At 49.2% G+C, this 53,130-nt stretch overlaps 2 protein-coding genes across 3 annotated transcripts in view; one reads left to right on the top strand and one right to left on the bottom strand.

Moving 5' to 3' along the window:
* Positions 1-281, bottom strand: part of CBX1 (chromobox 1) — a 15,329-nt gene extending 15,048 nt beyond the window's left edge. Inside the window, exon 1 of the mRNA XM_015424636.1 lies at positions 63-281. The gene's annotated coding sequence lies outside the window, so the exon portion shown is untranslated. The remainder of the gene's footprint in view (positions 1-62) is intronic.
* Positions 282-6,461: 6,180 nt separating this feature from the next.
* On the top strand, positions 6,462-28,654 carry SNX11 (sorting nexin 11). Of its 2 annotated transcripts, none has more exons than XM_015424654.1 (7): positions 6,462-6,514; positions 14,329-14,380; positions 17,930-18,016; positions 19,752-19,852; positions 21,414-21,512; positions 24,592-24,804; positions 27,238-28,654. In XM_015424654.1, the coding sequence occupies exons 2-7, from the start codon at positions 14,357-14,359 to the stop codon at positions 27,413-27,415; spliced, it is 702 nt and encodes a 233-aa protein (XP_015280140.1). In that variant the 5' UTR covers positions 6,462-6,514; positions 14,329-14,356; the 3' UTR covers positions 27,416-28,654. The 2 variants fall into 2 exon arrangements, with proteins under 2 accessions (XP_015280140.1, XP_015280133.1); XM_015424647.1 differs by lacking the exon at positions 6,462-6,514 and adding an exon at positions 6,550-6,626.
* The last annotated feature ends 24,476 nt before the right edge of the window (positions 28,655-53,130 follow it).

The raw sequence follows: 53,130 nt of genomic DNA, 5'->3' as shown, positions 1-53,130 counted from the left end.
CGCGCTCTCCGGTCCAGCATCTCCCCCCCCTCCCTTTCTCAGCGCCTTTTTTTTTTTTTTACCTGGTTCAGCCTCACCACGAACGCACGAGCGGAAAACAGTCAACAAAACGCGGCGCGGAGGAAGAGCCTGCGGCCGGGGAAAGGAGGTCGGCGTTTAAAAGTTTTAAAAGGAACAGAACGAGAGAGAAAGACAGACGGTTGGACGACGGGCCTCCCGCGCTCAATCCACCTCCGCCAAACAAAAGAGCGCTGCAACCCCTCTACCCGCCGAGAAGCACCGCGCATGCTCCGCCCAGCCTCTAACCCCTCCCCTCCGAGGCCCATCGCCCGCGGCCTTCTGGGAGCGGATAGCGTTCTGTGTGAGTCTCACCCCCCCCCGTCTCCAATTCCAAGAATACTACAACTCCCAGGAACAACGGGGCAGGGGTAGACTATGCGCTCGCAAAGTTGCCCCTCTTTCGCTTTGCTCCCTGGGAGAAGTAGTTTTTTTAGGCGTTATGGTTACAAACACAACGCGAGTCTAGTATCACCTTAAAAACTAACAACATTCTCCAGGGTATAAGTTTTAGTTAGTCAGGTATTTGTTTGTTTGTTTATTCAATTTATAACCCACACCCTCTCCTCAAGAGAGGACGGGACAGTTCACAACATGTTGTTGTTGCTGTTCAGTCGCACAGTCGAGTCCGACTCTTTTCAACATACACAGCACTAAAACTAAAACTTAAAATAGATACTAAAACCGATAAATACAAATAAATATAGTAACAACAGATTCTAATTAAAATCCAACCGGTCATCAGCTCTGGCCCAGCTCACCCAACCTTAACTAAGCAACCCCAAACAGGTCTACTCAGAATCCAAGTCTACTCAGTGGGACTTACTACCAGGAAAGTGTTCTGTGGATTGCACTGTCAATGCTGTGCAAAACAAGGCAACCCACGCCCGACGGAACCTTAGTAGATCCTGCAGGGTACGAAGCTCCATTTTCTTCTTCTAAAATTTGGATTTGTTTCTAAAGTGGATTAGGATCGTCGTGCACAAGAAAGGAAAAGAAACGATGTTTAATAGTGTGGTTCTAGTGTAGAATATATTTTTGCATAGGCTTGTACTGTCAAATGCTGCTGCTTTTCCTGTTTCAATCTAAACCAATTGATTTCAATAGGGCTAGCCCAGAGGAGCTTCACACGGGACTGTGGTTGTTCACTATGGTTTCTTTCCCCCTCTGCTCCGTTCTGAACTCATTGAGTTCTGCACCTGAAAAGAACGTCTGTGTAACCCGAAAGCTCTCACTTTCAATAATTGATAACCCCCCTTGGGTTATCTGTCTTTCATCCTGAAGCATTTGTTTTCAGGGCTGTGCATTTATCTACTAACCACTATTACCACATCTTAAAATAATAATATTAATTTTGTATTCAGCCCAGGAAGCAGAACTTGGAAAGGGACAATGGAATACAGGTTTCATTTTAATGGGCCAACGGGTCAGGAACCAGAGACAATGAATGAGGTTAGGCTCGGTCCTAAAACTTCATTTATTTTCAAGAACAGCCTGTCATTTTCACTTTGCTGCTTTTACATGCTCTGCAATCAACTTTTTTCTACTAACGTACAATCCAATATGTTTTTCCTATGTTGGCTGGAGATATAGAAGATAATATTGTTCTACAGGAGGCTGTCAACAATTGCATTGTGTGAAATGAAAGGCTTTGCATCACATCGTACTTTGGGTCGCTTCCAGTACTCCCTCTAAGCTGTGCAGTCTTGTGAGCAAAAATTCTACTTGGTGAGCTACTGGAATTAAAGTTGTGAGCGAGCAGTTTGGCTACTGCATGAATTAGTTTGCTCTGGAGCCATCCTTCCTGAGCGAAGACAAAAATGTGTGAGCTGGAGGCTAAAAAACTGTGAGCTATCTCACACTAACTCAGCTTAGAGGGAACACTGGTCGCTTACACAAGCAGCTCTTGTTGTTTTGTCTGCTAAACTGCTTCAGTTGTTTTGGGGCTTCCACACATCCTATCATTCCTAGGGTTGCCAGCTCTGATTTGGGTGGAACCTGGGTAGGGCAGGGTTTGGGGAGGGAAGGGACTTCAGCAGGAAATAAGGCCATAGAGTCCACCCTCCAAAGCAGCCATTTTCTCCAGGGAACTGATCTTGGTCGCTTGGAGTCGTTCTTTATACACCCGTTTCTCTTTCCTTGCCTTGGGAAGATCTTTTCTAAAAGATACTCTCCAAAGCGGTTTTGGGGGGAAAGTGGAGGGGAAGGTGAGGTTGTCCATACCTACCCACCCATATCTGGTGCCTGCCACATTTGGTGCCATTTCCCTTCCTGTCCACCATTCCCTCTATCCACTACCAGGAAAAAAGCTTCCCAGTTGTGGTGAAGGAAGTGGCAGGTGAGAAAGGAAAGCACTGAGAAAACACCATGCAAAAGAAATGAGAAGGAAACTTGACGAAGTGCCCATGTGGAAGACATGTTGGCGTTCAAGTCCATCCTCTGATACCAAGGGCTCTACTGACCCCTCTGAAATGTAACTTCTGAGCAAATGACAGACCAGTGAGGCAGATCCTGAAGGGACACTGACAACTTTAGCAACTCATGCAAAAATGTTGACAGGGTTTCTTAAGGGGGTGGGGAGAATATAGGGGTCATGGCTTAACCCAGATGAATACCATAAATATGGGCTGTTGCTAGTAAACAAGGGCATGTGTCGAATAATCCTAAAAACATTTTCTTGGAAGTTCTATTGAATAAGCTAGGATTTACATCTGAGTAGACCTGCCTGGGCTTGTTTGCAGACCGTGCAATCCTAACAGAGTTTCACCTTCTAACCCCATTGACCTCAACTGACGTAGAAGAACTGCACTGGTAGACTATCATTTTCAAGGCAGGGACATCATGGTGTCTGAGGTGGAAAAATAAATGATTTTCTCTTGTTAATGTAATTTGTATTGATACTCAATATTGGCTCACAAAAGTCAACTCACTGTGCTATAGGGCCACTTTGTTCTTCAGTGGTCTTTAACTATTTGGGGGGGGTTGATTCCCCACTCCTCACAGCTGCTGGTGTGACCTTGGGTCAGTCACAAGTTCACACAGAACTGTTCTCTCAATAGCCTGATATTGGAAAAATGAGAGACTACCCTCTAGACAGGAAATAGCTTTGAAACTGCAGGACACTGCAGAAATGGACAAATTAACTATGTTAATTCATGGGAAAGATGAAACCCTATTCTAAAACAGATGGTTAAGAGTGTATAAATGGTGGGAAAATAACTTTATGTAAAAGACTCTGAAAATATAAAGAAAGTGTCAAATATGTGGCTGTATAAAATAACAAATTTCATAAATAATTTTTTTTTTTTAAAAGAACTGTTTTCTCAAGAGCAGTCCTCGAAAGAGCTCTCTCAGCCCCACCTACCTCACAGGGTGTCTGTTGTGGGGAGGGGAAGGGAAAGGAGATTGTAAGGTGCTCTGAGACTCCGAGTGAAGGGCAGGGAATTAATCCAATCTCTCCTCCTCCTCCTCCTCCTCCTCCTCCTCTTCTTCTTGGACTCAACCTCTGCTGCAGCCCTGAGCACACTCTTTAGAAAAAAAAGTTCCATTTTGTTCAACGGGACTTACAGGGTTGCCAGCTACAGGTAGGGGAACTCCTGGAGATTTTGGAGGGGGGGTGTCTGGGGAATGCAAGGTCTGGGGAGAGGCCTCAGCTGAATATAATAGGGCTGCCAGCTCTGGGTTGGGAAATACTTGGAGATTTGGGAGGTGGAGCCTGAGGAGGGTGGGGTTTAGGGGGGGAGGGACTTCAATGGGGCATGATGCCACAGAGTACACCTTCCACTGTGGCCATTTTCTCCAGCAGAACTAATCTCTGTCACCTGGAGATCAGTTGAAATAGCGAGGGCTCTCCAGCCACCACTTGGAGGTTGGCAACCCTACCACCAAAGCAACCATTTCTTTTTCCTGCAGGGGAACTGATCTGTGTACATGATGCACTGTTCTTATCTCTGATGAGAGGTGCCAAGATTCAAATCTGCCTAGTAGTCCTGAAACCTAATCAGGGCCGGCCCACCCACTAGGCTGACTAGTACTCGGCCTAGAGCGCAGCTCCCCTAGAGGCGCCGGGAGGCCCCTTCCACCACCAACCGCCCGACCCCAGCATTGTTTTCTGGGCACCCCTTACCACCACCTCACTTTGCTCTGTAGGGTTGCCAAGTCTATTTAGCTTGGCGGCGGGGAAACCTCGCCGGGCTCCGGGAGCCGTAGGTGGACATGTGCGCGCGCTGCCAGCATGTCACCAGAAGTGACGCTCAACATCGATCACATTGAGGGCATGGCCCCGATCGTCGGAGGGGAAACCATAGAGTTTTCCCTCCGACGATCAGGGCCACGCCCCCAACGTGATCGACGTGGTTACGTCACCTCCGGTGACACAGGCACACTGCGCTTCGGGGGGCGGAGTTCCCCCCGGGGCCCGATTCTGCGGCGGCGGAAATTGGGCCTCCAAAGCGGGGGTTTACCTGCCCCCGCCCCCACTTGGCAGCCCTATGCCTCTGCCGTCTCCTTCTCCGCTGCTCCATCAGGAGTGGGGAGGGGGGGGAGGAAGCGCCCCCTCCCTGCCGCCCACGTGGCCTGCAGGGCGGGGAGGAGGCAGAGGTGCTGCCTGAAGGGTCTAGCGGCAGGGCGGCTCAAAAGTGGGCCTCAGAGGTCGTGACGGTGTGCCCAAGGTGCCGGGAAGGACTCGGGGAGCTGCTGCCAGTCTGCGCAGACAAGGCTGCCCTTTGCAGTCGCCCAGCCACCCTCCCCTGCCAACGTGCCACCCTTCCACCTGCCTCGCTTTCTGCCTCCTGGGCCCCCTTGGCGCCGGGCAGCACAGGGAAGGGTAGAGAGTGGCGCGCATGGCTGCCAGGGCCTGCTGACCGGCCGTCGGGGGATCCAGTCACGTGGAGTCCCCCAAGCTGCCTGGCCGCCCTCCCCCACCGATGCGCCACCCCTCCACCCGCCTCGCTTTCTGCCTCCTGGGCCCCCTCGGCGCCGGGCAGCACAGGGAAGGGAAGAGAGCGGTGCGCATAGCTGCCGGGGCCTGCTGACCGGCCGTCGGGGGAGGAGGGGGATCCAGTCACGTGGAGTTCCCCAAGCCACCTGGCTGCCCTCCCCCGCTGATGCGCTACCCTTCCGCCTGCCTCGCTCTCCGCCTCGACCCCGGGCGCCAGGCACCACAGAGAAGGGAAGAGAAGAGAGCAGTGCGCGTGGCCCCCCAGGCCTGCCGACCGACCGTCGGGGGAGGAGGAGGATCCAGTTGCGCGGAGTTCTGTTGCTCCCCACAAGCCGCCTGGATGGGTACTTGGGCCGGCCGCCAGCAGCAGAGGCACTGAACCAGCTGCAGCAGATCGGGGACTTCCTTCTCTCCAGGCCCCACCTGGAGGTTGGCAACCCCGTAATTGAGCACGCGTGGGGGGGGGTGCGCCAAAAACCTCGGGCTGGCCCTGAACCTAATCATACATGAACACACATGAAGCTGCCTGAAACTGAATCACACTATGGGTCTATCAAGGTCAGTATTGACTGCTCTGACTGGCACTAGCTAGCTCCCCAGAGTCTCAGGCAGAGGTATTTCACATCACCTCCTGCCCGGTTGTTTGAACTGAAGATGCCGCTGGTTGAACCTGTGAGCTTCTGCCTGCCAAGATGCTCATCTCCTGAGCCATGGCCCTTCCCAGAAGTGTTCAGGTTGACTGTAATTGTATTGAGTGAAAAGGAATCACTTTATGAACATGCATGGAGTACTCTTTTACATTCTGCAGAGGAGGTCTGGCACAAAAATCTGCTGAAGGGTAATGCTCCCTCTAAGGTGTAGAGTCTTTTGAGCAAAAATTCTACTTTGTGAGCCACTGGCATTAAAGTTGTGAGCGAGTCTCGGCTACTATATAAATTAGTTTGCTCTGGAGCCATCCTTCCTGAGCGAAGACAAAAATGTGTGAGCTGGAGGCTAAAAATCTGTGAGCTAACTCACACTAACTCAGCTTAGAGAGAACACTGGAATCTTTTACCCAGCACCCACCCACACTTTGGAACGCATGTTCGTCGAGAACGACGTACTCTAGAGCCTCAATCCTAGGTTCATTTTCCTGGAAGAAAATCCTATTGATTTCAAGGGGTCTCAAGTCCCCATTTTTTAAAAAAAACTTCGATATCGTGCTACACAACAGCATTGAAGGTATAGGATGGCGACGTTTATTTGGGATGTCTTGAGGCCAAGAAAGGAACTGCGGTCTTCGCGCACGCAGCAGGCAATTTACAGCAGGAAACTCGAGCGCCCTGATAAAATCCCGACCCTGCGAGCTCTTCCCGCGCATCCTGACCCTGAAGACTACATTTCCCACCAAGCCTGCGGGGGAGGATGGTCACGTGGGGGAGAGCGCGCACGAAATGCATCAGGGCTTCAGTATTCTTAAAGGGGCCGTCAAGGCAGGGGAGCGTGCTTGGGGAAACGCAATTAAAGGAAGACAGGACCGTAAGTGAGGAGGGTGGAGCGTGGAATGGGGTGGGGTGCGAGAGAAGAGGGAAACGGAGCACCTGGCCGACACGGAGGGGGCTTGGATCGGGAAAGAGGTCCCAGAGGCATGGTATGGGGAAGGAAACAGGTGGCTTGGTTGCTTGGAGGGCAGGGAGGATTCGTGGGGCTTTGATTCTTAAGCCATGGACTAGGGAATCAACCTTGGGAAGGGCTGGGAGCGGGGCGGGGGTGCCGATGTGGGCATTGCTCAGTGTGGAGGATTGGCGTGCAGGGAGTCCCAGGTTGCCTCCCTAATATTGAACAGCTTCTGACGCTGCTGTTGGTGGGTTGCATTTCGTTGCAATAGACGCGTCTGGGATGGGTGGGTCGTTTTGTTGGAGGCTTTGGGGAAAGCAGCTGTCAGGGTTTGCGAGACCAGTAATGGCACGCGAGAGCTATTTGTAAGTCCCCTCCCCTCCCTAATTCTATTTTGAGTCCCAGGCGCATTTCAGAATGTTTTTTGTATTTCTTGCAGCTGTATGTACCTTGGCTTGTTCGTGAACAAACGCACGCAGCTCCCAAGCGCAGCATAGACTGACAGGGACACTCTTCTGCCTCCCTTGGCCTTTTCATGCCCTATCTGTTTATGATGCCCACCCCCACTCCATTTCTGTGGAGCTGCATTGTATTGAGGGAAGAGGTAGTGGCTCCCTGGTAGAGCATCTGCCGTTGCATACCGAAGGTCCCAGTTTCAGTCCCTGGCCTCTTCAGTGCAAAGGATCAGGGTTAGGGTGATGTGAATGATCCCCACCTGAGACCTTGGAGAGCTGCTATCAATCAAGGTAGACAATGTTGACTTTGATGGGCCAGCGGTCTGATCCATATAAGACAATTCCATGTGTGTTCAGTGTGTGTCCATGTGTGTTCAGGGTCCTGGAGGAAGTAGTGTCTTGGGCCGGGCAGAAATGTAAAAAGCCTGCAAAACCTGAGTCTGATCAGCTGCCGGTGATTTCGGTGTTGGACTGGGAATAGGGTTCAAATTCTGACTTTGCCACAACATTTGGTGACCTCAGGGTCTCTCATCCTAGCCTCATGAGGTGGTTGTATGGACCATTTGTTCCACTTTTTGTAATTAAAAATAAATAAATAAAGCAAGAAGATGATGCCAGGATTTTCAGCCAGTCATCATAAGGCTTATGGCATTAGCTCACAGCCTTTAGCAATTAACACCCAAAATACCAACAACACCAGAGTTATAATGCAACAATCTCAAGAACGATTTAAAAATCTAATATACATTACGATTTTATAAACAGCCATTCAGATCGCAACAAAAATTTATTTAAAACCAACATTTCATTACAGTATCCAGGGAGAGCGGATAACAATAGAGTAGCTATATTACCTGCCGACAAAAGTAAATGGATAACGATGCAAAGGGCAAAGTTTGTTGCATGAGGGATAAAGGCCTTACCAAAACCATCCACTATTAATGCGGCTGATGGATGCCGGGATTTGTATCTCTGCCAGTGCCGGGAGGCTATGGAATTCCTGGAGTACTGCAGTAAACGGGGCCTTGGCAACATCCTTCAATAGATGCCCCCCCCAGAAATAGCATCCCCCCCTTTATTCTGTCAGGAGCAGCTGACAGCACAGATCACCCCTGACCCTTCGCCACAAAATTCTGTAATTACATAATATACCAAGTGTTCAAAACACCGAAACTACAATCGGCTATTAAGCCCCCTATTATTAAGTGTGTGTGGAGAATGAGATGTTGCCCCGAGGGTGCTCGGTGAGTCTGTGGTCAATCTGGGATTTGGATGTGGGTCATGTCCTTAGCCTTTTCCTAATCTAGCTCTCTTTCGGATGGCAAAACCGGGATTATGGCATGTGTGGGTCTGCCTAGCTGAGGTAGAAAGCATGTATGAGCCGAGGGCAACGTTCAGGGGTTTGAAGAGAGTGATTCAGGTGGGTTGCCATGTGGGTCTAAAGCAACAGAACAACATTTGGGTCCAGTGGTGCCTTTAAGACCAAAAGCTTATACCCAGAATTAAATTTTGTTGGTCTGCAAGGTGCCCCCCCCCCAACTCAGACTTTGTTCTAAAGACAGCAAGTGAGAGAAGCACAAAGAGAGCAAGTGAGAGAAGCACTTGGGCCTTGAGCCTTTTTGTAAGTTCGGACTTCTCTCCTGGAATGCCACCTCCGGTGATCCAGAATGTGTGTGGGAGGGAAAGGGAGGGGCAAACTGGCTGCCTGTGCTTTTATTTATTTTTAACATGGATATTAATACTCTGCTCTTCTCTCCACTGAGGATCCAAAGCAGATTACTGTAACTTTTCCCCTCATCTCCATTTTCATCCTCACAACCAACCACCAGTGATAGCCAGTTTGATGTAGTGGTTAAGTGCACGGACTCTAATCTGGGAGAACCAGGTTTGATTCCCCACTCCTCCACTTGCAGCTGCTGGATGACCTTGGGCAAGCCATATTTCTGTCAGAGCTGTTCTTGAAAAAGAGCAGTTTCTGTCAGAGCTCTCTCAGTCCCACCTACCTCACAGGGTGTCTGTTGTGGGGAGGGGAAGGGAAAGGAGGGGAAGGGAAAGGAGTTTGTAAGCCACTCTGAGACTCCTTCGGGTAGTGAAGGGCGGGGTATAAATCTAATCTCTTCTTCTTCCTCCTATAAGGTAGGTTAGGCTGACAGAGAATATGATTGGCCCACGGTCACCCAGTGAGCTTCTATAGCAAAGTGTGGATTTGAACTTGGGTCTTCTAGTCTGACATTCCAACTGTTACACCATGCCAGCTGTCAGAGGAACTCTGTGCGTGCTCTGAGACTTTTTTCAGCTGTTTGTGTTTCAGCTGTTGACTATGGAAATGGAGTTTGGGGTTAAGCTCTGGTCAGGGGAAGGGCTGTCAGGGCGAGGGCTAACTAGTTTTAAATTTATTATTTTACTTATTTAGTTAAGTAACTTATTTGCTTCATTTATACTTCACCTTTTCTCCCCAGTGGGGACCCCAAGTGGCTTACATCATCCCCTCCATTTTATCCTCCCAACAACCCTGTGAGATAGGTAGGTTAGGCACCCTGTGTGTGTGTGACTCGACCCAAGGTCATCCAGAAGTTTCCACCGCAGAGTGAGCAGTTTCAAACCTGGCTCTCCCAGATCCTAGTCTGACACTTTAATCACTACACACACTGGCTTCTAGATTTAAAGGGGATCCAGGGATCTCTGTGATACTGGAGGAAGCAGCTGTCTTCTGTACAGATTGGAACACAGGCCTGTACTGGCAAATAAATGACATGGGCTTACCCTTCCAGAAAAAGGGGATGTGTATAACAGTAAGTGGCAACTGTTCCTTGAGGTATTCTCTCTGGTCCGTTTTGCCTGTGAAGTGGGCTAGATATATTGGGGACCTTCTTCTAAACATTAGGAAGAACTTCCTGACAGTTAGTGTGGTTCCTCGGTGAAACAGGCTTCCTTGGGAGGTGGTGGGATCTCCTTCTTTGGAGGTTTTCAAACAGAGGCTAGATGGCCATTGGACAGCCATGCTGATTCTGTGGACTTAGGCAGATCATGAGAGGGAGGGCAAGAAGGGTTGCCTCAGTGCTTAGTTCTCGTGGCCCTTTCTAACATGCCCAGGGAAATGCTGATCGCCACTTTGGGGTCAGGATCAGGAAGCAATTTTTCTCCAAGCCAGTTTGGCCAGGGATCCTGGAGGTTTTTTGCCATATTTTGGGCATGGAACAGTGGTCACTGCGGGTGGGAGGGGAAGGTATGTGTGAATTTCCTGTATTGTGCAGGGGGTTGGACTAGACGACCCTTCCAACTCTATGATTATATGATTCTGTTCTATGACTCTATGATATGTGGTGGTCGTGGAAAGTGCCATCAAGTCACAAGATGACTTACGGTGATCTCATAGGGTTTTCAAGGCAAGCAACATTCAGAGGTGGTTTTTGCCATTGCCTGCTTCTGCATAGTGACCCTGGACTTCCTTAGTGGTCTCCCATCCAAATCAGGGCTGACCCTACTTAGCTTTCAAGACCTAATGGCCCAGGCCATCCAGGGTCAGGGTTCTCAACGTGTACTAGTAGAAAAGAGCAAGAGTCCAGAAGCATCTTAAAGACTAACAAAATTTGTGGCAGGGGAAGAGCTTTCGTGAGTCACTGTTTACTTCTTCAGATCTGGCACGGTATGAGATTTCATGACTCATGATAGCTCATACCCTGCCACAAATGTTTTTAGTCTTTAAAGAGAAGAAATTGGATTTATATCCCGCCCTTCAGTACCCGAAGGAGTCTCAGAGCGGCTTACAATCCCTTTCCCTTCCCCCTCCCCACAACGGACACCCTGTGAGGTAGGTGGGGCTGAGAGAGCTCTTTCGAGAAAACGGAGGTTGCACTTACCTGTAACTGTTGTTCACTGAGTGGTCTTCTGTGCAGTCCCATGTGGGACTGCACAGAAGCCACACTGATGAACTGCTCGTGAGAGAACAGCTCTGAGAGAACTTGTGACTGACCCAAGGTCACACCAGCAGCTGCATGTGGAGGAGTGGGGAAATCACACCTGGTTCTCCCACCTTAGAGACCACACTCGTAACCACTACACCAAACTGGTTGTTTAAGGTGCTTCTGGACTCTTGTTCTTTTTTGCTGCTACAGACAGACCAACATGGCTACCCATCTTGATCTATCAACATATGCCAGTTCTGGAACAGTAGCTGAACTAGGGTTGTCAGCTCCAGGTAGGGAAATACCAGGAGATTTTAGGGATGGAGCTTGAGGAAGGTGGGGTTTGGGGAAGGGAGGGACTTCAGGTATAGAGTCCACCTCCCAAAGCAGCCATTTTCTCCAGGTGAACTGATCTCTGTTGCCTGGAGATCAGCTATAATCCCAGGAGACCACACCACCTGGAGGTTGGAAACCCAAAGCGGAACCCATATGTCCCTCTTACAGGTGGGGGGAGGGGTGGTAGAAGGGCTCTTCAGGGCATAGGTAGCAAAACACCTCCCTCACATAACTTGTTCTTTGCTTTGCCTGGAAGAATGCCAGGGGATGTTTGTTCTAGAAGAAAACAGCCTCTGTTCTTGGGTAAGAGAGGACCGTTCCTCACACCTCTTGTGAACCTCCGTGCAAGCCAGGGCAAATTCCCCCGTGAGGAAGGCAACTGCCTACTGCTATAGCTCTCTGTCCTGGGAGAGAAATGTAAACAAATCCAACAAATTTGGTTGAAAACGGCTTTCCCTTTGGCCCCCTTTCCTTCACCAGAAGAGTCCTTTAAATTGCAAAATGCTTGGAGTGCCTCTCACCGAACACTCATCTATTCACAGTCTCCATTGTACAAAATGTTTCAAGTTTTCTCCCTGGTTAACTTCTGGAGCAGGTGACTGGTGTTTACAGCTGCCTGGAATCCATGGCCTCTGACATTGGGTGGTGGTGAGGGAAAGGCTCCAGTCCGGCCCGAAGTGGAAGCCCTGAATCACACCTCTCCCTGCAGCCATTTCTCAGACCTGAGCTATTTTACAGGCTTGTCTAGAGAGGCGTGACAGAGTCTTTCTGTGCCTTGAGGAACTGGAAATCTGCCTTGTCCTCTCAGAGGTTTGAAAAGAAATTAGCAGAGTACATCCAGGTTCATATCCATCACAATGCCCCTCCTGGCGCCCTGGGAGGAAAACAGCAGTAATGGGTGGCCCTTCTTAAGAAGAGGGTGTGAGGAATCAGATAAGAGTTGCCAAGTACTTTGCAAGCTATTTAAAAAGGTACTAGAGAAACAATTAGTCAGCCAGATGAGCTAAGTGAGTGCAAGGGACCCTTTTAGGTACGTATCTTGCCCTTACCTCAAGGGACAAGGAATCATTTAGAATAGTTAGTAGCATAAACTATTCTGTGACTTTTAAATGTTACTGCACTAAATTCAAGGAATTTTCTAGTCTTACTCAAGCAGTGGAACAAAGTTTGAGTTTAGTGGCATCTTTAAGACCATCAAAGTTTAATTCTGGGTATAAGCTTTTTTTTTGCACACGAAAGCTTATACCCAGAATTAAACTGTGTTGGTCTTAAAGGTGCCACTGGACTCAAACTTTGTTCTGTTGTTTCAGACCAGCACGGTTACCCCACCTGAATCTCTCCAGTCCTACCCAAGCAGTAAATGAAACCAGGATTCAAGCACCCATCAGATTTCTTTCAGATACATGTAAACTCTCCCGCATACTTAACATTATATCCTTCTAAATAATCTAAGGTATATGGATGTAGATCAAGATGGGTAGCCGTATTAGTCTATCTGTAGCAGTAGAAAAGAACACCTTAAAGTCCAGGAACACCTTAAAGACTAACCAAATTTGTGGCAGGGTAGGAGCTTTCGTGAGTCACTGCTCACTTCTTCAGAATGTGGATGTGTGATTCCAATTTAGATTCAACTTATTGCAGATGAAATTGGCTTCTGTGTGGTTTGTGCTCCTTCAGCCAGTGCAGTGTAGTGGTTAAAATGGAGGACTAGGTCCTGGGATATTTGGGTCTGGATCCCCACTCTGTTATGTCAGCTTGCTGGGTGACCGCGGGCCAGTCACTCTCTCTCAGCCTAACCTACCTCATAGGGTTGTTGTGAGGATAAAATGGAGGAGGAGCGAATGATTCTTTATTCTGCTTTAGGTCCCCATTGGGGAGGAAAGTGAACTGTAATATTTTGTAAAAAAGAAGAAGAAGAAGAAGCGGAGGTAAATATCTTTTAAAAACTCCAAAAGCTGAGGTAACATTTTGGAGTTGGCTCTGTGTGGTAGTCACGTGGATCATGTGGTAAGTCCATGTGGCAACCTTGGACTTCCTTGAGACATTTGACATTTACCACACTTTCTAGCAGCCTTACAAGGGATCCCATTCAAGATGTTTAAGGCTCACTAACCCTACAGATGCCATTTCCCACAGCTCCCATGGGTAGGGCTGCCAACTTTCAGGTGAGGCCTGGAGATCTCCTGCTATTGCAATTGATCTCTAGACAACAGAGATCCATTCTGGAGAAAAGGCTGCTTTGGAGGGTGGACTCTATGGTCCCTCCCCAACCCCACCCTCCCCAGGCTCCACCCCTAAAATCCCCAGGTATTTCCCCACCCAGAGCTGAAAACCCTACCCATGGAGGTGTTCTAAAGAGGCTCCCCTGGTAGGGCGCTGGACCAAAGAGATGTGTGTTCAGATTCTGACTTGCCATGAAACTTACTTGGTGATCTTAGTCTAGAACTAGGACCATTACAACATTTCTTGCTTGCTTGCCTGCCTGCCTGCCTGCCTAAAACCATGCTTGCCTTAAATCTACTGGTTGATTAATCAGGGGCACCTTACTGGGTAGGCTGAGAAACAGCAACTGGTCCAAGGCCACCCAGTGAGCTTCCCTTTCAGACTGGGGATCTGAGCTTGAGTTTCCCAGATCATCATAATAATAATAATAATGACGGAGCCAAGCCAGAAGACGTCTACACCAGGCAGTGACGGCGTGTGCAATTAAAATGAATATATGTTGTCTTCCCTATCCCCTACAAATATTGTTAGTCCCTTGTCTATATTGAGTAACTGTACATCGCTTTGAGCCCACTGGGGAAAGCGATTAATAAATGGAAAGTATTATTATTATTATCATAATCCAAAGCCCTTACAGTTGGCTCCAGTTTTGCTTAATAATCTCGCTGATGGTATTATAAATGTCATCAGAGCAAGTCCGGCCGTGACATTTTTCTTCCAGAGGAAGATTGCTCTAGAAGAAATTGCTCTGAATGGGCAATTTCCTCTTCAAGGGAATGCCTGCCTGTGTTAATTTATCCTTTTCCCTCCCCAACAGATGCTTCTCCTTGGGCCGTTGATGTAGGATGTTAGGATATCCAGACCAAGAGGTAAGCCCTTGGGCAGTAGCAGATCTGATTCCCTGACCTCAGTCTCTTGTTCCCCGCTCCCCCCATCAGAAATGGGGAAGCTGCATCTGGAAATTCAAACTGGGTATGAAGTGAGGGGGAGCTGGGCACATTCAGGGAGAGGTGGGCCGATGGAGAGCAAAGCCACCTTTTGGCGCATGTTCTCCCGTCACTAAAGTGAGAGCGCAAGCCATACCTTCTCTCAGGCTGCTTCCACGAGGGTGTTTTTCTTAGCCCTGCATCTTCAACTGTAGGCAGGGTTTCTTGGAGCATCCACACGATATCATCCTCCAATCATCCTCCTTACTTGGTTTAGGGGGAAGGGGCTGTGGCTTAACAGTAAAGCATCTCCTTGGCACACAGAAGGTCCCAGGTTTGATCCTCGTCACCTCCACTTAAAAGGATCTCGTAGTAGGTGATGTGAAAGACCTCTGCCTGAGGCCCTGGAGAGCCAGCAAAAAAACCCCCTCCAGCAGTGGTGGCCAGGTGGCAGGCAAAAGAAGCTCTAAAGGAAATTCGAGAGCCAGTTTGGTGTCGTGGTTAAGTGCGCGGACTCTAATCTGGGAGAGCCGGGTTTGATTCCCCACTCCTCCACTCATGCCTGGCTGGATGACCTTGGGCAAGCCGTAGTTCTGGCACAGCTGTCCTTGAAAAAGAGCAGTTTGTGTCAGAGTTCTCTCAGCCCCACCTACCTCACAGGGTGTCTGTTGTGGGGAGGGGAAGGGAAAGGAGTTTGTAAGCCGCTCTGAGACACCTTTGGGTAGTGAAAGGTGGGGGATAAATCCAATCTCTTCTTCTTCTAAAGGAGAACACAGAGAATACCCCCACATGGATGTGTTTGTAGTGGTGATGTTCGTAGTGGTGATGAGTGTGCAACAGGGAATCACCTCCCTGTGGTGGTGGCTCCAGTTGATGTTAAGTGTGACAAAGCTAAAAGAGAGCGAGGTCACCTGTGGGGAGCTTCAGTGATGACACAGTCAGACCTTCGACAGGGTCCATGCCCCGGAAGAAGAGTAGAAGGAGAGTTGGTTTTTTATACCATGCTTTTCTCTACCCTAAGGAGTCTCCGAGTGGCTTACAGAGCGGCCTTCCTCTCCGTGGGGCTGAGAGAGTTCTGAGAGAACCGTGGGTGGCCCAAGGTTACCCCGCTGGCTTCATGGGGAGGAGGAGCGGGGAACCAAACCCAGTTCTCCAGATCAGAGTCCACCGCTCTTAACCACCACATCACACTGCCTCCAAATCCATACGCTTTCTGCTGTTTCTCTGCAGGCATGCCCCACTCCAGAGAACCAAAGGGCTGGTGGGGACATACCACTGCTTTTGCCATGTAGGCTGCCTGGGCGTAGCTGTGGGCAAGGTGTGGTCTTCGGGATGTGTTGCCACAGTCCATGCTCCCAGTATTTGTTCAGCTGGTTTTTCGCCTTGGTCACTGCAGAACCAAGTGCGGAAGCCCACTGTTGGGCTGCTGTACCTCAGCTCGTGCTCTCCCTCGGATTGTCTATGGTTCAAGTCCTACCTGACCAGGGACCAGTAATGGCTGTACTCTTGCTATTGTTATTATTAGCAGGGCTCTTTTTGTAGAAAAAGCCCAGCAGGAACTCATTAGCATTATAGGCCACACCCAACAGCAGGAACTCATTAGCATATTGGGCCACACCCCTGACAGCACCGCTCATTAGCACATTAGGCTGCACCCCCATGTTACCAGAAGTGTGGTCATCCAGCCACAGCCACCTTTTGCTTCTTATTCTGTTTACCTTGTTTGTTGTCAAAACTCAGGGCCTTTTTGTAGCAGGAACTCCTTTGCATGTTAGGCCACACACCCCTAATGTAGCCAATCCTAATGAGTTTCTGCTGTTGGGTGTGGCCTATTATGCTAATGAGTTCCTGCTGGGCGTGGCCAACTTGGGAGCCAGCCGGAGCTCCGTTCCTGTGCGTTCCTGCCCCAAAATAGCCCTGATTATTAGCATGTTGGCCATTCTGGCTGTGTGGTTGTAAACGACATATTCTTCCTTGGTTTGTGCCCAGGAAGCTCTACCAGCCCTCGGGCAAAGGGAAGTCACATACCTGACATATTGTTCTTGTTAGACAACCGAAAGGGACGTTTATGTATGGAGACATCGGGCAGAGTTTCTCCCCCTCGCTTTTATAACACAATTGTTTCTGTAAGAATTTACATCCTGCTTCTTCATTGCATGAAGCCCGTTAAAACTCATCCACAGTCAACACGATCATAAACAAGCATAAGATCACAGGAAACGCAGGCCACGAAACGAACACAAATGCCCCCCCACCCAACCAGTCACCTGTTTTTTTTGCTATAACCTCATTAAATCTTAGAAAATCAAAAAATAAAACAAAGCCTCAGAACGGGCACAAAGTTCTGGCTGCACACATGTACATCAGGCGGTCTCAGCTTCCAAATGGAGCCCAGAGTGCCTTGCATGACCTTGTGACTCTAACCAGAGATTTAGAATCTCTGTAGTCACCTCCTTTGAAAAACCATTGGGGGGGGGGCTATCCTAAAGAACGGATCCCCTGCAGGTAACACCATGTCAATCTCAAAAAATGGCTTGAGGGAAAGGAGCGTCCCTGAATTGAATTGTCTCTTTCCAAACGTAATTGCCGCAAAGGCAAATAATTTATGGAACTAATTACTGATGTTGTAGCTGGAGCTGCTAGCTTAAGGGGCTGTAAACTGTGTCTGTAAAGTGCTATGTCGTCTCAGCTGACTGTGAAGTCGCGGTAACCCCATAGGGTTTTCAAGGTAAGTGATACAGCAGCGGTGTTTTGCCATTGTCTTCCTCTACAAAGTCTTCCTTGGTGGTCTCCCACCCAAGTACCAACTCTGCTTAGCTTCTGAGATCTGACAAGAACGGGCAACACTATACCATTCCACACACCCCACTATAAATTAGGGTTGAACAAATTCATGGTGGATTAGTCTGTTGGTGAAGACAGCTGAAAGGACCCTCCATGTTCAGAACCTCCACTTCACTTCTGAGTGCCAGGTACTAGGGGCAAACCATGCAAAGAAGGCTGTTGACTTCATGCTTTGTTTGAGAGCTTCCGTGGGAGCATCTGACTGTCCTTTGAGAAGGAAGGCTGACTAGATAGACCTAAGGATGCCAGCCTTCAGGTGGGACCTGGGGATCCCCTGGAATTACCACTCATCTCCAGACAACATCAGTTCCGCTGGAGAAAATGGATGCTTTGGAGGGTGGACTCCATGGCACTGTAATCCACCATGGTCCCTGCCCTCTCTAGGCTTCATCCCTAAATCTCCAGGAGTTTCCCAACCTGGAGCTGGCAACCTCCATCCTCCACTGATGGCCAGGAGGGACCTGGCAACCCAAGATAGACCTTTGGTTGGATCCAGGGAGTCTTTTCCTAATATGTTTGTGGATTACCTTCTTCAAAATGGATGGATCAGCTCTCTTACCACAGACTGCCAGAAGACTGGAGAGCAGTTCTGAGGCGGGAAATGTTTGAATATGATCTTTTATTTCCCCCTTCTGTCTTCCCTCCTAGGAGCTGACCACCGTGCGTGTTCAAGATCCTCGTGTCCAGAACGAGGGTTCCTGGAACTCTTACGTGGATTACAAAATATTTCTCCATGTAAGTGTGGGAAAGCGGAAATGCTACAGTCAGAGGATGTCAAAGTAGAGCAACTAATATGTTTACTGTGCAAAAAGTCTCCAAAAACAGCTGGTGCTTTGGGTGGAATAAAATAACTTGGGAATGGGTAGCATACTAATTTCTTGGGAGGAGAGGGGATTTGAATTGTAGGGTTTTTTGTAGGGAAAATATATTCTTCTTTCAACAAAATATAAAATCTTTGGTCATCTATTGAAATGGGTAAGGAATGTGTTTAAGGCCATAGTATGTCACATGATGGAACTGGTTTGTGGAACTCATTGCCACAGGTTGTAAGGTGCACTAGCATAAACTGCTTTTAAAAAAGGATCATGTGCCTCGGCGTTTAGTAATGCCAGCCACATGACCACAGAAACATCTTTGGACAGCGCTGGCTGGGCACAGTTGCTAGCTTCAGTTGTCTCCTTGGACCTGGACAACTCTACTAAATTTTAATCTGCATGGGATAAGGCTCTTGTGCAGCTGGGACCAGTGTTCCCTCTAAGCTGAGTTGGTGTGAGCTAGCTCACAGTTTTCTAGCCTCCAGCTCACAGATTTTTGTCTTCGCTCAGGGAGGAGGGCTCCAGAGCAAACTGATTGATGCAGTAGCCAAACGGCTTGCTCACAACTTCAATGCCAGTAGCTCACAAAGTAGAATTTTTGCTCACAAGACTCCACAGCTTAAAGGGAACATTGGCTGGGACTGGAATCCTAAGCACAGCCGCAGCTTTCTAAGCCCAAGCGTTCAGAAGGGTATAGTCTGCTTAGAACTGTGCTTGGACTTCCTTTTACAAGGAAAGGATGAGTCAGCATTTTCTGTCTGCTTCATTCTATTGCATGCACACCAAACCTTATAACCAGATGTAAACTTTGTTGGTCTTAAAGGTGCCACTGGACTCAAACTTTGTTCTGTTGCTTCAGACCAACACGGCTACCCCACCGGTACAAACCACAATACCAACTAGGATGGCCAGGTCTGGGTGGGAAATAGGGCTGCCAAGTCCCCCGGGGGGGGGGCAGGGTTTTTCCCGCTGAAAGGGCCCCCAACCCGCCGGTCCAGATCAGGCCGGGGGGGGGAACCCCACCCCCAAAGTGCCTGGTTCGGGCCGATGTCATCACACCGGGCAACGCTCTAGCAATCAGCCTGAAAACTCTATGGTACCATAGAGTCTCCAGGCTAATTGCTAGAGCGTTGCCCGGCGACATGCCCAACGTGATGAGTGACTCTCCGGGCCGGGACCAACTCTCCCCTGCTGTGACAGGTAAGTCACTTGGCAACCCTAGTTGGAAAGTACCTGGAGACTTTGGGGTGGATCCAGGAGAGGGTGGGGTTTGGGGAGGGGAGGGGCCTCAGCATGGTACAATGCCATGGAGTCCACCCTTCAAAGCAGCCATTTTTCCCAGGGTAGCTGATCTCTGTCAGCTGGAGATCAGTTAGAAAAGTGGGAGATCTCCAGGCCCCACCTGGAGGCTGGCAACACCAACATGTTAATGGGATGCTATCTGGGCTGCCTTCAAACCTGCACAGACCACAAGCCATCCCAAGTGGTTATATTGGAGAGAAAAGCAAAGCCCCTAGTCGTAGGCCTCGTTCTTCAGAGCCAAGTGTTTATAATACTGGTTTGGTTTTAACATAGCAGCCAGCAGAGGGAGCCAGAGTTAGAAAGAGACGAGGGAGACCCTGCAATAAGGTATGTTCCTCCTCTCTTTTATACAGACCAATAGCAAAGCTTTCACTGCCAAGACATCTTGTGTGCGCAGACGGTATCGGGAGTTTGTGTGGCTGAAGAAACGGCTACAGAAGAATGCTGGATTAGTGTAAGTGTGAAACAGCAGCCTTATTATTAGTATTTTTTAAAAGCCTGCTATACCCCAAAGCTAACTGTTTGGAGAGGTCAAGATTCTGCCCCCTCAGTTTAGAAACCTCTGCTTCTGGAGTGACTCTGCCTTTATTCTCTGCATAAATCTCAATGGTGAACACAAAGCTTGATAAAACTATGGGAGACACACATACACATGTGCATGTGTGTCTTATGTGCTTGCCTGGAAGTCATGGTGACTTCTGGCGACCCCTGCTGGGGTCCTGGACATTTTTCAGAGAGGTGGCTTGGGTGGCCTGCCTCTGCATCCCGGCCCTGGTATTCCTTGGAGGTTGCCCTTTGAAGTACTTGCCAGAGTCAGCCTTGCTTAGTTTCCAAGATCTGACGAGATCAGGCTTGTCTGGGCTATCCAGGTCAGGGCTACGGAAGACTTCTTGTGCGTACTTGAGTGGAAGCTTCCAGAGCAATTTGTTGCACCATTGCCCATGCAATCCAAAGCAGAGTTACAGCATTCTAAGTCCACTGAGGTCGGTGCACTTGGAAGAGAGGATCCTTACTGTGCACAAAGCTTGAGATAGCACAGACCTGTTTTGTAAGAAGTGAACAGTAGGGATGGGCATGAACCGGCTGACAAACGAAAGCTGGTCATGAACTTTGGCTGGCTCACAAAGCAGTGTTTGCAAACTGAAGAACCTCCATGAACTTCCATGAATTTTGATGCAGTTTGTGGCAGTTCATGAAGTTTGTGATGGCTCTTCACAAAATCTCCCTGTCACTCAGCTATTTGGTTTAAATGGCTCCCAGCTGCGGGGAGCAGAAAGTAAGGGTTTAAACTTTAAGTGGCTCACAAACTGATATGAACTGGTTCAGTTTTGAACCAGCATATTGGTTTGTGGTTCAGCTGTGAACCGAACCACAAAAATGGAGTTCATGCCCATCCCTAGTGAACAAGTTGAAACTGGAGGTTTTGCAAAGATAGTTCAACATTATTCAGCTCTCGGGAGGGGAGCTTTGATTCCAACCTACCTGCAAAAGTTCTTCTCTGTAAGTTCTGATTCTGTTTTTCACATAGATTATTAATTTATATTATAATATATATTGTTAATTTGTATTACAATATATATATATTGAAAGAAAATCTATCATTGGCATATATTTGATATATATGCAAATATAAAAAGAACAGTGAGTAATTATTTATTAGAGTGTTGTTTTGCATGGTTTGCTGATTTTCCTTTGTGAAAGGTAAATGGCAAGTGCCATGTGACCCCCGGTTCAGGTCTGGGCCCTACAGGGAAGGGAGGTGGGGGTTAAACTTACTTCAACCCCTGCTTGGTTTGGTAATCAAGACCAGCCTCCCAACTCACATTTACTAGGACTTCAGGAGGAACAGCCCTTCTCTGCGAAGGTGACCAGAACAAAATGGTTGATACAAATGACCGACTTTCAGAGAGATGCTGTCTTCGTAGTGCACAAGCCCAGGAGTTACGCTGAAAAGCCACAGACGCCTCTCTCTTGTTCACGTGGGATGTCTTCCTTGTGTTTCTCCTCCCTTCCAGGCCTGTCCCAGAGCTTCCTGGGAAGTCCACTTTCTTTGCTGGCAATACGGATGAGTTCATTGAGAAGCGGCGGCAGGGTCTTCAGCAGTTCCTGGAGAAGTGAGTGGAAGGCGCCTTTATGACTGATTTTTCTTGGGGGAAATGGGAGGGAAGATGGTATGTGACACCTTCTAGAAAGCAAAGTTGGAAAGCCAAGACTGTTGGGTCCCTCCCAAACCAAGAGTCGTATTCATTACCCACTTGAAGCTCATACACATGAAGATGCAGCTGTCTGTCCAGGCACACCCTGATGAGAACCGTAATCAGGCCCGTTGCCAGGATTTTGTGGCTTGTGGGGCAATTTTTTTTTCCTGGTGGGGCTGAAGTTCTTAGTGCAGAAAGAGAAGCCAGAATTCTGAGTCTTCTCATCTGAGTCTTCTCAAGCTGCTTTTTCTGCATAGGTGCTCTTAACCATTTAGCCAATAGAAAGCTATTGCCAGGATAGTTCTCTAAATTGCAAGCTGTCAACCACTTTAGAGGACAGTTCTCAGCTGCTGCAAGTTAAATCACTTCTGCCTGCCTAAGCAACAACTCTGAGAACAAGCCGGCAGGTGGGGGTGAGGACTTCTGTAGTCGAGAAAGCTAACACTTAGGCAGAAAAATGCTCTTAAAGGAGAACTGTTTCTTGACACACAGTTAGAAGGGATCCTAGAGGTCAACCCCCTTGGATTTGAGTCCCAGTGCAGGAATAAGTCAACTACAGCACCCCACTGTGCTTAAAGGGGCACATGCCTTTAAAAAAATGTTTTAAAATGATCGAAAAAACATGTAGAGGACTTCTTGTGGGGCTGTGCCTTTAAGAAAGGGGGTGGAGCCCCCAAAAGCCCCACTGTAGCTACTGGCCTGACAATAACCAACCCAATGCACGGTTATCCTAGCCTGTTCTTTGCTGATCTTCTGTTGTTGTTGCTTCCCCCCCTGAGATAGGGGCAAAAGTAGACTTGTGAGCAGGCTACGTAAGCTACACCTGGACCTGGACAGCCCGGGCTAACTTGATCTCATCAGATCTTGGAAGCTAAGCAGGGTCGGCCTTGGTCAGTACTGGGATGGGAGACCGCCAAGAAATACCAGGGTTGCTAAGCAGAGGCAGGCAACAAAAAATCACTTCTGCACGTCTCTTGCCTTGAAAACCCCACAGGGTCACCGTAAGTTGGGTGCAATTAGATGCCTCCCCCCGGGAAACTACAGTTTAGGATCTCAAATTGGGGGGGGGGCCCTCTAACTTTAAAAAAAAAACAGAATTATCATGGCATGGGGGGGCACGCTGTGGGGCTTTTTACATGTGACCTTGCTTCGAGCCTCAGCATATCTTAGTCCCGTTTCAGAGAGGAGACGTTTTTGCTTAACATTAAGTTACCATATTTTTTTTCTCCTGCCAGCCCACCAAGAACTTCAGGGTGGTGTATCTGTGGGAGTGGCGGGTGCTATCAGGTGGATTCTCCCAGCCACCATAGAAGGCTGAGGAATTATTGTTTTATTTATTTATTTGATTTGATTTCTAGCCCCCCCCCCCCGAGCAAGGCTTAGGGCTATTATTATTATTAATAATTAATTAAATTTCCATCCCGCCCTCCCAGCCAGGACTGGCTCAGGGTGGCTTACATAAAACAGTATAAGAATTACAATAATATAGATTAAAATTAAGCAACATCAGTTAATACAAATAAACAATGCTAAAACCATAAAACATAATAAAGTGCTAGTATCAATAATTTTACAGCGATGTTGTTACGTGGTTCTCTCATCTCGCAGTCAGCTCCTTGGTCTTCTTCGGTCATCTTAGGCAGTAGGCCTCAGGCTGTCGTTGGAGGCCCCAGGGAAACAGGACTCTCCAACCATAGGCTGTCAGTTGTTACTGTCGGCGGTGGCTCCAAAGGCTTGGCAGAAAAGCTCTTGTGTTACAGTCCCTGTGGAACTGCAAAAGGCCCCACGGGGCCCTGGTCTCTTCCAGGAGCTCATTCCACCAGAGTGGACCCGCCACCGAGAAAGCCCTGGCCCTGGTTGTTGCAAGCCTGGCCTCCTTAAGACTCAGGAGGGGCAGCCGATTCTGGGTCCCTGATCGCAACGCTCTCTGTGGTACATATGGGGAAAGGCGGTTCCTCAGGTATGTAGGTCCCTGGCCATATAGGGCTTTAAAGGTAAGAACCAGCACCTTGAAGCGAATCCGGTATGCTATAGGCATCCAGTGCAATGCTTTAAGCATAGGCTGGATGTGCTCCCGAATAGGGAGTCCCATCAGAAGCCTGGCCGTGGCATTTTGCACCAGCTGCAGCTCCTGGATTTGAGACGAGGGCATTACGGTAGTCCAGTCTTGAGGTGACCATCGCGTGGATCACTGTTGCTAAGTCATTGCGTTTGAGGAAGGGACCCAACTGCCTAATCAGCCGGAGATGAGAAAAGGCTGACTTGGCTGTGGCTGCTACCTGGGCGTCCATTGTTAAGGAGGCGTCTAGGAACACTCCCAGACTCCCAGACTCCTAACCTCCGGCGCTGACACCAGTGGTGCCCATCGAAGGTCGGGAGTGGGATACCTACCCTCGAACTGTTCTGACTCAGGCACAGGACCTCCGTCTTCATCGGATTGAATTTCAGCTGGCTCAGCCTAAGCCAACCAGCCACGGCTTGTAGTGCCCGGTCTAGATCTTCCGGTTTGGAGTAGAGATAGGATGCTGGACTAGATGGACCACTGGTCTGATCCAGCAGGGCTCTTCTTGTGTTCTTGTCAGGGGAAGGCCTTGGCCTCTCTGCCCTGTTGTTGGCCATCCAGAAGACCTGGTTGGCCACTGTATGAGACAGGATGCTGGACTAGACGGACCACTGGTCTGATCCAGCAGGGCTCTTCTTGTGTTCTTATCAGGGGAAGGCCTCGGCCTCTATGCCCTGTTGTTGGCCCTCCAGAAGAACTGGTTGGCAACTGTATGAGACAGGATGCTGGACTAGACGGACCACTGGTCTGATCCAGCAGGGCTCTTCTTGTGTTCTTATCAGGGGAAGGCCTCGGCCTCTATGCCCTGTTGTTGGCCCTCCAGAAGAACTGGTTGGTAACTGTATGAGACAGGATGCTGGACTAGATGGACCGCTGGTTTGATCCAGCAGGGCTCTTCTTGTGCTCTTATGATTCCTGTTCTCCTTGTTCTAGGGTGGTACAAAACGTTGTACTCCTTTCCGACAGCCAGCTGCACCTCTTCCTGCAGAGCCAGCTCTCTGTGCCGGAGATTGAAGCGTGTGTCCAAGGACGGGGCCCCCTGAGCGTCACGGATGCCATCCTCCATTATGCCATGTCAAACTGCGGCTGGGCACAGGAGGAGGACGGGCACTCATCTTTGCTGGCTAGAGGAGATATGGGTGGCAGGTAACTGGCACAAACGCAATTCCCAACTCCCACCCCCCTCTAAGACCCAAGGTTTATCTGTAGGACAAAACCGGGTAAATAATACCCCTCTCCATCCCTAACTTGAGCCTGGCTGGAATGGATATAGTCAATGTTCCCTCAAAGCTGTGGGGTCTTGTGAGCAAAAATTCTACTTTGTGAGCTGCTGGCATTAAAGTTGTGAGTGAGCAATTTGGCTACTGCATAAGTTAGTTTGCTCTGGAGCCACCCTTCCTGAGCTAAGACAAAAATGTGTGAGCCAGAGGCTAAAAAGCTGTGAGCTAGCTCGCACTAACTCAGCTTAGAGGGAACACTGGATATAGTATGTTAAAAAGGATCCCTGACTCAGAGCTGGGCGACCTATTAAGACCAATACAAGAACTCGTGGGCACTCAATGAAATTGCTGAGCAGTCGGGTTAGAACAGATAAAAGGAAGGCCTTCTTCACCCAAAGAGTGATTAAGATGTGGAAATCACTGCTGCAGGAAGCAGTGGCGGCTACAAGCATGGACAGATTCAAGAGGGAATTGGATACACATATGGAGCAGAGGTCCATCAGTGGCTATTAGCCACAAGGCATAGATAGGAACTCTCAGTCTGGGGCAAGTGATGCTCTGTCTTCTTGGTGCTTGGGGGGGGGGCAGTGGGAGGGCTTCTAGTGTCCCAGCCCCACTGATGGACCTCCTGATGGCACCTGGTATTTTTGGCCACTATTTTTGGCCTGATCCAACATTGGCTTCTCTTATGTTCTTATGACCTGGCTAGGCTTTGAGTGACTGTTGCATGGTTGAGTAGGGATTAGTCCCCAGCTCTGCCTGGTCCGAGTCCATACCTGTAATTGCTACACCACACTGGATCTCCACACTTAGGTCTGTCAGTGGTGATTCTTCTCAGGTACGGGACAAGCTGCACAAAGCACTGGATCTAGACCTCATAAACCAGGGGTCCCCAACAGGGTGCCCATGGGCACCATGTTGCCTGCCAGCACTTTTTCTGGTGCCCACCAAGTGTTTTTAGAAAGCGGGTGGGGACAGGTAGGGCTTTTGCCCAGCAAGGCTTCTGACAGCCTACTGTAGATTCAATCGACTGTGCAGATTTTTAACACTGTTGATTTGGAAGCAGCTGCCACCACTGCACAAGGATCTTCACTGTGTAAGGTTGCCAGGTCCTACCTAGCTGCTGGCAGGAGGTTCCAGTCCTCTGTCCAGGATTCTTCAGTGATGTCACCTGGAAGTGACATGATTGCACCGGGCACGTTGTGCAGGGGACACTCTAGCATTTGGGGGGAAACTCTCTGGTCACCATAGAGTTTTTACCCAAGTGCTAGAGCGTCCCCCACCCGACATGCCCAGCGCGATGATGTCAACTCCAGGTGACGGCATTGCGCCAGGGACGTCGGGTACACCAGAGCTCTTTGGGGGTGGGGCTCCCCCTGCTGGCCAGCGGTAGATTGGGGCCCCGAAAGCGGGGGGAGCCCTGCCCTCATTGGGGGGTGGTGGCAACCCTATCACTGTGTGACTGAATGCAAGCTTTAACAGCCATCTTGTGGCTGTAGGGCTGCCATGTCAAATTTTCTCCCCGGCAGGGGGGCATTCCAGAAGGGGGCGTGGCCATCCCTGACATGATGATGTCACACAGAGTGACGCCATCACGCCCTGGATGTAGCTTGCTCCTGTCGCCGCCTTTTCCCAACCATTTAAAGGGAACCTTCCTGGGGGGGGGGGGGGGGAGCGAGAGCCAAGCATGCCTGTCTTGCAAGTGGGGAACTCTCCTCTTGCATGGCAGGAGCCGGCGGCCCCACTTGAAGAGAGGTTGGGGGGGAGGCCGGGTGGTCGGCCTTGGGGGCAGGGCTTCCCCCCGCCCGGCAGTTGGCGGGCCGGCGGGAAGGAGCCCCTCCAAACCTGGCAACCCCCTGCCAAACTGGGGGGTCTGGCAACCTCAGTCGGAGGAGGACACTTGGCTTGGAAACTCCCACCATTTTGTGATTGGCCCCAGTTTCTGTGGTAGCCATTGATTGGCGGAGGCCACTGACTGCTCTCAAAATGCCCAAAGTCCCCACTCCTCCACAAGCAGCTGCTGGCATGACTTTGGGTCTGTTACAGTTCTGTCAGAGCTGTTCTCTCAAGAGCAGTTCTCTCAGAGCTCTCTCAGCCCCTCCTACCTCACAAGGTGTCTGTTGTGGAGAGGGGAATGGAAAGGAGTTTGTAAGCTGCTCTGAGACTCCTTTGGGTAGTGAAGGGCGGGGTATAAATCCAATCTCTTCCCCTTTCTGTCTCCTCCTTCTTCTGGCAGCAGTTGAGGAGTTTAGGGATGTTGACTCCAGGATGGGTTCGAGAAATATACATAAACCCGTTCACTGAATTCTTCTGACTGCATTGTTCTTCTTTTTGCCTTGAAACCTTTTCTCTGCCCAAGCTTTGACAGAGGCAGCCATCTTGCCGGAAGCAGCGCCGAGCCCCTCCCTCATTGGAGTGACATCAGCATGGAAGACAGCCAATTGGAGAGTCCAGATTCTGAAGAAGAGGCATGCCCCTCAGCGGGGTTACTGCAGGCGGGCTCCATGGCATCAGCCGACCGTGTCAAGGAACCGTGAGAGTCCGGAAGAGCCCCTTTGCTTTGCAGTTGGAGTTGCACGTCGACTTGCAGGCTCTTTCTCAGCGGTTGTGTTGCCTGTCAGGCCCTAGAGGGGAGGTGCTGCTGTGTTGGATCTGGCGAGCCGAATGAGCATCTGGCTTGGACCAGCGAGAACACTGGGGGAACTAAAATGAACAGCTGATGCCCAGGGATCCTGGCATCGCTCTGAACGAGATGCAGTCCTCCTGTTTTTCGTCGTTTGAGTCTTCCTGATCAGAGAGCTGGCTTCCTGCAGGAGCTTTCCCAGCTGAGCGCTTCTTTTCCCCACCACAGCAGAGCGATCCCACTGGGCAGGGAAAAAGCTCTGCTTTTGGACTGGGTCACATCCTGTCTCTCTTCTCCCTGCCTTCGTAACTGGTAGGAGACAGCTGGGCTCTGGAGAAAGGTGCAGTCTCATAGGCGTGTTAAATTGCTCGCCTGAGGTCGGACTTCCCTCTGGTACGGAGCCAGAGAGCCCACCTGCTGGCCCCGGGTGCCAAGGCCACATCTGGGTTCCCCTGGTGGAACGGCGTGCCGTTGGGATGAGTGTCCCAGCTCATTAGTGTACGTGATTCTTCTGAAGTCCGATTAAGAAGAACGTACTAACTCGGGAGAAAAGAAGACATTTGATTATTTTGCAGTTGTCTTGCATGCCTGATGCATATCCTGGGGAACCGTCTCTTTCTTAGCTACTTCATTCCCTCGTTGCAGCATTCAACTTGAAAAGGGATTGGGGGGGTTCAAGGAACCCTCCCTAAACTATAGAAGTAAAATTGCCTTCCTTTACACCCCCTGGTAGGTTCACTGACAATCTTGCACAGTTGTCACCACGCAACATCTCCTTATGACTTGCTCACTGTGTTCAACTCCATGTTCTACTTCTGTCCTGAAGGGCAATGCAGGTGTGTGTTGGGGAGGGGCAGTGTAGAGCTGTTGCCCTACTTTTGCCCCTGCTAGTTCAGTATGTTACAAAAAAGGGCTTTGAAAAATACCTGTGCAATCTCCCCCTCCCCGGCCTCATTTAATTAAAAAGGGTAGCAAGTTTCTAGTCCTTGGTATTTGAAGGGGAGACTGAAACGGCAGGTGAATTTTGGCTGGAAGTGGCAGGATTTGTTTGTGATTTTTAAAAAATGGGAACGAACCCTTCCTACTCTAACTAAAAGTGCTGGCTGGATCGCCCTTCGTACCTTTTTTGTCTTCCCCTTGGTTTCAATAAACACAATGCAAGTAATTCTTTGAACTGAATATGATTGTGTTTAGATAAGGAACATGGTGGGGTGGGGAAGAAGAGGAGGAGGAGGAGGAGATTGGATTTATACCCCGCCCTTCACTTGGAGTCTCAGAGAGGCTTACAAACTCCTTTCCCTTCCCCTCCCCACAACAGACACCCTGTGAGGTGGGTGGGGCTGAGAGAACTCTGACACAAACTGCTCTTTTTCGAGAACAGCTCTGGCAGAGCTTGTGACTGACCCAAGGTCACATCAGCAGCTGCAAGTGGAGGAGTGGGGAATCAAACCCGGTTCTCCCAGATGAGAGTCCGCACACTTAACCACTACACCAAACTGGCGTGTATCCCTTCCAATTCACAGTACAGAGTTATTTAGTCATCATAACAATAGCCATGGCAGAATTACAGGGTAGTTTCCAAGGGTAGGCATGGTTGGTCTGTACTAGAATAGTTAGATTTGAGTTCAGTTGCACCTTAGAGACCTTAGATATTTTTGGGGGGATGAGCTTTCAAGAGTCGAAGCTCCCTTCATCAGATCTGACTCTTACAAACTCATGCCCTGAAAGTCTTGTTGGTCCCTAAGGTGCTATTGGACTCGAATCTCTTTGGAGGTTTTCAAGCAGAGGCTAGATGGCCATCTGACAGCCGTGCTGATTCTGTGAACTCAGGCAGATCGTGAGAGGGAGGGCAGGAAGGGTTGCCTCAGTGCTTAGTCCTTGTGGCCCATTCTTACCCGCCCAGGGAAATGCCGGTCACCACTTGGGGTCAGGAAGCAATTTTTCTCCAGGTCAGTTTGGCCAGGGATCCTGGAGATTTTTTGCCATCTTCTGGGTGTGCAAGAGAAGTCACTGTGTGTGTGTTGTGTGTGGGGGAGGTATTTGTGAATTTCCTGCATTGTGCGTGGGTGGGTGGACTAGATGACCCTGGTGGTCCCTTCTAACTCTATGATTCTAACAGAATGACAGGTTTCTAACCTCTTGGTGACATTTCCCTCTTAATGATAATGGTAGATCCATCACGAAACTGAAGGAAGAACCTCTCTAGCATATGGAACTGTTCAGGAGAGACTGAGGTCAGATAATTGCTAAGATGGAGAGAGGGAGATGTTTAGCATAAGGCTTGTCAATAGATGTCCTGTCCCTTTAGATAGAAGAAGAAGAGATTGGATTTATACCTCGCCCTTCACTCGAAGTCTCAGAGCTGCTTACAACCTCCTTTCCTTCCCCCCCCCCTCCCCGCCAGTGTTCCCTCTAAGCTGAGTTAGTGTGAGCTAGCTCACACTTTTTTCGCCTCCAGCTCCCAGATTATTGTCTTAGCTCAGGAAAGATGGCTCCAGAGCAAACTAATTCAGGCAGTAGCCAAAACGCTCGCTCACAACTTTAATGCCAGTAGCTCACAAAGTAGAATCTTTGCTCACAAGACTCCAGAGTTTAGAGGGAACACTGCTCCCTTCCCTTCCCCACAACAGACACCCTGTGAGGTAGGTGGGGCTGAGAGAGCTCTTGAGAGAACTGCTCTTGAGAGAACAGGTCTGACAGAACTATGGCTTGCCCAAGGTCATCCAGCAGCTGCAAGTGGAGGAGTGGGGAATCAAACCCAGTTCTCCCAGATTAGAGTCCGCCCACTACACCAAACTGTCTTTAATGTGTGGAATGTGGTTTAATGTGTAGAAATGGGCAGATGAAGCTTTTCATGTCATGGAAGTAAGTGATATCCCACTAAACCTCTCCTAAGGGGCTGTTGTAAGGTTGCCAGCCTCCAGGTGGTGGCTGGAGACCTCCTGCTATTACAACTGATCTCCAGGCAACAGAGATCAGCTCCCCTGGAGAAAATGACTGCTTTGAAAGGGGAACTCTATGGCATTATACCCCATTGAAGTCTCTCTCCTGCCCAAACCGCACCCTCCTCAGGCACCTCCCCCCCCAAATCCCCAAGTATTTCCCAAGCCGGACCTGGCAACCCTAGGGATGGGGCACTCACCCACTCCTGAACAGTTGGCATCTCTAGCTTAGTACCCTATCTCAAACCTTCCAGGCCTTTGCTTACCCTTCTTTATCTCTCAGTGCCATCTAGGTATGTCCAGTTTCAAAAGCCTTTTCCATCTCATCAATGCCTCTTTGTTAGAGGATGTGTCAAATCAAGTACTGGAAGACTAACATGACTAGCGATTGCACCACAAAGCAGTAGCAGCAGGCCATCCTGGAACAGTGACGGTGGGGTATGAAGGTAATACAGGAGGAAGACCTGAACGTGCAGAAAACAAGTCAGATGACTGTGGCCCTTGGTTTCGTGCTTATGGTTGCCATGGTGTGTGTAGATGTGCTTCCTGGTGGCCACATCCTTCCCCACAAGCAAAGAGCCAATCCTTGCTTTGTTGTGTCTCATAGGAGCAGGAGGTGCTGTAGAAGGGGCATTGCCTTTGTATCTACAGGGAGTGGCCATGCAGGCACAGTGATCTTCTACACAGGAAGGAGCTAGGCTTGTAACCGCCCAATATTTTGTGCCTGGCCTCCATGGCAGCCATTTTGTGGTTGGCTGTGCCACCGCCAGGGCAGCCATTTTGCCCCCAACAAGCTCCACAAGTGTCTAAAGGCTCCTGTAAGCTGTGGAGTCTTGTGAGCAAAAATTCTACTCTGTGAGCTACTGTGAGCGAGCAATTTGACTGCTGCATAAATTAGTTTGCTCTAGAGCCATCCCTCCTGAGCGAAGACAAAAATGTGTGAGTTGGAGGCTAAAAAACTGTGAGCTAGCTCACACTAACTCAGCTTAGAGGGATCACTGAATTTATGTTGATTGCTAGCATAGGAGTCATGAAGAAGAAGAGGAGGAGGAGATTGGACTTCACTACCTGAAGGAGTCTCAGAGCGGTTTACAATCCCTTCCCTTCCCCTCCCCACAACACACACCCTGTGAGGTAGGTGGGGCTGAGATAGCTCCTTTGAGAACTGCTTGTGAGAGAAGCTCTGGATGAACTTGTAACTGACCCAAGGTCACACTAGCTGCTGGATGTGGAGGAGTGGGGAATCAGACTCAGTTCTCTCAAATTAGAGTCCATGCTCCTAGCCACTACAGCAAACTAAAAAAAAAAAGAACCTAGACATATCAAGGATTTGCCTTGTAACTATAAGAGCTGGTATGAAACAGGAACAATATGCTCTCCCCCCCGCCGCCCCTGAAAATGGCTACACTCGGCTGCATTTAATGGCAGTGAGCAGGGGTCATTTTCTGCAGGAGCGCACAGGAGTGGAGCTCCGGCAGTAAAGAGCCCAGGGGGCGGGCACATGCAACAAGCCCCACCCCCTGCTCCCAGCAGCCCTCAGTCAGAGCAAGAAGCAGCCAGGTAAGTTGCAGAGGCCCACCCCCGCCCCCCGGTTCAAATCAGTCCAGTGGCACCTTTAAGACCAAGTTTTGTTCAGGTACAAGCTCTCCCTCCTCTGTGAGGACAGATCTGCACGTTCCCCCCCCCCCAATAGCTAGCAATCCAAAACAGTCCAGTGGAGCCTGGGCGGTGGGTGTTGCCTTCTGACACACTTCCAGTGATGTCAGGGGGTGTGTCATATGCAAATGAGTTATGCTAATATGTTATGCTAATGAGCTCCTGCACCTCTTTTTCTACGAAAGGACCCCTGGCAACAAGGCAAAAGGTATCCATGCCATGCCTGTTTTTTTCCTGTACCAGAATGAACAGTGAGGGGGGGGGGGGGGCTGTAACTGAGCCGAGGGGAAAAGTTAAGCCTTTCTTCTGTTTTTAAGGCCCAAAATCCATGTTGAGTATTCTAATCACTCTGGCTTGGATCCTAGAGACGGGTGCCGTGCATGGCTAGACAGGGTCTAACATGGAATGCCCTTCCTTTTGTGCTGGCCTTCTGTTTGTCCAAGGGCTTATTGAAAACCATTGGTCTTGTACAAACAGAAGTGTTAGCAGCAGCAGCAGCAACTTGCTCTGCAGCCCACACTGTCGACTGTTTACTGAACTCGTCCGCAGGCGCCAACCCAGACACTGCAAGGTCAACTCCGGCCTGCCATTGCTATCTAAGTTAGCTTTCTGTTCAGCCCTTTCATGCAGGAGTTAACGGTACCCTTTGCAAGCAGTGATTAACCTGGTTCCTCCTACCAGGGATGTGGGAAGACATAATGAAATAATGTATAGGAGGTCCTCTGATCAGGGGAGAAAAGTGCTATGGAAACCAGGGGGTCCCTAACCTTGCTGAGTCCGGGGGCACCTTTGGAATTTTAAGAAGATTGGTTTTATACCCCACCCTTCACTACCTGAAGGAGTCTCAGAGCGGCTTACAATCTCCTTTCCCTTCCCCTCACCACAACAGACACCCGGTGAGGTTGGTGGGGCTGAGAGAGCACTTTCGAGGACTGCTCCTGAGAGAACAGCTCTGAAAGAACTTGTAACTGACCCACGGTTGCACCAGCAGCTGCATGTGGGGGAGTGGGAAATCAAACCTCCTTCTCCCAGGTTAGAGTCCGCGCTCCTAACCACTATGCCAAACTGGCACTTAAGTTACTGGAATATCCAGGTCAAGGAGAAACACTGCAGTAGCCGAGGCAGCATAGGACTCTTTGCTGATGGTGGTTATTTCCAGACACTGGAGTGTGGCAACACTGAAGCATCCCTTCTCTCCTTGAAGGCACCCCTAACTTGCAAGCAGCTTTGGGGCTTTCTGCACACCGAAAAGGGATTCAGCCGAGCGGGCAGGTGTAGAGGGTGGGAAAAGACGCCTCTGAAACCCTACGGAGGCAAATTCTCCAAATGTCAAAAGAAGTTCACTTGGAGAAAAAAAAGACGCCCCCCCCCACAACAAACCTCTTTGCACCAGCCAGCTGCTCGCTAATGACAGCTCCGCTGATTGGCTAGGCTGCCTCATGAATATTGATGAGAGTGCAGGATCCAAATGGCGCAGCTGTGCAGCCACCTGCTCTCGCCGGTTCAGCCTCCGAAAGCTTGCAGACAGTTGCTTGGAGCTGTTGGGGCTTTGATTTCCCACCCTCCTGAAAAACTCGACACAAGTTTGTGCCCACCCCCCGGGCCCCGTTCAGGCCTTGTGCTTATTTCCCAGTATCACAGACTCAATTGTCAAGAGATGCAGGGCAGCCAGAAGGAAATGCGTCTTTTGCGCGATACCTCGGGGAGGCTGTAAAATGTACGGATGTCTTCTGGCTTAGATCGGATCGTGCCAGACAGCAAAATGAGCAGGACTGTTTAATTGTGCAAGCAGGGGAGGCTCTCCTTTTTTTAAAAAAAATGCGTGCACAAATCTCCCTGCAAGTAGAAAGGTAGAACGTTATGGCATGGCTAAAACTGTTTTTCCTTAGGTGCAATCTTTCTGTATGCAGGGATTTAAACCTATTTGCCCTGTATGCAATCACAGTGTTCTTCTGATGGAATAGCATTTCTGATTGCAGAAGTGGTGGGGTTGATTTCCTCTGATTGCTCCTCCCATCACAAACCTCCCGACTTTGGCCTCCTGTACTGTTCCTGAGGCCCCCGTTGACCTCCTGGGACAAAATTTCAGAGGGTGGTCAGTGGGGTGCAGCAGAAGGGGAAAGTAGGAAAATCCTGCTCCCTGAAGTCTGCAGATGGTGGGGAAAGTTCTACTGGGCAGAAATTTAAAAAAGAAAAAGGAAAAGAAAAAAGAATTAATACCTCCCCCCCATTCTATCAATGTACTTTGTGCAGCTTGCAGAAAGGTTCTCTATGGGCGATTCTGCATTGGCTTTTCCCTCTGTTGTTTTACCAAGCCCACCTTGGAACACATCATCGGGGTCTATGGTACCCTCTACACTGCATGCCACTTTCGCTTTCTTTGATCATCGGGTTTTATGGTACCCTCTGCACTCCATGCCACTTTCACTTTCTTTTATCATCGGGTTTTATGGTACCCTCTACACTGCATGCCGCTTTCGCTTTCTTTGATCATCAGATTTTATGGTACCGTCTACACTGCATGCCGCTTTCACTTTCTTTGATCATCAGATTTTATGGTACCCTCTACACTGCATGCCACTTTCGCTTTCTTTGATCATCGGGTTTTATGGTACCCTCTACACTCCATGCCACTTTTGCTTTCTTTGATCATCAGGTTTTATGGTACCGTCTACACTGCATGCCGCTTTCACTTTCTTTGATCATCAGATTTTATGGTACCCTCTACACTGCATGCCACTTTTGCTTTCTTTGATCATTGGGTTTTATGGTACCCTCTACACTCCATGCCGCTTTTGCTTTCGTTGATCATCGGATTTTATGGTACCCTCTACACTGCATGCCACTTTCACTTTCTTTGATCATCGGGTTTTACAGTACCCTCTACACTGCATGCTGCTTTCACTTCCTTTGATCATCGGGTTTTATGGTACCTTCTGCATGGATTTATGGCTGTTCAGGGGTGACTTTGCAGTCAGTACGAGGTTGCCCCAGGTTATTTGAAAGTGGTTTTGAGCTGCACCTTTTCCTCAGTGTTTGAGAAGATGCAGAATCGCCCTATGACTTTGCTCTCAGGCTATTTCTAGGGTGTGGGATCCATGGCTCCCACACCACAAAAGAAACATGAAAAAGGCAGTGGAACGGGGCTTAGACAAATTCACCTCGGACAGCTCTGATTGCCGAGCGGAATCTCTATGTTCAGAGTCAGTGCAGGTCAAATGGGAATGGCTATTCCGACCACTCCATGCTGGAGCGCTTCCAAAGGCAGTCGCCTGGCTCTTGTGGGAGATCCCCACAGGCTGGGCTCTGATCCAGAAAGGCAACCTCTATGTCTGTATCACTGGCGGCCTTCTCATGTGTATGTGTCAAGTGCCGTCGAGTTGCAGCCGATTTAGGGCGACCCCAGCGAGGGGCTTTCAAGGCAAGTGAGAAGCGGAGGTGGTTGGCCATGGCCTTCCTCTGCAAAGCCTTCCTTGGTGGTCTCCCTTCCAAGTACCAACCCTGCTTAGCTTCTGAGAACCAACGAGATCGGGCTATCCCATGCTGCCTTCCGTTGTCTTCTCATGCTGTGGGATATTTCCTGCACAACTGTAGGCTGGCTGGGAAGTCCCTCTTCATGTGCCCTTTCCCCTTCCCGCAGTCCATGAAGGGTGTGGCTCCCGGACAGACGCCGGTGCCATCAGCTGTCATTTCACCACTAGGCCTGGGGTTTTTTTCTTCACGGCTGTAGTCTGAGGCAGGCTTCGGCAGTGTCGACTTCTTCAGTATCGCCAGCAGGGAGCGAGCCAGTGGCGGCTGAAGAAGAGGCTGCCTCTGTGCATAGCGAGATTGCCTTCTACTGCGTGGAATGCACCCAGCTGGGATTGGAGGGGAAGAATCCGAAGGCAGGACTTTCGGGGCCGTCCTCAGCCACCCACGCTGTACTTTGGTCTTTCCAAGGGACACTGTGGGAACGGGTCGAGTTGCAGAAGGAACGGGTCGAACTGCAGAAGAATTGCAGGAGTTCCCTGCAGGAGTTCCACAGCCAGCCGCAGGCTTGATTATTATGATTATTAGAGTTTTGCGCTGGCTTAGCCTCCCCGCTGCCCAGGCATCGGTTCAGAAGATGAAACCTTCCTTCAGCCTGGCGCTTCCTTTCTTAATGACAAGTTGGTAGGTTAAAGCCTCCGACGCAGCCAGCCTTTTTTATAACCGACTGTTTCCATTCTATTGTGCTTCTCGGCGTTCAAAGTGCTCCAGAGCTGCATCCGTAGATCGGAAAGCTCTCCTGCTAAATCTCTAGCGGCCGGCTACTCTTCCTCCGGGTGGTGCAAGAACACGGTCTGCGCATGTTCGAAAGCCTGTCTGCTTTGCAACAGAGCCCAGATCCTATTCGGCCATGCTTAACGGGGCTCCAGTTCTCTTGCTCCATCGTAGGGCTGTCTGCCTTTTGGCCCTTTCAGCTCTTAAGATCTGCTCTGCTGGGAGACCAGAGGGGGGGCTTGAACGCCCTTGGAGATGCAAGCTGTTGGCGAGGCCCCGGCACAGAGTGGCAAACATCTCTCTTGGCTGGTTTCTCCCCCCCCCCCCCCACCCCCCGCCCCCCCCCGTGGATTTCTGGCAGAGCTTCATTAAGGCTCCCCAAGTCTCTCTGCCTTCTGCTCCCTTCCAAGTTTCTCTTGGCAGGCATTTGCCCGCCTCCCCCCTTTAAAAAAAAAAAAAGAGGAAAAGTAATTCTTGCTGTTCTTGCCAGCAGCCTGGAATTTCAGGGTGGTGATTAGGGGGAAAGAGGAAAAAAGAGGGGGGGGGAGAGGGAGAGAGCGGTGTGTACTGCGGGCTCATTAAGTCCAGGGTTGTGAGGCGGCAGCTGTGAATGGAGATGTGGGCAGCCATCTGAGACGCAGGGGGGAGAGGGAGAGAGATGCTTCCTCCCATCAAGGCCCGGGCACGAATCCTGCACCTCAGTTCTCCACGCACCGCCTCCTGCCAAAATTAAGGACAAGGAGAGAAAGCGAGCAGACCCCGGGCGAACCCGGGCTCAACACCAGAACTTGTTTTTGGCACCAGGTTCGGTCTGACAGATGTGCGTCAGAACATTCAAGGGCTCGTGAGTTCGGGAAGAGAAGAAAATGAACCAAAGAAGGCCTTGTTTTTACACACACACACACGCGCACACACATGTACGCGCATACCGTCCCTGCCAAGGCTTTTGTGAGCCAAGCGAAGTGGTGCCGGGGACTGAAGCTGCCCGAGACGCAGAGCGTCATGTGGGCTGGAATCCAGTCTTGGAACCTGCAGCTGGAGTTTTGCCTTGTGGTGTATGAACTAATAAAGGGAGAGGAATGCCACAGAGCATAAGCAGAGGACGTTTCCTTCCCCACAAGCGACTTGCGGCCTCTGCAAGCAGAAACCAGGAAGGAGTTCCAAGTCAGAAAATGTGATTTCCTATTGAGCTTGGATCATGGCTGACTTCTTCTTTTTTTAAAATCAGCACTGCCTGGAAGTTGCTCTTAGTCTCAGATGTTTGGCGGATGGTCATGGGTACAATTATGGTGATGCACTCTGCACATGCACAGAGACACAGACTGTGTAACATTCCACAACCAAAATGAATGACCGAGAGCAGGATTTTCAGCCTGCCGAGCTTTTCTTCCAATATAGCCCTGCTCTTCCTACGTCCAACAGGGATATATATTGTTGTAGAGAAGGGGATTTATTTGGATCCGGGGCTCACTGACAGCCAGTGTGGTGTCACGGTTAGAGTGTCAGACTAGGATCTGGGGGCACCAGGTTCAAATCCCTACTCGGCCATAGAAGCTTGCTGGGTGACCTTGGGCCCATCACACACTCTCTGCCTAACCTACCTCACAGGGTCATTGTGAGGACAAAATGGAGGAGAGGTAATGCAAATCACTTTGGGTCCCCATTGGGTTTCTCCAAGGTCAGGGACAGAAGGCGGAGTTAGGGGAGCAGACGTCCCTCTCGGCAAGGTAGGAATGAAGGGAATAAATAAACTCTCTAAAATGAGAGGTTCCCAGGTTTCAGACAGACCTTTCTGGGTCTAATCTCCTTTGACCTACTGGCAAGAGCCCATCTCAGGAAAGGGAGGAGGAGGGTGTTGCCAACCAGTGTTCCCTCTAAGCTTAATTAGTGTGAGCTAGCTCACAGGTTTTTTTAGCCTCTGGCTCACACATTTTTGTCTTAGCCCAGGAATGATGGCTCCAGAAGCAAACTCATTTATGCAGTAGCCAAATTACTGGCTCACAACTTTAATGCCAGTAGTTCACAAAGTAGAATTTTGCTCACAGGACTCCACAGCTTAGAGGGAGCATTGGTTGGCAGTGCTCGCTCAGTGGTGCTGCAAGGTCTGGGTGTGACTATTATTTATTTATTTATTCAAATTTGTATCCGGCTCAGGGTGGCTTACAAGCAGATAAAATTTCAACAATACATGCAAACACACTGGTTGCACAATACTGGTGGTGCAATGCAGTCCCCCTAAGACTTCTGCTAGTGGAAAAAGAGACGTCCCTTTTAGGATTGCAAAGATAAGGTTTGATCTGCACTTGCAGTCATCTCTCAGCAACGGGGGATAAAGATGCACCTGCCTTATGGCAGCTGTTTTATGGATTATATGGGAAGCCTTTGAAACATGTTTGAAGGGCTGGGTGGTGGTATTGACTTTCCGGAGGCGGGAGGGGCAGGTGTGTACCAAGGTTGCCGTTCGGGATGGAACCAGCCCAGCAGCTTGTTTGCAACTGCCGTGGTTACAGGGCAATCCTCAACGGACTTGCACTAGGGTGGCCAACTTCAAGGTGGTGTCTGGAGATCTCCTGCCAATACAACTGATCTCCAGGTGACGGAGATCAGTTGTCCTGGAGAAAATGGCCACTTTGGGAGTTAGCTTCTAGGGCATTAGGCCCCACTTGAAGTCCCTCCCCTTCTCAAACCCCTCCTTTTTCAGGCTCCGCCCCCAAAAGCTCCACCGTTTTCCCCAACCCAGAGCTGGCAACCCTAACTTGCATTCTTCTCAGCACTGTGTTTAGGACAGGTTTAGGACCTTCTTTATCAATTTGAAGCTGCTTTGGAGAAACCTGGTGCTAGGGCCAACAAATCTCTCGTTTTGCAGATAAGAAGAAGAAGAATATATAAGAAGAGATTGGATTTAAACCCCACCCTTCACTACCCGAAGGTGTCTCAGAGTGGCTTACAATCTCCTTTCCCTTCCCCTCCCCACAACAAGACTGCTCATGAGAGAACAGCTCTGAAAGAACTTGTGACTGACCCAAGGTCACACCAGCAGCTGCATGTGGAGGAGTGGGGAATCAAACCTGGTTCTCCCAGATTAGAGTCTGCGCCCCTAACCACTACACCAGACTGGCTCTCCTACACCAAACTGGCGGACCTGCCCATTTGTGGCAGGCAGCGGTCCTTGCCTCCCGTGAGCCGAGAGGTTCAAATATGTCTTCCCAATTAAAGCACAGCTGTTCCGAAAGGGAGGGCCAGTGAGGGCGAGAGGCTGGGGCTGGCAGAGCTGCCGTCTCTTCCAAGAGCCCTTCTCATGAGTGATGAGGGCTGGAGAGAGAGAGAGAGAGCATCAGCCAAGCCCTGATGGAAACACTCATTGCATGGCTAGAAAATGACTGTAATTACGAGCAGGTCCCTGCAGAAGGCTGAACTCCAAGTTTCCTAATAACCTCACCAGGTGCGCCTCTCGTTCACTCCCTCCCCTGCTCTATGGCCAAGTGGTCTCCATGGTAGCAAAGTCTGGCTTCCACAAAACTGCAGGGGAATCTTTCCTCTACGGGAGGAAGCCAACACAGCCATCCTGCAGACGGACCATCCTTGTTGACAGGATGGCGTCTGTTTATATCCTGGGCCATCCGGCCTGGTGTTCCATCTCCAACAGCGACCAACCAGAAGCCACAGAGAAATTCACAAGCTAGACGTAAGGGACATTGGCCTTTCCCTTTTGTTTGCTCCAGCATCCAGGAAGCAAAAAGTATGGTAGATCCAGGTGGGTAGCTGTGTCACTCTGAAGCAGCAGAACAAAGTTTGAGTCCAGTGGCACCTTGAACACCAACACAGTTTTATTCTGGGTAAAAGCTTTCGTATCTGAAGAAGTGCACGTGCACATGAAAGCTTATACCCAGAATAAATCTTCATTGGTGTTAAAGGTGCCACTGGACTAAAAAAAGGTTTGGCCATTTCAGAGGGTAACCGTGTCGGTCTTTAGTAGAACCAGGGGTCATTTCCTGCAGGAGCGCACAGGAGCGGAGCTCCAGCAGTAAAGAGCCCAGGGGGCGGGCACATGCAACAAGCCCCGCCCCCTGCTCCCAGCAGCCCTCAGTCAGAGCAAGAAGCAGCCAGGTAAGCTGCAGAGCCCCCTACTGGCCCCCTGGTCCAAAACAGTCCAGTGGCACCTGTAAGACCAAGTTTTATTCAGGCACAAGCTCTCCCTCCTCTGTGAGGATCTGCACATCCTCCCCCCCCAATAGCTAACAGTCCAGTGGAGCCTGTGCGCCTTTGAGACACTTCCAGTGAGGTCAGGGGGTGTGGCATATGCAAATAAGTTGTGCTAATGAGCTCCAGCACCTCTTTTTCTACGAAATGACCCCTGAGTAGAACAGTTTAGAATCAAGTCCGGTAGCACCTTAGAAATCAACAAGCATTTCAAGATGGGTCTCTGTCAGTGTTCCCTCTAAGCCAAGTTGGGGTGAGCTAGCTCACAGTTTTTTTAGCCTCCGGGTTACCCATTTTGGTCTTAGTTCAGGAAGGATGGCTTCAGAGCAAACTAATTTATGCAGGATCCAATTCGCTCGCTCACAACTTTAATGCCGATAGCTCAGAAAGTAGAATTTTTGCTCACAGGACTCCACAGCTTAGAGGGAGCATCGGTCGCCATGTTCGTCTGTTTGCAGCAGCAGAAAAGAGCAAGAGTCCAGGAGCACCTTAAAGACTAACAAAATTGGTGGCAAGGTAGGAGCTTTCATGAGTCACTGCTCACTTCTTCAGATATCTGAAGAAAGTATCTGAAGAAGTGAGCAGTGACTCATGAAAGCTCCTATCCTGCCACAAATTTTGTAAGAATTTCAAAGTATAAGCTTTGGAGAGTCAAACCCCCCTTTGTCAGATGGTATCTGATGAAGGAAGCTTTGATTCTTGAAAGTTTATACCCTGCAACTCTTGCTCGTCTCTACTGGACTTGAATCAAAAAAGTATGTTGCTTCTGCTTGTTTCCAGCGTGTGTGGTTCAAACACAATTACTTGGTTTGTCTGTTTTTTAAAAAAGAATGCACGTATGTTGGCAATTCTGGCTGCCCTAATAGCCCAGGACTAGTGGGTACTCAGATGGGAAACCACCAAGGAAGACTGCAGTTGCTATGCAGAGGAAGGCAATGGTGGACCACTTCTGCTCATCCCCTGAGGTGGAGTTTCATGGCGTGGCCTTGAGTCCGTTGCAACTTGATGGCACACCCACTTTACTCATGCTGGTGCTCCGTGCAACACATTTTGGAATACTCTGTCTGGGGCAGTGTATCCTTGGTGCTTGGGGGGGCCACAGTGGGAGGGTTTCTGGAGTTTTGGCCCCACTGTGGACCTCCTGATGGCACCTGGGTTTTGGCCACTGTGTGACACAGAGGGTTGGACTGGATGGGCCATTGGCTTGATCCAACATGGCTTCTCTTATGTTCTGATATTGTGGGGATGAACTGTGCAGGTCAAGTATACATTTCCTGAAGAATCCCAGATCATCACCCCAATAGGGGTGCCAACCTCCAGGTGTGACCTGGATATCCCCTGGAATTATAGCTCATCTTCAGACTATGGAGATCAGTTCCCCTGGAGAAAAATGGCTGCTTTGGAGGGTGGACTCCATGGCATTGCACTCCACTGAGGTCCTTGTCCTCCCCAGCCTCCACCCCGAAATTTTCAGGAATTTCTCAGCCTGGTGCTGGCAACTTTACTCTCTCCCCCACCAATGCTCCCCCTCCCAGCTTTTGAAGGCAATTGTATGACACTTTTCTCCCCGTTTGGGACCTAAAGTAGCTTACAACCCACCCACCCATCCCAGAAAACACAATACAGAACTGAAACAAAACTATCTCTCATGCTCCCTCTAAGTTGTAGAGTCTTGTGAGCAAAATTTCTACTTTGTGAGCTACTGGCATTAAAGTTGTGAGCAGGTGATTTGGCTACTGCATAAAATAGTTTACTCTGGAGCCCTCCTTCCTAAGCCAAGACAAAAATGTGTGAGCCAGAGGCTAAAAAACTGTGAGCTAGCTCACACTTACTTAGCTTAGAGGGAACACTGCCTCCCACCCTCCCAAAGCTGTTTGGAGACTGCCAATGGGGAGAGGGGAAGCTCACCCCCTTCCCAGGCAGGCACCCGATTCCACTGCTGAACTACTCTGGCTGTAAAATATACTAAGCCTGAAGAATAAATCAACCTGAAAACTAAACCGAGCCAGGGTGTTTCTCCACTGTAAATCTGTAGAAGTGCTATGGCTGCTTCTAACCCTTCAAGAACTCTTGGCTGCTGTAGTTCTGAGAGACGCCTCAGAATCTCTCGAGAGCACATTCTGCTGCCTCACAAAACTACAATTCCCAGAGTCTTTGGAGAACAGCTTTGAGAGTCAGACCAACTTCAAATAACTTTTATGTTTGTCACGCCCACACAGCTTCAACAAGGTAAGAAGCGAGGACAACAGGAATGGAGAACTCTCACCCTTACTCACTTCTGCTGCTGTCTGAAATGGTTCTGCTCGCACCAAGTGACAATTTGATCTCTGCAAGTGAGGCCATTCAAAAATCAAACTTCCCTGGCTCACAGCAATGTCAATTGGCTCTTGATGCAAGCACCCTGTACAATTGCACTGATCATTTAAAAGGAGACATTTTCCGAGAAGTTTTGCATCTGCACAGTTGGAAGCATTCAACATGGCAGCCAGCTGGGTTGGCCCATGATAACAATTGACCGTCTGGCTTAGACTGAATATACTGCAGGGTCATCCTGAGCAGGTCATATGATTCAAAACCAGTTCTGTTTCAAGGGTTTTTTGCTTGAGGAATCAATCGCATGCCTAACACGGCCAGCGTGCCCAGTGCTTGTTACATCAAACTATAGCTCCCAGTGGCCATGTCAGAGCACACGATGTTTCTGCGATCCAAGTTAGTCCACTTGATTAACATGGATATGCTTGGCTTTGAGAGTCAGTCAAGAAAAAAATGTGTGCGTATAAAGTGACATCAAGTCGCAACCAACCTATGGTGACCCCACAGGGCTTACGAAGCAAGTATTTAAGCAGAGATGGTTCGCCATCGCCTTCCCCTGCAGAGTCTTCCTTGGTGGCCTCCCATCCAAGTACCAAACGCTGCTTAGCTTCCAAGATCTGGCTATACGATACCATTACACGTCCAGGAAAAAGGGATAAGGACAGAATTCTAGTAAGAAAAGTCTCAAGTCCCCCCCCCCCATTTGAGACAAGTTAAGAAAGCTCGGTGTGTGAAGGGGGGGGGGATAAGGAATTCTGTCCAGGGATTTGAGCAAATGGTTGGATGGCCCTAAGGAGACAACAACTGTGCAGAAACAGAAAGAGACCACTTGGAGTTCAACCGAGGACAATTTTGAATGTTCACTAAAAAGCTCAGTTGCTTCAGTGTCCCAAAGCGCTTTCCCCGGTTTGTGATCACATTGCAATTGGAACGGATTTATGTTCACCCATCACTATTTATGTACAGCAACTTTAAATTCAGAGGGTGTCGCATTTGGGCAGGATGAAATGCACTCCAACCCCAACTCCTTTCCTATTGCTCCCATGTTTAATGTCTTGGTTTGTGTACGTCTTACATAAATCACTTACCCCACATTTAAAAGCATGGCTACATTACCATTTTAAATAACTTTAAATGGGAACTGTAGTTCTGGGAGGACGAACGGACTTCAAACAAAGGTCTCAATAACTCCCCCAGCATAAATCGCCCAGGCTGGAAGCCATGACAGTGGAGCATGCCATGCCTAGGTAGGTCCAGTTCTTGCACAGCCATCAATTGTAGCATGCATGCTACACCAGTTTGGTGTAGTGGTTAAGTGCGCGGACTCTCATCTGGGAGAACCGGGTTTGATTCCCCACTCCTCCACTTACACCTGGCTGGATGACCTTGGGCAAGCCGTAGTTCTGATCAGAGCTGTTCTTGAAAAAGAGCAGTTTCTGTCAAGAGCTCTCTCAGCCTCGCCTACCTCACAGGTTGTCTGTTGTGGGGAGGGGGAAAGGAGTTTGTAAGCCGCTCTGAGACACCTTTGGGTAGTGAAGGGCGGGGTATAAATCCAATCTCTTCTTCTTCTTTCCCGTATGGGGTATTCTTTACAAAAGGAAATTATATTGTAAGAAGCAGATGTGAAAATCCAGGGATTGAAAAGAATGTGCTTTTATGGATGATGCTGTAGGTTCTTCTATACGTCTGCTTCAGCACCACGGAGAGTTCCCCTTCTTTCCTTTGAGCTAGTACATTTAAACAATCGCACAAAATAAGATCAAAAACCCAGCAATTCATGCTTTTCCTCACCCCATGATATCATGTAGGGTCAAACATCATTGAGGTCATTTCCATTAAAAAATCCATTTAGACAAGTTGCCCCCCCTTAATGAAAGTTTTCTCTTGATATTAAGAGGTGCTTTTGCAGTGTTTACAGCTACTTGCGCTTAGATGTTCCCCACGGAATGCACAACAATTACTCGGTGCTGTATCGTTGCAGTCTCAGCAAGTCACCATTTCTGATGACAAGCCATATAGAATCATGATCTGAAATGCATTTTGTTCAAGGATGGAGGCTGTTGTTGTTCAGTCGCACAGTCGAGTCCGACTCTTCGCGACCCCATGGACCAGATCACGCCAGGCCTTCCGGTCTTCCGCCGTCCTCTGAAGTTTGCTCAGTTTCATGTTCGTTGCATCTATGACACTGTCTAACCATCTCATCCTTTGCCATCCCCATCTTCTTTGACCTTCAATCTTTCCCAGCATCAGGGTCTTCTCCAGTGAGTGCTCCTTTCTCATTTGGTGGCCAAAGTATTTGAGCTTCAGGATAGGCAGTCTCCTATTTAGTTGGGGGAATTATCTTTAAGGAGACATAATGAGAGGGGATAATTGGGATTATCCACCAGTGTTTCTGGGGATTTTTCCCTTAAGAGAACTCTCAAATGAAACAGGCAGACTGTTAAGCAGGAAAGGGTTTTTTTTAAAACTAAAGGAGAAATAAAAGAACAAATCACACACATAAGCACACTTGAAACATGCACGTTAGCTAAGAGGAAATCAGAGAGGAGAGGGGAGAAAGCAATTCTGGGGAAGGCTATAATTACCAGTCTTGGAGAAAGAGGTCTGTGGAGGCAGCAGCAAAACAACCAGCATTTCATGGAGAGAAAAAGAGAAGACCCAGATGGATTTGGGGGTGTGAGGTATGACGCCAAGAACACACACACACTGCTATGGAGCAGGATGCCATACTTTATAGGGCAAAATGCTCCTTGGGATGAGCTTGCATATTGGCCCCCAAAACAATAACTTGATGGTTTGTTTGGGAGCTAGACACTGATTAATCTGTGAAGGGTTAATCTGAGGTGAACTATAGGTGTGAATGGAGCTTGATGACCCTGCAAATACCAGATAGGAAAACCTGCCAGATTTTGTGAATAGTGTTAAGTGTTGCTTAATTAGGGTAAATGGGTGAGGAGAAGTGAGGCTGGGTGTGGACGAGGTTAATCCAAGGTGAGGAGGTAGTTTTCTTGGGAGGCCCATTGTCCTAAATTATGTGTCTCTAGGGTGGGGAGGAGGCCGCTAGCTAGCCACTGGCTCTTTCCCACACTTCTAAACTATACGTCTAGACTTGTCCCTGGCTGGCATTCATTCTGTGTCATTTTAAATCAGGCAGTGTATTGCCTTTATGATATTCGAGATGATATTGTAGGAAGAGTGTTTATGATTTTCTAGCTATAAATTGCCCCTCAGCAAGAGGGGTCTGACCACTAACAAATTCAGGGCCCAAAAAGTACCAGATTAACACAATCCAAGCCCAGGCTCTGTTCACAAGTTGCAGCTGAATGTGCATGCAATCCATATGCAGTACACACTTGATTCATTTTTTCAGTGCATGCAGTGAGTAATTCCCATGTTACATTCAAAGCATGTACAGCTTGAGGTGTGATTTAACCCCACATTTATCCAGGTGCTGGTTTCCCGTTGCCTTTGCAACGTGAGCACATGTTGGCTCTTTCGTACAGACAGGTGTATGTCTGTTCGCAGTGAACAGGGCTTCAGTCCAGAGGCAATCCTTGCACATTTGGGCATAGGAAACCCCACACAGAGGGGCTTCAGAGCTCTGTTTACCACCCTGACCACCCCCACCCCCTTGTGTGTACAAAGGCACAGGTGCAGCCAGCACACCGAAGCACCTTGTAAATCAGGGATCTGTGTACACACTTTTCATATCCTCATTGAGCCTTTCTCATCCTCTGCTAACAACTTGACAAGGGAGAGTGGGGAGGCTGGATGATTCTAAGGGAGGTGTGGACAGAAAGTGATTAAAATGTGGACTTCACTGCCAGAGGATTTAGTGTTGGCCACTGGAATAAACAGCTTTAAAAGGGGATTAGGTAGATTCATGGAGAATAAGTCTATCAATGGTTACTAGTCCAGGTGACGGCGAGGAACCTCCACATTCAGAGGCACTAAACCTCTGGATCCCAGAGCCAGGAGGCAACATCAGGGGAAGGCCTCAGCCCCCATGCCCTGTTGTTGGCCTTCCAGAGGAACTGGTTGGCCACTGTGTGAGACCGGATGCTGGACTAGATGGACCACTGGCCTGATGAAGCAGGGCTCTTCTTATGTTCTTATAACTGCCCATTCCTGTCCCGGTTTGTTCATTCTGCTTGTGCAAACACTCTGAGGGAGGGAGGGAGGGAGAAAAGAATGGCTCTGTTATGATCCTGTTGCAGTGTGGTGATCCTGTTGCAGTGTGGGTGCTGCACTTGTACGAGGGAAGGATCCTGCCCCTTTGCCAAAATGCAACAGTATCCATTATTGGGAATGGTCAGGGGGGAAAAACTTAATATATATATATCTTTAAAAAAAAATTGCATGCAAATTTGAAGCAGAATGTTGCTTCCTTCCCCAAATGCATTTCAGGTGGTCCATTTAATAACCGACTGTAAGGCTAAAAACGTGCACGAAGCTAGGTTGCTGAACTGTGAGTTCGACACGCTTTAAGCAAGCTGCCCATCTCAGGTTCTGATCCATGCGCCTTTGTCCATTAGGTTTCTCAGCATAAAAGACTGGAATCTTCACCTTGTGACTGGACTCCTCTGTTTGCTTTTCATCGCTGTGTAATCTGGGAAGATCTCCAGGTTGCTTCCCAGTTCGGGGAATCTGGATGTTCCAGGTGAGCAGTTCGCTACTGCCACCTTGTGGCTTTAGCAACCTCTACACCTGAAATACCGAGGGAAGAAATGGCTTCCCATTAGCTGGCATCGCTGCATGGCAGATGGCCGGTGTTCTCATAGCTCTGCTTTGTCACATGCTGGAGGTGCAATTTAGTAAAACCAACACAGCTAGATCTGGAGTCTTGGGAGCAGAGGGCGACATCACCTTTATCATCCTAGAGATCCAGGCATTTGGTAGGACAGCCTTCCACCCATGACATGTGTGACATGTTCTCCCCCAAGATATGGTGTTAGGAAAAGGGCTTGCTGTGATCTACGGCTCACCAGAGCACGTGCTTAGTGAAAATGCTCAGCCTTGGGACACAGAAATAGACCAGATGTAACAATGAGGAAGCAGTACAAAGTTTGTTTGTACTGAGATCGTTTGTACAAATTTAGTTTCTTTTTCTGCTGAGGATCCACAGTCAGTGTCTGCACACGTAGCAAAAGGGTTTCCCCAGGCAGAGGGTATGAGTTTCAGGTCAGCTTGAGCCCTGGCACCTCCTTTTTTTTGGGAAAATGGACCCTGGTTAGGAAATGCTTGTAATGGTGCATTGCACTAAATGGTTAAAATTGGGGCACATCGACTCTGGCTTTCATTAGCTTCAATGTTTTGGAAGAAAAAAGCCAGGATTTTAAGGAAAATGAGTTGTTCATGAAAACACTTAGCAGCTGTACTTTAAGTCTGATGGATTTTTCATCAGAAGATGCTGAATAACTCGTGATTGACAGCTAGCCACTGCCCACCTGCCATGAATGGTGGTGAATTGGGGAGAAGGCGTGTGAGTGAGTGAACCTCCCACTAACTCCATAGGGGTCTTTCAAGCGTTTGACAAGTCACAGTACACGGCTCATCTGCAGAGTTCAAGCCAGCCATTCACAAGTTGTACCGGCCTGTCTTACAGGGAACTAGCTCTATTGGTCTCATTTTGATCCTGATCTTGGGGAAGGGCCGTGGCTCAGTGGCAGAGCATCTGCTTTGCATGCAGAAAGTCCCAGGTTCAATCCCCAGCATCTCCAGCTAAAAGGATCAGGCAGGAGGTGATGTGAAAGACATCTGCTTGAGACCTTGGAGAGCTGCTGCCAGTCTGAGTAGACAATACTGACTTTGATGGAATATAAGGTAGCTTCACGTGCTCATGTGTTCTGACATGCCCAGGATAGCATGTACGGTACTCCCTGCCTCCGTTTTATCCTCACAACAACCCTGTGAGGTAGGTCAGACTAAGACAGTTTGGCCCAAGGTCATCCAATAAGTTTCACGGCAGACAAGGATTTGAATCTTGATCTCCCCAGGCCTAACCCAGGAATATAAGGTAGCTTCACGTGCTCATGTGTTCTGACATGCCCAGGATAGCATGTACGGTACTCCCTGCCTCCGTTTTATCCTCACAACAACCCTGTGAGGTAGGTCAGACCAAGATAGTTTGGCCCAAGGTCATCCAACAAGTTTCACGGCAGACAAGGATTTGAACCTTGATCTCCCCAGGCCTAACCCAACACTCTAACCACTGTGTCAGTGGATGTTTGCACTGCTATTAACATTTCTCTTGTAATGCACTCCTGTCTCCTCCGTTCATCGATGAGGCAGCAACAGATAATCCAAACTAACAGACATTCATTTATTTGGTCCTGAAAAGTGGGCATTGCCAGCCACGGAATTTTGTTTGAAAACTAGGGAAAGGTGGAGGCCTTTTGCTACTGGCCTCTGTTCGTCTAAAGCAGGGGTGTCAAACATGCAGCCCAGGGGCTGGATCAGGCCCCCGGAGGGCTTCTATCAGGCCCACGGTGGAACTGGCTGTGTCCTGCTTCTTCTTCCAGTTCTGCTGCTGCTGCTGCATCATCGTAGCTTTGCAGCTTACAGATACACACCTGAACAGCATACTCAAGATTGCAACAGCACAGACATTTTCATGCAATAACTCAGAGCAAGAGGGGTCAGTTATCAGACACTGTTAAATAAACAAAACATTGCAAGAGTGCTGATGTTTTAAGCATGATTTTATTTTAAGTAAAAAAAAAACCCTTTGTGTTTGTGTCCTTTATAAAGTTTATATCTCTGCTACCTGGCATTACATTTTATGACACGCATGGCCCGGCCCAACAAGGTCTCATTTATGTCAGATCCAGCCCTCATAACAAATGAGTTTGATACCCCTGGTCTAAAGTAACACATTGCCCAAGATACTTCAGCACCAAGCTGCCTTTCAATAATCTTTCACCCTTATATGGTACTGATTATACGTATGCATACTGGCACCGGTTATCATACTTGGGTCTCTGTTGAGAACGGAATTCCTTCAGCTTGGATTGTCATCTTTGATTTGGGTAACTATTGTATTCTAATAAGTGTACTAGATGTTAAGAGCGTTGGCTAAAAATTATACAGTTTGGATGGCCTGCTTTAGAAAACAAAAAACCTGTAGCACAACAAACAATTTGCAGTCAGAGAACAACAAAAGTGTTTATTCTGGATTCTCACCAAATGCACTGATTCATTTTCAGAGTTCTGGGGGAAAAATATTTCCTAAATACTACGCACTTGGCAATTCCAACCACTTTAGGGAAGAGCAAATTTCCAGAATGAGAGCATGTCCTGGATGAAGCTGGACGGAGAAAACAGCAAGGCAAAGTTTAGGATGTAAATCTCAGTGTGAAAAGGACTAAAGGGGAAGAGAGAGAGGGTATCGCTTTTGTAAGAGTCCTGGTGAGGGCTAAGAAGCATATGCAGGTCTCCTGGTGGGCATGTATGTCTTAGAAGTAGCAAAGAGACTTCTGGGAAGCACATCTGTTGGGTGATGGGAAGAGATGGGACCCCCGGGGGATCTAGGAATGAACAAAAAAATGTGTGAATTCTATTTACATGGGAGGAGATATAACAAACAGAAAATGATTGCTAGGTAAAGGTAAAGGTTTCCCTTGCTTGAGAGCCAGTCGAATCTGACACTAGGGGGTGGTGCTCATCTCCGTTTCCAAGCCGAAGACTCAGCGCTGCCTGAAGACGTTTCCATGATCATGTGGCTGGCATGACTAAACGCCGAGGTGCACCGAACGCTGTTACCTTCCCACCGAAGTGGTACCTATTTATCCACTTGCAATTTCTTGCTTTCAAACTGCTAGGTTGGCAGGAGCTGGGGCCAGAGACGGGAGCTCACTCCGTCATACAGCACTCAGGTCTCAAACTGCTGAACTACTGACCTTCCAGTCTGCAGCTCAGCATCTTAACCTCTGAGCCACTGTGGCCCCAAAGATCGCTAGATCGTGCCAATTACTCTTCGCTGTGCTGTGTGGTCTAAAGAGGCAAGAGTTACTGACAGCCCACCAAGTAGGCAGATGCCATATCGGAAGATTAAAGGTCCCTGTGCCTCAACGCCAGGCTCCATTGCATCGAGTCCCCACTGCAAACATGCACTCCGTGTGTTGATTCTGCTTCAGAAGGATCCCTATGCTCTCCCTTCCCCTGCTTTCCCATCAGGAAGAGGACGGAGTGGCATGTCTTTTGTGGGGTAGGAAGGGCCCCCGCTGCACCATCGGTTGCCTGGATCCCATAAAAACCTGGAGCCGGTCCTGCCTGTGGTGAATGCAATAGTGGCGGTCGGCCTTTTTGCACAAGGGAGCCACCAGTTAGGTACCAGGGATGGGATCACACCCACGGGCCACTCTTTATCCTAGTCGAATGAAGTTGGAAGCAGGGAGGCCTACAGGCCTGGGATGAAGAAGAAGAAGAAGAGATTGGATTTATACCCCACCCTTCACTACCCGAAAGGAGTCTCAGAGCGGCTTACAAACTCCTTTCCCTTCCCCTCCCCACAACAGGCACCCTGTGAGGTAGGCGGGGCTGAGAGAGCTCTGACAAAAATGCTCTTTCTCAAGAACCGATGTGCCAGAACTATGGCTTGCCCAAGGTCATCCAGCAGCAGGTGCAAGTGGAGGAGTGGGGAATGAAACCCCATTCTCCCAGATTAGAGTCCACGCACTTAACCACTACACCAAACTTGTTTAGGGTCTGCAGGTCCATAGGCCCAGATGTCCCCTGTCCCTCTGCTCCTGGTATCACTCGATGCCTTCATGCCCACAGCTGGCTGCCCTTTCAATAAAAGGCCCCTTTCAAGCTCCGCTGGCTGATTATCACCCATTGTTCCCAACTCTTTAACTGCTGCCTCGACCAGTTATTTCTCCTCAGCTCCATCCCTTCTGCCCACCTTATAAATATGCCCCTTCCCTCCCTCCCAGGAGGGCTGACCTTCTTTGAATCTCATTCCGTTCCAATCTCAGAATTTGCTTCCCCATTCTTTCCCCCCAATGGAGGGGACTTCCTGACTCTCTCCAGCAGACAGGAGAGGCCAGAAGATGGAGCCAGAGACAATATTCCTCCTGGCTTAACCCAGGCAGATGGGGGAGATTTCAGCCACAGAGACGCTGCCATGCCTTTGCGACAAACCCTGTGTCAGTGTTGCAGCTGCTTGCTTTTACTCCTATATCTTCCCTAGAGCTTTCTGCTCTTTCACATGAGCCACTGTTCACCAAGACCACTTATTTTCATTGGCTGGGCTCAGACCCTAGAACATGTGATGAATAATGGAGCTCAGAATGCCTCTAAGCATGCATACCATACTTTCCCTTCCCCCTGACTCAGAAACATTCTTGGCACACCTGGGCTAAGGGACCTAGTTTCCCGGTCAAAAGGCAGGGCTTCTAGGTACATGTAATCTTTGGTCCCCAAAAATGTACAGGATCACCTTTGTAGTTGCAGTTTTAATACGGCTGCGTTAAAGGCAAATGAATGTTCACACGGCCCACAGTCGCTGTAGTCAACAGGAGCTGGCCCAAGATTCTTAATAATGTTTAAGAGATAGTTAAGACACACATCTTCTATTAGGCCGGGTGCTCTTGGTGTCAGGAAGATGCAAGCTTTCAGAGTTACACAGCTCTCTTCATCTGGCAAGCAGAATTGGACAAGGGAAGCATCATTGCGCTCTCGCTCTCTCTGGCCTAGAAGAAGCCAGATAGTGTCCCTCTATATCTAGAGATTCTGGAACCTCCAACAGCACATGAAATGCAGAACAGGCAAGCAGCTGCCAAACCTCTCCCTCGTCGCCAGATTCTCCGCTCTTTTAGGACTTCACATTAGGGTTGCCAACCTCCAGGTGGGGCCTGGGGATCTCCTGCTATTACAACTGGTCTCCAGACCATAGATACCAGTTCCCCTGGAGAAAATGGCTGCTTTGGAGGGTGGACTCTATGGCTAAGTATCCTGCTGAGGTCTCTCCCCTCCCCAAATCCTACCCTTCCCAGCCTCCACCTCCCAAATATTCAGGTATTTCCCAACTCACAGTTGGCAACCCTACTTCACATCCTCTTTTTGAATTGCCTGTTGTAGTAAGAGCATTCTTTATCACAGAAACGGCACCGCCTCCTGGTGGTTATGAAAAGAAGAGCACGATGCGCTTCAATCCCCTTAAGCGGTCTTAAATTAACTCCAAGTCACCCCTGAAGGGAGACTCTTCAGCTGAGTAGGGTTGCCAAATCGGGCCGGGGGGCGGGGAATCCCCCGCTTCCGAGGCCCGATTTCCGGC

Source organism: Gekko japonicus, unplaced genomic scaffold, assembly GCF_001447785.1.
Source record: "Gekko japonicus isolate JY-2015 unplaced genomic scaffold, Gekko_japonicus_V1.1 scaffold2847, whole genome shotgun sequence".
In the NCBI taxonomy this organism is placed as follows: domain Eukaryota; kingdom Metazoa; phylum Chordata; class Lepidosauria; order Squamata; family Gekkonidae; genus Gekko; species Gekko japonicus.
The sequence above is the reverse complement of the archived record's forward strand: the minus strand, read 5'-3'. Positions and strand labels throughout refer to the sequence as shown.

Excerpts from the sequence above, each read along its gene's own strand:
- SNX11 (XM_015424654.1), top strand. The coding sequence starts at position 14,357 with ATGTTAGGATATCCAGACCAAGAG. Across the intron at positions 18,017-19,751 it reads ATTACAAAATATTTCTCCAT|ACCAATAGCAAAGCTTTCAC; the intron begins GTAAGTGTGGGA and ends TCTTTTATACAG. Across the intron at positions 21,513-24,591 it reads CTTCAGCAGTTCCTGGAGAA|GGTGGTACAAAACGTTGTAC; the intron begins GTGAGTGGAAGG and ends TCCTTGTTCTAG.